The sequence below is a fragment of the Triticum urartu genome, chromosome 3A (assembly GCF_056163025.1).
Source record: "Triticum urartu cultivar PI428250 chromosome 3A, HENAU_Tu73, whole genome shotgun sequence".
Classification (NCBI taxonomy): Eukaryota; Viridiplantae; Streptophyta; class Magnoliopsida; order Poales; family Poaceae; genus Triticum; species Triticum urartu.
This window is the reverse complement of record NC_141875.1, coordinates 9,127,322-9,199,410: the sequence shown is the minus strand read 5'-3', so window position 1 is coordinate 9,199,410 and position 72,089 is coordinate 9,127,322. Positions and strand designations below refer to the sequence as shown.

At 44.5% G+C, this 72,089-nt stretch overlaps 4 protein-coding genes and 1 pseudogene across 4 annotated transcripts in view; 4 read left to right on the top strand and 1 right to left on the bottom strand.

The window, feature by feature from the left end:
• Window positions 1–6,893: 6,893 nt before the first annotated feature.
• Window positions 6,894–8,502, top strand: LOC125547560 (F-box protein At5g49610-like; annotated as a pseudogene).
• A 32,169-nt stretch (window positions 8,503–40,671) lies between these two features.
• Window positions 40,672–43,836, top strand: LOC125547559 (F-box protein At5g49610). Its single transcript, XM_048711383.2, has 2 exons — window positions 40,672–40,781; window positions 40,980–43,836. The coding sequence occupies exon 2, from the start codon at window positions 40,992–40,994 to the stop codon at window positions 42,162–42,164; it is 1,173 nt and encodes a 390-aa protein (XP_048567340.2). The 5' UTR covers window positions 40,672–40,781; window positions 40,980–40,991; the 3' UTR covers window positions 42,165–43,836.
• A 17,190-nt stretch (window positions 43,837–61,026) lies between these two features.
• LOC147977722 (uncharacterized) lies at window positions 61,027–62,304 on the top strand. The gene is made up of 5 exons (XM_087514515.1): window positions 61,027–61,170; window positions 61,245–61,310; window positions 61,404–61,529; window positions 61,614–61,786; window positions 62,166–62,304. The coding sequence occupies exons 1-5, from the start codon at window positions 61,027–61,029 to the stop codon at window positions 62,302–62,304; spliced, it is 648 nt and encodes a 215-aa protein (XP_087370641.1).
• A 540-nt stretch (window positions 62,305–62,844) lies between these two features.
• On the top strand, window positions 62,845–63,903 carry LOC147977721 (protein FAR1-RELATED SEQUENCE 9-like). Its single transcript, XM_087514514.1, has 3 exons — window positions 62,845–63,580; window positions 63,616–63,823; window positions 63,900–63,903. Exons 1-3 carry the CDS (start codon window positions 62,860–62,862, stop codon window positions 63,901–63,903), a joined length of 933 nt encoding a protein of 310 aa, XP_087370640.1. The 5' UTR covers window positions 62,845–62,859.
• An 8,131-nt stretch (window positions 63,904–72,034) lies between these two features.
• LOC147977720 (uncharacterized) overlaps window positions 72,035–72,089 on the bottom strand; it is a 1,127-nt gene continuing 1,072 nt past the window's right edge. The window contains exon 2 of the mRNA XM_087514513.1: window positions 72,035–72,089. This exon is cut by the window's right edge and continues 551 nt beyond it. Within this exon, the coding sequence (XP_087370639.1) occupies window positions 72,035–72,089 (55 nt within the window).

The window sequence follows — 72,089 nt, the reverse complement described above, 5'->3', positions numbered from 1 at the left end:
AACAACAACAACAACAACAACAACAACAACAACAACCTGACATCCTTAATTTCTTGCTAGATTATAATCATCCCTTCATGTCAGTTAATACTCTTTACACTATGCTTTGGTGCATTTGGAAAGCAAGAGATGATACTCATTTTGACCGTGCTAACATACATCCAAAAAAGGTGTTTGATGTCTTCTTAGCTTTATTGCAGCATTTTTAGATCCTTGATGCGATCTTGCAGGCCCAGCGGCCAACTGACGATCAGCGGTTGTGCCGACAACAACATGAAATGCTAGAACACACTATTCCTTTTGTAGGTACAGATGTACAAATATATTCAGATGTAGCATGGGCTTCATCGTCTGATATTCAACTGCAACAAGCAAGATTGGGCATCCATATCCAACTTCGTCATCATCATGCCTCTAGCATATATGTTACAGCACTGTCTCCAGCAGTAGGCTCTCCTCTACAGAGTGAAGCATATGTTCTACTCCTGACGGTCAAGGCGAAAATGCGACAGAAGGACCTTGGCAGATCAGGGCCATAGTATCCCAAGTCCGAGCCTCTTCCAATTCCCATCCAAATAGGTTATCATATGTATCCAGGACACACAATGTCAAGGCTCTTCAAATCACTACCTGTAGTATCAGGTGTTTGTCATCATCAGGATCGTGCCAATGCCCTGTGTGTAAATCACTCAAATTTCTTCTCCTCAACCCAACCCCAATCTGAGACAAATTAAGTTTAGGCCCTCTTCGGATCGAATGAAGGAAAGTTTAGGGCTCCTTTGACTCAAAAGATTTATATACAAAATTTGAAGGATTAGAATCCTTAGGAATTTTCTTATGTTAATTGTTTGATTCATACGATTAAATTATGTAGTATTTTTTTTCTTGGATTTCTTTGTATGACTTTTATCTTCCTGTATTTTTTAAATACAATGAACTATGATGAACTTTAGGTAATTTATCTAATTTTAAATCCCAAGGTGTCCTTAAAGCTTTGGCCAATGGCCAGAAAATTAGGTTTTTGTTTGGATGGTTGTCAACCCTAATTTATTTTTTCATTGGCTAACCAAAATTTTAGCTAACCAATGTTTTGACAAGGCAACTTTGTTTTTCCATACATTAAGAAGTCATGTAAACCTGTTCATTGTGACCATTGAGCAATAGCTGCACTTGACCATATTCAAATTCATTGCATGATATTAACTGTTCTGTGCCGACATACGAGGAGCTCGATAGTGTACTCATGGATACGAATGGGAGTTAAAATTTCCTATGGTAACCGTGCAAGCCCTAGAGCGAATCGAAGCATTATCGAATCATGGGCCAATCATTCTTGATTCTAATTCAACGAGCCATTCTGCCCGTCGTCCTTTCAAATTTGAATTGGCATGGCTTCATCGGGATGGTTTTGTAGACATAATCAAGAACCTTTGGGAGAGGCCCATCGTTGGTCGTGCACCGATCTAGAGATGGAACTATAAAATAAGGGCCATGAGGCAACACCTCTCTGGATGTGCGAAAAACTCCAACGGATTGTACAAAAAAGAAAAGTATCGCCTCTGTACCATCATTGATGACCTCGATAAAATTGTTGAGACACGCACCTTATCTCAACAAGAGATTGAATTGAAAAATCAATGTAATGAGAAGGTTGCACGTATATTGCGCGAAGAGGAGATCAAATACTACCAGAGGTCCAAAGCTGACTTCATCCTAATGGGAGATAGTAATACAAGATACTTCCAATTGGTTGCCAATGGTCGACATAGGAAGAAATGTATTCATAGTCTCCAATAGGATGAAGGGCAGATCAAAGGTCAACAGGAGCTCAAAAAGTATATTACCAGCTACTACAAATCTCTATTCGGGGCGCCAGATGAACGGAAAATCATGGCGGAAGAGAACGGTATCCTCACGAGAACTTTCTTGGAAGAGGAGGTGAGAGCGACGGTGTTTCAAATGGAACACAACAAAGCTCCAGGCCCTGGTGGTTTCCCCGCGGAATTCTATCAGAATTTTTGGGGTATCATCAAGACTGACCTTTTGGAGTTGTTTAAGTGTCTTCATGCCGATCGACTTGACCTATTCAGGGTAAATTTTGGTGAGATTGTTTTGTTGCGAAAATTAAGGAGGCTGAACGGATCCAACAGTTCAGACCCATATGCCTCCTTAATTTCAGAAGATTTTCACCAAAGTGGCTACGAATAGGTTAAACTCGATAGCTGACCATGTTGTCCGGCCATCTCAAACGACCTTCATGCAAGGAAGGAATATGCTAGATGGCGTAGTAATCCTTCATGAGACCGTCCACGAGATGCACCGAAAAAACATGAGTGGAGTGGTATTCAAAAATTGACTTTGAAATATCCTATGACAAGGTCAAGTGGTCTTTTCTCCAACAGGCCCTAAGGATGAAAGGTTTCTCCGATAAATGGTGCCAGTGGATCCAAAATTTTGTAACTGGAGGTAGTGTGGCCATCAAAATCAATGACGATGTAGGTCATTACTTTCAGACAAAAAAATGGACTACGACAGGGTGACCCCATGTCCCCAATGTTATTTAACATTGTTGCTGACATGTTGGATATTCTGATTGAGCGCACCAAGCAGGATGGACCGATTGCGGGAGTAGTGCCACAACTGGTGGATGGTAGCCTCTCTATTTTGCAACATGCCAATGACGCAATTCTTTTTATGGAACATGACCTGGACAAAGCTCGAAATTTGAAGCTCTTGCTTTTAGCGTTTGAGGAAATGTTGGGCCTCAAAATTAACTTTCATAAAAGCGAACTATTCTGCTTTGGAGAAGCCGTTGAGGCGGCGGCCGATTATGTTGGCCTCTTTGGTTGTGCACTAGTCCAATTCCCGATTAAATATCTAGGAATACTGGTTCATTATCAGCATCTCACCATTGCAGAGTGGAAGCATGTGGAGGAGCGTCTAGATAAATGGTTGAGCAGTTGGAAAGGAAAACTGCTCTCAGTTGGAGGTTGGCTGGTTTTGATTAACTCCGCCCTGACAAACATGATTCTCTATATACTTTCTTTCTTCCAACTGCCAAAAGGGGTCCTGCAAAGATTGCACTATTTTAGATCCAGATTCTTTTGTCAAGGAGACGTGAAAAGAAAAAATACAGGTTGGCCAATTGGAGCGTGGTTTGTAGGCCTAAAGGCAAAGGTGGCCTTGGAATTCATGACCTACAGGTCAAGAATGAGGCCCTTCTCAGTAAATAATTATTTAAACTTCTTATCGAGGATGGTGTTTGGCAAACCATGTTGCACAACAAGTATCTAGGCCCAAAGGCGGTATCTCAAGCATATTGGAAACCTGGTGACTCACACTTTTGGGTTGACCTAATGGCGGCAAAGAAACATCTCTTTCGCTTTGGGTCTTGCGCGATAAAGGACGGGTCAAAGATTCGTTTCTCGGAAGATATCTGGGTAGGCAATGTCAGTCTCAGAGAGCAATATCCAGCCTTATATAACATTGCTCGCGATAAGAATAATACTATTATGCACGTGCTCAGTTCTTCCCTGCCGAATATTTCGTTGAGGCGGGATTTGATTGGCCCCCCGACTTGTGTCATGGCATAACCTTTTATCCCGGCTAGAATCGATTAACCTGACACAAGGCGGTGATGTGTTTCACTGGAACCTTACTACATTAGGGTCTTTGACGGTAGACTCTATCTACCGTGCATTCACGCACTCTGAGATACGAATGAGTAATAATAAGAAAATTTGGAAGTCTAAGATTTCACTAAAAGTGAAAATCTTCATGTGGTATCTTCATAGGGGAGTTGTGTTAACCAAAGACAACCTCACACGAACGCAACTGGCGAGGAAGTAAGAAATGTTCTTTTTGTACCCACAACGAGACAATCAAAAACCTCTTTTTTCAATGCAAATTCGCACGTTTTACGTGGCTAGCCATTCAAATAGCATCAAAATTGCATCCGTCCACAAGTGTTGTTAATAGTTTTGGTCATTGGTTGGACGGTATTACAAATAGGTTCAAAACGCTAATAAGAGTGGAAGCGTATGCCTTAATTTGGTCGATTTGATTATGTAGAAATGATTTGGTTTTAATGAAAAATATGCTTCTCCTCTGCAGGTTATTTTTTGATATACACACTCGCTATGTACGTGGTCTATGCTACAATGGCCGAAGAACCGATCACGGTTCATGGCGGTGTGTACGCGATTGGAGCAGGTGACTACGGAGGTTTTCTCCCAACATGGGTGACAGCATAACATACGGATCGATCCACCACCCCCTTCGACATAGGCATAGTGTCGGTCTATAGGACTCTACTGTTGCTGATTTGTTGTTTTTTATTTCATGAATTTTTGTTAGACTTCTGGATTTAGCTGTGTGCGTTATAGTTATGTAGAGACCAGGTGTTACTCATAAATGTTTTGTATCCGCTTGATGTTACATTTTGAGATAATAAGTTGCCCTTTATAAAAAAAATCGTGGCATGACCTCGTTGAAGTAAGATTAGTTTAATTTTAGTTTAATACTGAGACACTTGGTATGGATCAAAATAAATACATAATACTACTTGAGTGTCTACATATAAGAGCAAGTACAATAGAGCTGAGTCAGCGGACTATAAGGAATAAACTAGTATATTTATGCTTAGTTGGAGAAAAAAGAAAAGGAGAGAGAAGGTAAGCGGGGTCTTCGTGAAGAGCCAACTCTAGCACGTGCTCTTAGGCACTTTATAAGAATGAAAGGTGGACCATATAACAAAAAAGTAGTACACTCTTTTGATTTACTATTGTACACGTTGACTATAAGATGGGTTGTAGATGACATAGCACTGCCTTATAGCCAGCCGCTGGCTATATTATTAACCATGCTGTAAGGATTTTTTAGGCTAAACTTAGTATTTTAGTATGGAGGTGGGAGAGTTTTTATTAAGTTCAGTCAAAGTGCAGCTCCATGGGTTCCAACCTAGCTAGGCTGCGCACCTGAAAAGGCTACGCAGCTCGTCGTCCAGTCCAATCGACCGCTGCAAGCCTGCAACACAGCGTGCCGCCCATCCTCCTCCTCCTTTACTGCGCGCGAGAGACGAGACACCACCATTGCAAGGCTCCTTCTTCCCAGCTTCGCCAAGAGCGCCTTCCCTTCGGCCAATTCCACCGCGCGACCCCAAACGGACGTCCGGATTGATTCGAATCTGTCCCTTTGGGGCGCTGATGGGTACACCCATGTCTGGCTGTGTCCATTGGGTTGTGCGTGTGTCCACCGCGCGGCCGCACCCCAAATCGTGTCCAGGGTGGGTGGGATTAAAAATAATAAATTAAATAACTAAAAAAGCAAATAAACGCATTTTAAAAAAACACAAAACATATATATGGGTTGGCCACAAAACGGCCCAGTTTCAACGGCCACATAAAAGACCCAGATTCACAATTAACATAATAAGAAAAAAACTCCTCCCGCGCGCTCCTGCCGCGCCCGTCGGTGCCGTGGCCGTCGCCGTCTTCACTGGCCGCCGGTGTCGTCGTCGTCGCTGACGAGGTCGACGTAGTCCGGCGGCGTCCAGAGGTGGGCCGGAGGTGCGTGGTGGACGGGGGCCGGCTGGACGGCCGGAGGTGCCTGCACCACCTCCCGTGGCGAGGCCTCCCGCTCCGGTGACCGCGGCGGAGTGGGGCACCAGTTCACGCCCACGCCAGCGGCCATCTCCGGAGCAGTGCAGGACCAGCCCCACTCCTGGCCCAGCAACTGCTGGAACGCGGCCGGCGGGTCGTCCCTCCTCTCCTCCTCGACGGGGAAGGCGACGTCCCCGGCGGCAGAGAGGGCCATGGCCTCCTCCAGGCCGTCCCACTGCCGCTCGTCGTGCGTGTACATGGAGTCGTCCATGACACGCTGCAGGAGACGGGCCTCCTCCTCGTCTGTCATGCGAGGAGGTGGAGGGGGCGACGGAGACGGCGATGGTGTGGGCGTGACGCCGCGGACCCGCCTACGCCCGCGCTCCTGGGCGCGCTCCCGTGGCCGCCGCGGCCCCGTCGAGGTGCCGGCGAAGAAGGAGGCGCGCCTGGTGTCGTGCTCGTCACGAAACCAGGTGTCCCACAGCGGGGAGTCGGGGGCGTACCTGGCGTCATAGTAAAGGTCGTCGGGGAGGAGGCGGCGGCGGCGCGCGCACGGCCGCTCTTCGGGACCGGCGGGATGGGGACCCGGTCGGCGGAGAGGTGCCAGTCATTGGGGAGATGGGCGTCGCTCCAGGGGAGCGGCGTCCTTGTCTCCCAATAACGGTGGCAGACGGACGCCCGGACGTAATGCCGGTCGCGCTCACCGGCGGACGTGAGCGCGATGGAGAAGGCGGGCGGCGCGGGGGCCCGGCGTGGTGGCGATGGCGAGGCGGGCTCCTACTTCTTCACCGAGCCGCGACGGCGTCCCGACGAGGAGCCGGCCTCGCGGACGTGCCTGCCTTTGCGGCCGTAGTTTCAGAGGCCCATGGCTGCGGGCGGTCGGCCGGCGACGTCTAGGCTAGGGTTTTGGGACGTGATCGCCGCTGTCGATTTCGAGGAGGCCGCGGGGTGGCGTGAGGCAGTGTGAACGACGACCCATCCACGCTTCCCACTTAAAGAAGGACGGCGACCGCTCGACGTGCGGATGACAGGTGGGGCCGCCCGCTCGTGCGCATTGATGTGGGCGGGTGGGAGGTAGGTGGCCGCCTGCCACGCGGCCCCGACGCGGACGAGCGCACGTCTGTTTGGTGTCCGCCGCGACCCAATCCCGGCGCAAGTTTGCGCTCGAAATGGTTCGACCCGGACACAAAACGGACAAGATGGGTCCAGGCCATCGCGCGCTGGGCCGCCTCTTTTGTCCGTTTTATCCCAACCGGACGGTGCCGGACAGCGGACCTTCCTCCGGAGTCCGCCCCGCTCCAAGGTAAATCCTCCGGCCGAGTTCTTCCCCGCTTTCAGATCCATTCATTTCTCTCCTTTTAATCCGGTTTATAGATCGCCGAGGCACTTCTTTCTTGCGCCCAATCCGTCGCTAGTCGCCCGATCTGCTGCTATTGTCTTTTCTTTTATTATTGAATCATCATGCGGTTATAGTAGTAGTCATGTTTGATTCTCTGCATCTTTTCCGCGCAAGGTGCAGCCAGCATGCCGGACACCATGCTGGAGGACCTGCCGGAGTGGCTCGTCGTCGACGAGATCCTCGTCCGGCTGCCGCCCAAGGACGTGCTCCGCTGCCGCGCCGTCCGCAAGTCGTGGCGCGCCGCCACTTCCACCGACAAGTTCATCCTCGACCACCACCGCCGCCAGCCGTTGCTCCCCATCATCGAACACGACGAGGGCATCTCCTGCCTCGCCGCCGCCGGAGCTCAGAAGATACTACGGCCCGTCGTCCGGTACAGTCCTGATCCAGTTTCCAACATCGCTTTCTGTGATGGCCTCCTCATCCTGTCGTGGCAGTCCAGCTTCTACATCTCCAACCCGGCCACCCGCAAGTGCGCTCCCCTGCCTTGTCCTTCGCTGCGGCCAGGATTCAGGGCCCCCAACGTCGTCGCCTTCTACCGGCACGACGCATCGCCCCGAGAGTACCGGGTGCTCTGGGTTTTCTCGGCACACATGGCAAGGCGCACCACGTACGAGCCGCCTCGTTACTTCATCCTCCCGGTGGGATCGGACCAGCCAAGATGCATCCAGTGGCCAACAGTTTTACAGAGTTATCCCGCTTCCTGTGACCTCCCACCAGTCCACCATCGTGGTGCCCTGCACTGGGAACTGAGCCTCGGCATAACGGTGTTGGACACCGTAACCGAGACATTCCGGCACATGAGCTACCCAGCACAGCTGCACGGCGGCGTTTTTTCACTGTTCCATCTTGGTGGCGACCTTGCTTTGCGCCACACGTCCGGTGACTGCCTCACTCAGGACGTTTGGGTGCTACAGGACTATGACGCCGAGATGTGGGCATTTCGACACCGGATTGACCTGCGAGCGATGGAGGTGTCGCCGCCGCTTCCGCTTGATTTCGCAGACGCTTATTTCGCCCCTATGATGGCTGTGATCAACGAGCGTGAGCTGTTGATCAGCATGGTGCTGACCGCCTGTTGCATTGTGACATCGAGGGTCTGTTTTTAGGAAATGTGGAAAGCCAAGACCATGAAAGCAGCTTGAATCGGTTTGCAAACAGTTTGTCACTCACTATGCATCGCCTCCAAGAGAGCATGATTTCGCTTCCGTTGTTTGAGATGCAAGAAGAAGATGCCGTGAACAAGGAGCCTCCGTTCACCATAGTTCTGTAAGATGCGGCGCTCCATCTTACTGCTTTGGACTCCTGGTTTGATTGATGTTGTGCCCCTGGACTATCCTATCCCATATGAGACGCGTCTTTTGTTCTTTGTTGCCATTTCGCACTACTACTAGTAGAACTGAACAATTTGGACGGAGGAAGTAGCGCTTGTGCTATCAACATTTGGTGCTTGTTATGTTGTCTTGAACATCATGTTTATGTTATGAACAAATGGAGCTTATATGCTTTAGAACTGTTCTGTTGTTTCCTCCCCTGTTTACTTTCATTTTTCCATTGTTCAAAAGCACGACATTCTGCTATCATCGTTTGGGAAGATAGCTGTGATTTGGTGCCCAGCGTAGTGTTGTGTTTGTTTGTTTGCTACAGCGGCAAGTAATTTAGTCACTACCACTCTCGTGTGTCTGATTGCTACTCCCTTTGTAAAGAAATATAAGAGTGTTTAGATAACTAAAGTAGTGATCTAAACGCTCTTCTATTAGTTTACAGAGGGAGTACTTCAATACAGCTATTGTTGAAAAAGTTAGCAATAACTTTTCTTTGGCAAGAACTTTGTTGCACTGGCTTTCACCATTTCAGTTAAAAGAGCTTGGCTGCTACTTTTATGTCAAGGATTTGGAGATTTTTGTAGGAATAGGTCACAAGATGTGCTAACTTAACCATCATGCTGTAGTATGTTCGAAGGCTGGTGATTGTCTATTTATGCTGCCATTAGCTAGTGTCATTTTATTGTAATATGGCTGTCTGTTTTGCTTTTTATTGTCTGGGTTTATCGATTTACTGCTGGCGCTTGGCTGTTAAGCTGTCCTTTGTCAGTTTTACTCAAAATGAGGAGCTGGACATGTCCTATCGTTGCAGCATCTAAACCCAAATGAGCCATGTCTTTTGTTCTTTCTTCTTCCTATTTGGTAGTAAAACCAAACAATTTCGATTGCGGAAGTAGCGCTTATGCTTGTTCTGCTATCTTGAACTCCATGTTAATGTTATGAAGAATGGAGCTTCTAAGCTTAAGAACTGTTCTACTTTTCTCCCTTGTTTACTTTCAGTTTTGCATTGCTAAAAAGCACGAAAGACATGGTTTCAGTTTGAAATGCTAATTCTGCATCATTTGGGAAGCTAGCTGATTTGGTGCTCAACATACTTTTATGTTTGATTGGTACTACAGTGACAAGTAATTTCATTACTACCAATGTCTTGGTGTATGATTACCACTTCAATACAGCTATTGGTGAAAACATTGACAAGTACTACCTCTATAAACTAATATAAGTCATTTCAGATCACTAAAAGTGGTGATCTAAAACGTCTTATATTAGACTAGGACATATGCCCGTCCGTTGCAATGGTAGAAATATTTTTTTGAAAAGCAACGGGAGAGATAATTGATGTGTGCATCAAAAATGGTCTGCACTGCAATGGGGCGACAACACGAGGAGCTGTGTTCTTCTCTCGGATCATGTTTGGCTTGCGAGATCTTGATAGTGGTGAGGTTAGTCGGCGTGGCGACGACCAACCAACTCGCACCTTTTTTTCCTTTGGGTTCGCCCTCGTGTCGGGCTTGTGTCTCCCTCCTCATTTGGTGGCTGCGCGGCGACCTTCAGGGCATGGTTGCTTCGCCACTCTCTCCGACTACGATGTGACTGGATGGATTACTAATTGCAGTGCATAAATCAAGTTTCATTAGTATAATCTGCGCATCACCAGGCAGTCTCTTCTTTATCAGGGTTTATTCTCTTTGATTATTTTAGCGGTCACGTGCCTACAGTTCTATTCATTAGAGCCAATTCAGCATATTCTCTTTTATTGACTTGTGCCCACAATTTCTTTCAATTATAGCCAAAAAGCATACTCTTTTATCGTCAAAATAGCGCATGGGACACACAATAGTTTGCGTCTAGGCCAGCCCACTAACAGGCACCAAAAGGACCTGTGTTTGTAAGGCATGAGTATAAATAAATAAAACGATAAGTTGAAGGATCGAACTCACGACCTAAAAACTCGACCACGGGCTGCTGGACAATCGAATAAACAGGTCCTGCTTACAAATGACCAGCACGGACGTTTAAGAACATACTGCATCATCATATTCAAAACCTTTTTTTGTTTTTCCTGAAATTTTCCAAACATAAATTAATATTTATGAACTGAAAAATATTTTTAAAACATGAACAATTTTTGAAATCCTGAAATTTTTTCTAAAATTTCTTTCATTTTGGAAAAAGAACAACCACATTCGAAATAGGGAGATTTCTTAAAATTCACAAACATTTATTGAATACATAGAATCTAGAACATATTTTAAAATCTAATTCTACTTTGAAAATCCCAAATTTTTTTGGAGAACACAACTTTTTTAGAAAAAATGAAACATTTTCTAAAATGCAATTTTATTTTGAATATCTCAATTTTTTGGGAAAACACAAACATTTAAAAAAATACATTTTTGAAAGTTTGAACAAATTTGGAATCAGAAAACAAATCGAGTTCCGAACTTCTTTAAAACAGGAACAAAATTTTGGAATTCCAAATTATTTTCTCTAAATTGAAAACACAAATCGAAACTCTGATTTTTTATTTTTTTATTTAATAAAAAGGTAAAAAATTGGAAAGTTTGTAGGGAAAAAAATAAAAAATACATGGAGAAGGAACTAAAAATAAAACACAGAAAAAAGAAAATGGGCTGGCACTGCCTTCAGCCATCTGCGATGGTTAGGTAAATAGGGTTTTCCCAGCTGTGTGCGCAGGGAAATAAGTGGACTTAGTTCGACGGGCCACAACATGCATGGCCCATGTATGAAAATTATTATTTTTTCTTTTCTAGCAAATGGACACACAAAAATTTAGTACCATCTCGGATAGGGGAAAACTTTTCGGTGGTGAACGGATGAAAAAATGCGAATAAATTATGAAAGGGAACATCTTATAAAATTCACGAACATTTTCTGAAAACACCATTTTTTTAATAAAAACATGATCATTATTTGAATTTGTTAACATTTTTATAACCCGGAACATGTATCAAAAATTCGTAAGATTTTTAGAAAATGTGTATATATTATGCACGAACATTATTTGTAAATGTGAATATCTCACTAAAACAGGAATATTTTTTGAATCTATAGCATTTTTTGAAATGCCATTTTATTTTTGAGAAATCTCGAATAATGTTTTCTTGAAAAAATGAGAAACTTTTTGCAAGTTTCAAATATTTTTCAAAATAGTAAATTTTTGGGGAATTCTGAACATTTTCCAATATTTGTTTTCTTTAATTATGAATGTTTATTGAAAATTTTTATTTAGAAAATAATTTGTAAAATAAAATTAAATTGGAAGGGAAAAAGAGATAGGGAAAGGAGAATACAAATAGAAGTAAAACGCAAAAATAACAAAAAATGCGCCAGCCCATTATAGGTTGTCTTGTGCGGAACTCCGATTATTTATGGCCCAGTGCGGAAAATAGAATTTTGCCAGCTGCCTGGGCAGAAAAATAAGGGGGCTTGCTTCGCTGGGCCACAGAGCGTGGTGTACGTACGAAAATTCTTTTTCTAGCAGACAAACGCATAAAAAATTAGTATCACCTCGGATAGAAAAAATATTCTTTTTATGGTGAACGGATGAAAAAATTGACGAAACGCACCTTACTTTATTAGTAGGTATAGATATAGATATAGATATAGATTACAGAGGGAGTACTTTGTTTCATTGGCTCTAACAATTTCGGAGGAAAGAGCTTGGCTGTTGCTTTTGTGTCCAGGATTTGTTTTTCTTTTTGGGTTGGAATATGTTTCAAGGTGTGATAGTGTGCTGCTGTTAGCTAGTGCCATTATACCGTACGGCTGGAGAACCGGTGCTTGATTTCTCTTTTCCTTCTATTGGTTTATTGTTGGATATAATGATTTACTTGCTTCTGATCTACTAGTGCATTTTCGCTTGTTGAGCTATGCTGCCTGGGTGTTTGGGTTGCACCCAAAATTTACGATAACGATTTGCTGGCAATGACCAAAAATTGGGTCACTGTTTGGATGGATGGCAATATTTTTGTATGACAAATTTGGGCTCAATCCAAATATGCCAGGGGCAACTCTCCTGGGCAGTGTGACTGGAATGCTTATAGCTGTTGGCTAGTTGCCTTCTACTACACTTTTTCGTCCATAATGCGTCTAGGTGGCTCTGCCATGGATTCTGAATCTGTGCTTGTTGTTCTGAAACATACGCCCACACTTTTTTGTAACCGTGCATATATTTTGTAACCGTTCATATATTTTGTTGTTCTGAAATATATGTCCCCTCTTTCCATTCCTTTTTTTCTTTACCTTTATCTTGTTTTTCCTTTTTATTATATGAGCATTTTATTCAAATAAGTTGATCATTTTTAATCATGGTGAATATTTTTAAAAATATATGAACTATGTTTCTATCCCTAAATATAGAAAAATTTCTGAAAATATTTTAAAATATAATAAAAGAAAGGAAACTGGAAAAAAAATAAACAACAGGAAAACCCCACTACCGCGATGTTTGCGCCAGCCCATGACGGGGTTCTGTAGGTGACAAACACAACAGCTCCCACCACTAAACGCTTGGGACCGGCTATTTGAAGCTTATTGCATCAAACTGGAGTCGAAAGCCGGAAGGTGCGTGGAAGTGCGCCGACCAAGTTGACAAATCGGGGTGGTTACACTACCTAGTTTTTCTTTTCTTTTATTGGTTTTACGACTACAACAGGATTTAAAAATATGTTCCAGTTTTTTTAATAAAATTCTCCAAATTTTAAAACCCGGAAGGACAACAAAAAACAAAAATCCTAGAAGAAAACCAGTATGGGAAACATCTAGAAGCTTCCAAAATCAGAAAACACCAGCGGCATCTAAACCTGCACACACCTTATGTAAACAAGAGGAAGAGAATTTAAATGGGCCGGGCCAGTTCCTACGTAGGTGATGTCAGCGGGTACCCGCCATTTGTAGAACCATCTCTAAGTGGGGCCTGAAGCGCCAAATAGGACTTAACTGAAAAGAAGGACTCTGGTTTTATTGCGAAAGTTTAGTACTGGGCCGAGCGAGAAATATTGCACTCTAGAGATACCCGTCGTCGGCCAGCCTGGGTTGAGAAATGAATCTATTTTCTTGAAAGCAAAGAAAGAACTCTGTTATTCTGACCTTAGATTTTTGCTTCAAAAAGGAATCAAACCACTTGTCGACTCCCTTTATGATAAGCTTCCTGGACCGAGTCAGATTTCGGACTGATGAACCCACTTACGCTGAATCATTAGTAGATGTCGACGGAAAGGTGAGAAGAGCTGAGTGAACCTACTAAACAATGATTAGTTGTGGGGTGTACGTACTGTTGGAAATATGAGCAATTTACCAAATGATTTTATTAACAGACATACTAGATAAAGCATGAGTAATATAATGGAGATAAAATAAATCATATGTTCTGACAAAGAGAAGGTAAATAGTTTCTACATATATGAACCGTAGCCTAGCATATCTATAGCAGACAGTAGAACTAGTTGCATATATGAAGTAGAACATATCATGTGTAGGACAAGGACTAGAACAAGGAACTGCGGCAGAACCTTTAACAGAAAAGACAAGAACACGTACGGGACAGTAGTCGCGCTGAGCGCTCCCCAAAAACCTTATCACCCTTCTCCCGTACAGGACTCAAAAAGATGCGGAAGAGGAGCGACCTCTCTTATGTAGGCACAGGAGAAGGACGCGAAGAGGCTGCGGCGGGAGGTGAAGCAACGAAGGGAGACGAAGCGAATAGGCAGCGGCCGAAGAGGCGCGCCGGCTCGGCTCATTCCCGCAACCCGCGGCGCGTCGTGGCGAGGCGGGCGGCAGAGGAGGAACGCGCGTGAATGTCCCTCTTGTTCTCATGCTCATACATGTGGGGAAAGAACCTCCCTTATAAAGAGGTCCAACTCCCTCTAAACTAGCAATGTGGGACTAAACTTTTGTTCCACCTCTTGCTTTGCACAAATGGGCTGTGTGGGCCTTTAAGATTTATTAGAAATTTCTGAAACTGCTATTGAGCTAGGCCCAAAATAAACAAAATTCCAGCACGTACATGCTGGTTTTGCCTCCCTCTCGCCTAACAAATGTAAGCTGGTTCGCCAAACGAACATAAGCTGGTTTTACCTTCCATTGCTGTTCCTCGACTAGTCTAGCGACTAGATCACCTTTTTTCCTTTTAGTCTCATGTTTTCATTGTTTTTATTATCTTTTATCCATTTTGCGGCTCTTTTTAATTTCCTTCTGTTTTTTCTGTTTTTGTTTATTTACTTATTTATTTTTTTGTTCCTTTTTTTATTTTCTTATTTCACCCTTTTCATGCTTTCTCTTTATCCCATTCTCCTTTTTCTATTTCCCTTTTCTAATGCTGCTATCCTCTTTTCCTTTTTGGTTTCTTTTTAAAATACATGAACATTTTTTTATGTATGTGATGTGTATTATTTTAATATGTTGTGAGTTATTTTCTATACCAGGTTAGTTTTTTAGAAGCATGTTGAACATATTCGACTTCGTGATATTTTCAATATGTAAATATTTTTAGGTTCACAAAAAATTCAACCTTGTGGATATTTGTTTTACAAATCCATCAACATTTTTCGGATTCGTGAACACTTCCTATATTCATGAACATTTTACAGTCTGTGAATTTTTTTATATTTTCGTAAACCCTTTTCAAACTCGTGGATATTTTTTGAAAGTTGCAAGCATTTTAAAATTTTAAAAACATTTCTTAAAATTTGTAAGTGATTTTTTTACTCCCTCCCAATATTGGTTCTTTCGTGATTCACGTATATTGGAAATCTCTTTCTTTAGGAAATAGGATGGCATCCAATTCTATCTTAGGGATTCTCTTCTTCCTTGACACTGGCCTTAATGCTAAAGTTTAGTAGTGGGCCAAACGAGAGATGCTGGACTCCAGATCTGCGAGTGTGATACCCGTCCTTGGTCATGACCTGGGTTGAAGAAGAGGTCTGGGGGTCTTGAAAGCAAAGAAATAACTTTGGTATTCTGACCTTAGATATTTTTGCTCAAAGAACGAATCAAACCCCATGTCGAAGCCCGTTATGATAAGGCTCCATGGATCGAGTCAGATTTGGGGCGGATTAACCTGAAGCCTTAGTAAATGCCGGCTGAAAGGTGAGAAGAGTTGTTTGAACATACCAATCAACGGTTAGTTTTGCATTTTACATACATGCTGGATTGCTGGTTTTGCCTCCCTCTCGCCTAACGAAATGTAAGCTAAGTCCCCTAACGAACATAAGCTAGCATTTTGGCACTGTTGATCTTGGACTGGTCTAGCGACTAGATCACCTTTTTTTTCCTTTCAGCTTCCTTGTTTCATTGTTTCTATTATTGTATCCTTTTTGTGATTCTTTTAAAAAAAATCTGTTTGCGGCTTATTTACATTTTTTTATTTCCTTATTTCACTCTTATACTGTTTTCTCTTTCTCACTTTCCCCTTTTGCTATTTCCCTTTTGTGATGCTATTTTTCTTTATTTCCTTTTTGTTACTTTTTTAAAATATATGAACATTTTTTTATGTTTGTGATGTATATTATTGAATGTGCTGTGAGCAGGGTAATTTTTTTAAATGCATGTTGAACATATTCGAGTTTGTGAAAATATTGTTAATCCATAAGTATTTTTTAGGTTCACGAACATTTCTCAAACTTGTGGATATTTATTAAAATCCGAAAACATTTTTGAAACGTTTGAACATCTTGAGAGTTCACAGGCATTTTCCAAAATTTGCAAAAAAATTATTTCATGAAAAAAGTTAGGGTTCATGAATATTTTTTGAATTCACGAATGTTTGTTCAAATTTACAAACATTTGTTGAGTTCATGGACAATTTACAAATGCATTAACATTTTTTAAATGACATTCCAGATTTTTCCTATTTTAGCGAAGGTCATGCCGGATTTTTCCGTGAATTCTAGCATGACTTATGCTATAAAGTAGGAAATATCGAGTGCCCGTGATTTGCCGGAACAGGAATTAAATGACATTCCGGCAAACCATAGTTAAATTTTTTAATGTCATTACTCGATATATGTAATGGGTTGACTGTTATTCTGTCGGGGCTCCTTGTGTGACTTCCAGTCTGTTCTTGAAGGAAGGATGCCGACTGTTGTCGTGGGGGTCGCTTCTCTTCCTTCTTCTCGTGATATACCTTGGTAATGCACAAGAGGAGGGGAAGTGACCATCATCGATGGTCGAAATATCTGTGAGGGAGTGTCCACCATATAATGTCGAAATATGAGAGAGGAAGAATCCCGACTGTTGTCGTGGGGGTCACTTCTTCTTCATTCGAAGGTGCTATACATTTTGCTGTAATGCACTTTCGAATGAACAAAGGAGCAACCATCACCGACATTCGCAAGTGTCAGAGAGGAAGAATCCCAACTATTGTCGTGGGGGTCGCTTCTCCTTAGTTCCCATGTGCTAGACATTTTGGTGTAATGCACTCGGGAACAAAGGGAGGAGTGACCATCACCGATGGTCGAATACATCAGAGAGGAAGTGCCCACCATATACACCATGTGAGATGAGAGTTTTCAAGGAAAGTCTCAACAGACCGAAAGTCAACCCATGGTGAATAGTGATTGTTGTGTTGAGTCCCTGGTAATTGCTGTCAATTTATAATCTTTGAATTTTGAACACAGGAAATGTCTGATGATGATAGGATCCCGGAGTGCGAATACTGCTACAATGACTGGGGTATGTGCGACATGATGCCTCACCTGAAAAATGGTAGGTTCTTCACCATCAAGCTGGAAGAGACCTTCGATGTTTGTACGATACGCAGCGACGACAAGTATTTCTTCATAATTAATCATGACTTGTGATTCTTTGTTTCAACATGTAATTCCCAGGGTTTTTTTTTCAATTCGAGTAGTACATCCCCTCGCATGCAAGACCTTATGTGGTTTCCATGACTTTGAGAATATGGTGACGAGGAGAGCTCACCTTAGGATTAAACATAGTTATGTTTTTCAAGTTAAGCTCTACAATGCGCTTAATCACTCCCATTTTGGTTGCTCAAATTGCGAGCTCTCTGCAAGGCCTATGGATTTGCGGAGAATATCCAAATAACCTTTGATATTCATCCCGAAGATGAAGATATTGAAGATAATATTGACATTTGGGTCAATGTGGATATGCCTCCTGTTTTGCCTAAATGTAAGTTTGTCAAACTAATTTGGTAAGTAATTTATATTTTTTATTTAAAAATATTTGGTGTTCATCGCTACTAACTTGTTTATTTTTAATTGTCAGCTTATTTCTTATCTTCAAGAAATATTCAGAAAGCTATGGACAAGACGTACTACAGCTGTGGCTCTGAACTTAATTGTGAGGAGAACGGATATCTTGTCTCATTTATAGATGATCTTGACACTTTTAAGACCAATCACTTTATCAACCCAAATTATATTGGATATGTGCCACTAGTCCATCAGTTGCATGATGGTAACTTCGTTGCCAAAAACTTGGTATGATTTTGTTAATGATGGTAACTTCATTGCATACATTCTTCTTAAGTAAACTACATTGCTAACTATATATGTTACTATGTTGTTCAACAGAAGCTCCCAAGCGAGGTTGTGCCTCACATGATGCTTACCGAGGGGAGTATGTACATGGTTAGCTTACGACCCTTTCCACCGACGGCTTACCAAAGTGCATACTCTATTTCATTGAAAGATGGAAGGCTCAATATCAAAGAATAGAGAAAAGTAATGAAGGCACGCACACAACCGGTTGGAGACAACATGCGTGTGCGCAAGTCAGAAGTTGGCGACAGGTGGATCTCCATTCTCCATTTTGGTTGACCACAACAAGACCGTCGAGTGGTTGCATTGTGCTTCAACTACCACCCCGCTCGTGCTCGGTGAGGTCCATCTCCTCAGAGGATTTCCTTGTGGTATGCTAGGTGGTTTGTGGCTATGGTGCCATGCCTACATTTTGGAATGTGCTCATTTAGTTAGTTCGATGCTAGATTTAGAAATATTGCACTGTTGTTCCCATTGGGGTAGTTGGCCACCGTTTGGCACTCCAAATATAGCATTAGCTTATGAACTGGTCTGGATGGAATTGATGTTGTCCATGATCTGTTGGCACTTGTGGTTATGCTCTGGTCATGTAATGCTTTCAAATTTGGGTTTCCCCAAATCCTCGGGTTCATAGTTCCTGTACTGGTATCTCCTGTACTGCTCATGGTGCTTTTGCATATACATTGCTAAGTCATATCAATAGCCCTCTAGCCCGTTACTGAAGGCCATTTTGTGTTGGAAATATGCCCTAGAGGCAATAATAAATTGGTTATTATTATATTTCCTTGTTCATGATAATCGTTTATTATCCATGCTAGAATTGTATTGATAGGAAACTCAGATACATGTGTGGATACACAGACAACACCATGTCCCTAGTAAGCCTCTAGTTGACTAGCTCGTTGATTAATAGATGGTTACGGTTTCCTGACCATGGACATTGGATGTCATTGATAACGGGATCACATCATTAGGAGAATGATGTGATGGACAAGACCCAATCCTAAGCATAGCACTAGATCGTGTAGTTCGTATGCTAAAGCTTTTCTAATGTCAAGTATCATTTCCTTAGACCATGAGATTGTGCAACTCCCGGATACCGTAGGAGTGCTTTGGGTGTGCCAAACGTCACAACGTAACTGGGTGGCTATAAAGGTACACTACGGGTATCTCCGAAAGTGTCTGTTGGGTTGGCACGAATCAAGACTGGGATTTGTCACTCCGTGTAAACGGAGAGGTATCTCTGGGCCCACTCGGTAGGACATCATCATAATATGCACAATGTGATCAAGGAGTTGATCACGGGATGATGTGTTACAGAACGAGTAAAGAGACTTGCCGGTAACGAGATTGAACAAGGTATCGGGATACCGACGATCGAATCTCGGGCAAGTATCGTACCGCTAGACAAAGGGAATTGTATACGGGATTGATTAAGTCCTTGACATCGTGGTTCATCCGATGAGATCATCGTGGAACATGTGGGAGCCAACATGGGTATCCAGATCCCGCTATTGGTTATTGACCGGAGAGTCGTCTCGGTCATGTCTGCATGTCTCCCGAACCCGTAGGGTCTACACACTTAAGGTTCGGTGACGCTAGGGTTATAGAGATATTAGTATGCGGTAACCCGAAAGTTGTTCGGAGTCTCGGATGAGATCCCAGACGTCACGAGGAGTTCCGGAATGGTCCGGAGGTAAAGAATTATATATAGGAAGTGCTATTTCGGCCATCGGGACAAGTTTCGGGGTCACCGGTATTGTACCGGGACCACCGGAAGGGTCCCGGGGGTCCACCGGGTGGGGCCACCTGCCCCGGGGGGCCACATGGGCTGTAGGGGGTGCGCCTTTGCCTACATGGGCCAAGGGCACCAGCCCCAAGAGGCCCATGCACCAAGAGAAGAGAAAAAGGGGAGAGTCCTAAAAGGGGAAGGCACCTCCGAGGTGCCTTGGGGAGGATGGACTCCTCCCCACCCTTGGCCGCACCCTTCCTTGGAGGAAGGGGCAAGACTGCTCCCTCCCCTCTCCCTTGGCCCTATATATAGTGGGGGGAAGGGAGGGAAACCATACCTGAGCCCTGGCGCCTCCCTCTCCCTCCCATGACACATCTCCCTCCTCCCGCAGCGCTTGGCGAAGCCCTGTTGGAATCCCGCTACTTCCACCACCACGCCGTCGTGTTGTTGGATCTCCATCAACCTCTCTTTCCCCCTTGCTGGATCAAGAAGGAGGAGACGTCGCTGCTCCGTACGTGTGTTGAACGCGGAGGTGCCGTCCGTTCGGCGCTAGGATCATCGGTGATTTGGATCACGACGAGTATGACTCCATCAACCCCGTTCTCTTGAACGCTTCCGCGCGCGATCTACAAGGGTATGTAGATCCACTCCTCCCTCGTTGCTAGATGACTCCATAGATAGATCTTGGTGACACGTAGGAAAATTTTGAATTTATGCTACGTTCCCCAACAGTGGCATCATGAGCTAGGTCTATGCGTAGTTTCTATGCACGAGTAGAACACAAAGTAGTTGTGGGCGTTGATTTTGTTCAATATGCTTGCCGTTACTAGTCTTATCTTGATTCGGCGGCATCGTGGGATGAAGCGGCCCGGACCAACCTTACACATACGCTTACGTGAGACCGGTTCCACCGACTGACATGCACTAGTTGCATTAGGTGGCTGGCGGGTGTCTGTCTCTCCCACTTTAGTCGGATCGGATTCGATGAAAAGGGTCCTTATGAAGGGTAAATAGCAATTGACATATCACGTTGTGGTTTTGCGTAGGTAAGAAACGTTCTTGCTAGAAACCCATAGCAGCCACGTAAAACATGCAAACAACAATTAGAGGACGTCTAACTTGTTTTTGCAGGGTATGCTATGTGATGTGATATGGCCAAAGGATGTGATGAATGATATATGTGATGTATGAGATGATCATGTTCTTGTAATAGGAATCACGACTTGCATGTCGATGAGTATGACAACCGGCAGGAGCCATAGGAGTTGTCTTAATTTATTTATGACCTGCGTGTCAACATAAACGTCATGTAATTACTTTACTTTATTGCTAACCGTTAGCTGTAGTAGTAGAAGTAATAGTTGGCGAGACAACTTTATGGAGACACAATGATGGAGATCATGATGATGGAGATCATGGTGTCATGCCGGTGACGATGATGATCATGGAGCCCCGAAGATGGAGATCAAGAGGAGCAAAGTGATGATGGCCATATCATGTCACTATTTGATTACATGTGATGTTTATCATGTTTATACATCTTGTTTACTTAGAACGACGGTAGTAAATAAGATGATCCCTCATAATAATTTCAAGAAAGTGTTCCCCCTAACTGTGCACCGTTGCGACAGTTCGTAGTTTCGAAGCACCACGTGATGATCGGGTGTTAGATTCTTACGTTCAAATACAACGGGTGTTGACGAGCCTAGCATGTACAGACATGGCCTCGGAACACATGCAAAACACTTAGGTTGACTTGACGAGCCTAGCATGTACAGACATGGCCTCGGAACACAGAAGACCGAAAGGTCAAGCATGAGTCGTATAGAAGATACGATCAACATGAAGATGTTCACCGATGTTGACAAGTCCGTCTCACGTGATGATCGGACACGGCCTAGTTGACTCGGATCATGTAATCACTTAGATGACTAGAGGGATGTCTATCTGAGTGGGAGTTCATAAGATGAACTTAATTATCCTGAACATAGTCAAAAGGTCTTCACAAATTATGTCGTAGCTCGCGCTTCAGTTCTACTGTTTAGATATGTTCCTAGAGAAAATTTAGTTGAAAGTTGATAGTAGTAATTTTGCGGACTAGGTCTGTAAACTGAGGTTTGTCCTCATTGCTTCATAGAAGGCTTATGTCCTTAATGCACCGCTCGGTGTGCTGAACCTCGAACGTTGTCTGTGGATGTTGCGAACATCTGACATACACATTTTGATAACTACGTGATAGTTCAGTTAAACGGTTTAGAGTTGAGGCACCGAAGACGTTTTGGAACGTCGCGAAACATATGAGATGTTTCGAGGGCTGAAATTGGATTTCAGGCTCGTGCCCACGTCAAGAGGTATAAGACCTCCGATGATTTTCTTAGCCTACAAACTAAGGAGAAAAGCTCAATTGTTGTGCTTGTGCTCAGATTGTCTGAGTACAACAATCGCTTGAATCGAGTGGGATTTGATCTTCCAGATGAAATAGTGATGTTTCTCCGAAGTCATTACCACCAAGCTGCTTGAGCTTCGTGATGAACTATAATATATCAGGGACATATATGATGATCCTTGAGATATTCGCGATGTTTGACACCACAAAAGTAGAGATCAAGAAGGAGCATCAATTGTTGATGGTTGGTGAAACCACTAGTTTCAAGAAGGGCAAGGGCAAGAAAGGGATACTTCATGGAATAACAAATTAGTTGCTGTTCTAGTGAAGAAACCCAAGGTTGAACCCAAACCCGAGACTAAGTGCTTCTGTAATAAGGGGAACAGCCACTGGAGCAGAATTACCCTAGATACTTGGTAGATGAGAAGGCTTGTAAGGTCGATAGAAGTATATTGGATATACATTGTGTTGATGTGTACTTTACTAGTACTCCTAGTAGCACCAGGGTATTAGATACCGGTTCGGTTGCTAAGTGTTAGTAACTCGAAATAAAAGCTACGGAATAAACGGAGACTAGCTAAAGGTGAGCTGACGATATGTGTTGGAAGTGTTTCCAATGTTGATATGATCAAGCATCGCACGCTCCCTCTACCATCGAGATTGATATTAAAACCTAAATAATTGTTATTTGGTGTTTGCGTTGAGCATAGACATGATTGGATTATGTCTATCGCAATACGGTTATTCATTTAAGGAGAATAATGGTTACTCTGTTTATTTGAATAATACCTTCAATGGTCTTACACCTAAAATGAATGGTTTATTGAATCTCGATTGTAGTGATACACATGTTCATGCCAAAGGTAGTAATGATAGTACCACCTACTTGTGGCACTGCCACGTAAGTCATATCGGTACAAAACGCATGAAGAAGCTCCATGTTGATGGATCTTTGGGCTCACTCGTTTTTGAAAAGTTTGAGACATGCGAACCATGTCTATTGGTGTATATGCATGAAGAAACTCCATGCAAATGGACCGTTTGAACTCACTTGATTTTGAATCACTTGAGACATGCAAATCATACCACATGGGCAAGATGACTGAAAGCCTCGTTTTCAGTAAAATGGAACTAGAAAGCAACTTGTTGGAAGTAATACATTTTGATGTGTGCAGTCCAATGAGTGCTGAGGCATGTAGTGGATATCGTTATGTTCTTACTTCACAGATGATTTGAGTAGATGTTAAGTATATTTACTTGATGAATCACGAGTCTGAATTATTGAAAGGTTCAAGTAATTTCGGGGTGAAGTTGAAAGATCGTCGTGACAAGAGGATAAAATATCTATGATATGATCATAGAGATGAATATCTGAATTACGAGTTTGGCACAGAATTAAGACATTGTGGAAATTGTTTCACAACTAATACAGCCTGGAACACCATAGTGTGATGGTGTGTCCGAACATCATAACTGCACCCTATTGGATATGATGCATACCATGATGTCTCTTATCGAATTACCACGATAGTTTATGGGTTAGGCATTAGAGACAAAAACATTCACTTTAAATAGGGCACCATGTAATTCCGATGAGATGACACCATATGAACTATGGTTTAGAGAAACCTAAGCTGTCATTTCTTAAAAGTTTGGGGCTGCGACGCTTATGTGAAAAAGTTTTAGGCTGATAAGCTCGAACCCAAAGCGGATAAATGCATCTTCATAGGACACCCAAAACAGTTGGGTATACCTCCTGTCTCAGATCGGAAAGCAATAAGGGATTGTTTCTAGAATCGGGTCCTTTCTCGAGGAAAAGTTTCTCTCGAAAGAATTGAGTGGGAGGATGGTGGAGACTTGATGAGGTTATTAAACCGTCTCTTCAACTAGTGTGTGGCAGGGCACAGGAAGTTGTTCCTGTGGAACCTACACCAATTGAAGTGGAAGCTTATGATAGTGATCATGAAACTTCAGATCAAGTCACTAACAAACCTCGTGGGATGACAAGGATGCGTACTACTTCAGAGTGGTATGTAATCCTGTCTTGGAAGTCATGTTGCTAGACAACAATGAACCTACGAGCTATGGAGAAGCAATGGTGGGCCCGGATTCCGATAAATGGCTCGAGGCCATAAAATCCGAGAGAGGATCCATGTATGAAAACAAAGTGTAGACTTTGGCAGAACAGCTCGATGGTCGTAAGGCTGTTGAGTGCAGATGGATTTTAAAAGGAAGACGGACAATGATGGTAAATGTCACCATTAAGAAAGCTCGACTTGTCGTTAAGATGTTTTCCGACAAGTTCAAGGAGTTGACTATGATGAGACATTCTCACTCGTAGCGATGCTAAGAGTCTGTTGGAATTATATTAGCGACTACTGCATTATTTATGAAATCTTGCAGATAGGATGTCAAAACATTGTTTCCTCGACGTTTTTTTGAGGAAAGGTTGTATGTGATACAAATCGGAAGGTTTTGTCAATCCTGAAAGATGCTAATAAGTATGCAAAGCTCCGGCAATCCTTCTAGGGACTGGAGTAAGCATCTCGGAGTTGGAATGTATGCTTTGATAAGATGATCAGAGTTTTGGGTGTATACAAAGTTTATGAGAAACTTGTATTTCCAAAGAAGTGAGTGGGAGCACTATATAATTTCTGATGAGTATATGTTGTTGACATATTGTTGATCAGAAATGATGTAGAATTTCTAGAAAGCATATAGGGTTATTTGGAAAGTGTTTTTCAATGGAAAGCCTGGATTAAGCTACTTGAACATTGAGCATCAAGATCTATATGGATAGATCAAAACGCTTAATGGTACTTTCAAATGAGCACATACCTTGACATGATCTTGAAGGTGTTCAAGATGGATCAGTCAAAGAAGGAGTTCTTGCCTGAGTTGTAAGGTACGAAGTTAAGACTTAAAGCTCGACCACGGCAGAACAGAGAGAAAGGATGAAGGTCGTCCCCTATGCTTAGACATAGGCTCCATAGTATGCTATGCTGTGTACCGCACCTGATGTGTGCCTTGCCACATATCTGGCAAGAGGGTACAAAGGTAATCTAGGAGTAGATCACCAGATAGCGGTCAAAATTATCCTTAGAGGAATAAGGATATGTTTCTCGGTTATGGAGGTGATAAAGAGTTCGACGTAAAGAGTTACGTCGATGCAAGCTTAACACCTATCCGGATAGCTCTGAGTAGAGATACCGGATACGTATAATGGAGCAACAATTTAGTATAGCTCCAAGTAGAACAGTTATTTGAAATGGCTCCAAATATAGCGTAGTAGCTGCATCTACAAGATGACATAGAGATTTGCGAAGTACATACGGATCTGAAAGATTCAGACCCGTTGACTATAACATCTCTCACAAGCATAACATGATCAAACCCAGAACTCATCGAGTGTTAATCACATGGTAATGTGAACTAGATTATTGACTCTAGTAAACTCTTTGGGTGTTAGTCATATGGGGATGTGACCTTGAGTGTTAATCACATGGCAATGTGAACTAGATTATTGACTCTAGTGCAAGTGGGAGACTGTTGGAAATATGCCCTAGAGGCAATAATAAATTGGTTATTATTATATTTCCTTGTTCATGATAATCGTTTATTATCCATGCTAGAATTGTATTGATAGGAAACTCAGATACATGTGTGGATACACAGACAACACCATGTCCCTAGTAAGCCTCTAGTTGACTAGCTCGTTGATCAATAGATGGTTACGGTTTCCTGACCATGGACATTGGATGTCATTGATAATGGGATCACATCATTAGGAGAATGATGTGATGGACAAGACCCAATCCTAAGCATAGCACTAGATCGTGTAGTTCGTATGCTAAAGCGTTTCTAATGTCAAGTATCATTTCCTTAGACCATGAGATTGTGCAACTCCCGGATACCGTAGGAGTGCTTTGGGTGTGCCAAACGTCACAACGTAACTGGGTGGCTATAAAGGTACACTACGGGTATCTCCGAAAGTGTCTGTTGGGTTGGCACGAATCAAGACTGGGATTTGTCACTCCGTGTAAACGGAGAGGTATCTCTGGGCCCACTCGGTAGTACATCATCATAATGTGCACAATGTGATCAAGGAGTTGATCACGGGATGATGTGTTACAGAACGAGTAAAGAGACTTGCCGGTAACGAGATTGAACAAGGTATCGAGATACCGACGATCGAATCTCGGGCAAGTATCGTACCGCTAGACAAAGGGAATTGTATACGGGATTGATTAAGTCCTTGACATCGTGGTTCATCCGATGAGATCATCGTGGAACATGTGGGAGCCAACATGGGTATCCAGATCCCGCTGTTGGTTATTGACCGGAGAGTCGTCTCGGTCATGTCTGCATGTCTCCCGAACCCGTAGGGTCTACACACTTAAGGTTCGGTGACGCTAGGGTTATAGAGATATTAGTATGCGGTAACCCGAAAGTTGTTCGGAGTCCCGGATGAGATCCCAGACGTCACGAGGAGTTCCGGAATGGTCCGGAGGTAAAGAATTATATATAGGAAGTGCTATTTCGGCCATCGGGACAAGTTTCGGGGTCACCGGTATTGTACCGGGACCACCGGAAGGGTCCCGGGGGTCCACCGGGTGGGGCCACCTGCCCCGGGGGGGCACATGGGCTGTAGGGGGTGCGCCTTTGCCTACATGGGCCAAGGGCACCAGTCCCAAGAGGCCCATGCGCCAAGAGAAGAGAAAAAGGGGAGAGTCCTAAAAGGGGAAGGCACCTCCGAGGTGCCTTGGGGAGGATGGACTCCTCCCCACCCTTGGCCGCACCCTTCCTTGGAGGAAGGGGCAAGACTGCTCCCTCCCCTCTCCCTTGGCCCTATATATAGTGGGGGGAAGGGAGGGAAACCATACCTGAGCCCTGGCGCCTCCCTCTCCCTCCCATGACACATCTCCCTCCTCCCGCAGCGCTTGGCGAAGCCCTGTTGGAATCCCGCTACTTCCACCACCACGCCGTCGTGTTATTGGATCTCCATCAACCTCTCTTTCCTCCTTGCTGGATCAAGAAGGAGGAGACGTCGCTGCTCCGTATGTGTGTTGAACGCGGAGGTGCCGTCCGTTCGGCGCTAGGATCATCGGTGATTTGGATCACGACGAGTATGACTCCATCAACCCCGTTCTCTTGAACGCTTCCGCGCGCGATCTACAAGGGTATGTAGATCCACTCCTCCCTCGTTGCTAGATGACTCCATAAATAGATCTTGGTGACACGTAGGAAAATTTTGAATTTATACTACGTTCCCCAACATTTTGCGCCCGCCACTGCTAGGCCTTTTTCCAGTAGTGTACGCCTCGGCAGTGCGGTGCTCCGCAACTGCCCGCGGGTGGGCGACAACCACAAAGTCAGCATGCTCGGCGACAAGATGTGCCTCGGCGGTGTGGTGCTAGTCGTAATACCCATGTGCGTGTGCGGCGGCAACTTGTTGTACAGAATGACGAATAGGAAACATCGAAACAGGCCGGCAGTCTGCGATCCAGCGATGTATGGATGATTTAACCACTGTATGTATGAGCTTATTTTGCTGTGCCTCTATTTTTTTCCTAGCATAATCTACCTACCTAGTGAAATTGGGGCCCTTTTTGTGGGCCTTGTGTGAGCGACCTCTTAGCCCTGCCTTGTCGACGGGCTTGCATCATGACAGTCAAATTAGGCATTTTCTATGTGCCGCTTCAGGCACCTGTTATAGTGCATTTTGTAACTTGGCGCACACTCGCCTGTGCTGTCGGCCGGCCCACCTACTTTTTCTGTGCAACATGGTTGCAATTGTTTCAACGGGATTTGGTTGAATGAAACATTAGTATTTCGATTTAGAATATGAGAACTGGAACTAAAATACATATAGTTCATTCCATTTTATTATTGTATAATTGCATTTTATGTATTAATATGAGTGGCATGCATGGAGCATGTCAAGGTGAGTCTTTTCCCATGTATAGTGGCAATGGTGAATTGACAGCTGCACAATGAGAGAATTATAGTGAATACAGATAAACTATTTCAATATATATAGAACTAGCAAATATGCCCATGCGTTGCAACGAGAGATAAAATAGTATGCATTTAAAGTTAGTGGGAATTATATGTGCAAGCAAAACCATGTCCACACATGAAAAAGAAACATTTAGCTTGTCGGTTTCACGCGTGTGAAGAAATCAATTCGCATTTTTCCATTCATTGATCAAGGGCATTTAAGAGTTTTGCTACGTCATCGTACGTCAAAGAAGGCCCATGAGTTATTCAATCTACTCTTCCTTTCAATCCTTTCAATGGAGGGGATTTTAAGGTATGAAGTTTCTGAATATTCTAAGAAATATGAACAATTTATTAAATCCTGATTTTTTTTTAAAATTATGTACACATTCGGAAAAAAATGCGAACAAAATATGAAAGAGAATATGTTTTAAAATTCACAAACACTTTCTGAAAACACCAAATTTTTAATAAAAACATGAATGTTATTTGAATTTGTGAATTTTTTTTAAAACGGGAACATGTTTTCAAAATTCATAAGATTTTTAGAAAATGTGTTTCTTTTATACACGAACATTATTTTTTATTTAGAAAATTTCGCTAAAACATGAATATTTTTCAAAAATTTGGAGCATTTTTAAATGGATTTTTATTTTTTAGAAATCCTGAACAATTTTGAAAAACAATAATGTTTTCAAAAAATGGCAACTTTCTGCAAGTTCCAAATATTATTTAAAATAGCAACAAAATTTTGGAATTCTTATCATTTTCCAAGTGAATTTTTAATTTATAAAATAAATTCTAAAAGAAAAATAAACTTGGAAGGGAAAAAGAGATAGGAAAAGGAAAATGAAAATAGAGGTAAAACACGGAAAAAATTGAAAAGGGCCAGCCCATTACTTGTTGTCATGTACGAAACTCTGACTATTTGTCGCCCAGAGCAGAAAATAGAATTTCCCAGCTGCATGGGCAGAAAAAAATAGTGGGCTGGCTTCGCTGGGCCACAGAGCGCGGTCCATGTATGAATTTTTTTCGAGCACAAACGCATAAGAATTTAGTACCACCTCGGGTAGAAAACCAAATATTTTCGGTGGTGAACGGATGAAAAAATTGACGAAACGTACCTTGCTTTATTAGTATATATATATATATATATATATATATATATATATATATATATATATATATATATATACACTAGCAAAAATGCCCGTGCGTTGCAACGGGAGAAAATACCAGTTTTTATGAAGTATGATTGTCTGAGTTGAGGAACTATGTCACCGTGTAACGGTCACCGATGACTAAAAAAAGATGTATCATGGTCGATCACGGCGTGAATGTTAGGACATGTGGTACGAATTCTGAGTAAACTAATCTGATTGACAATATTTTTTTATTGAAAACCTTTCAGTCTATTTATCAAACATCATGGCGGTATAATGAACAGCCGAAGTAATGAAAATTACATCAATGTCATATGTGTTACAAATGGATAAACATTCATCGCACTCCAACACTCCTAATTTTTCTTAAAAAATAGTAAGTATGCACTGTGCACGTGTGTTGCAATGGAAAAGACAAATCCTCGCATGCCCCTGGCGGTCCATCTATGATGACCCTAGGGACTCATCTATATTGTCACTAATTAGAATTTACATACTATGCAGGCTAATTACGTACAAAGACACGCCATCAATGTTTAATATTATTGGTTACCCTTTGATGTATAATGAAACATAGTCTGCATAGTATGTAATAGAATCGTTACCTTTGAAAGAGGTTTCAATGTTACATACTATGCAGAGTATGTTACCTTTGAAAGAGGTTTCATTAAAGGGATTATTCCAATACCAATATAGTGCAATAGAATCGTTAGAAAACATTATTGAAAACAGAAAAAATCTAACAATTTCAATCTCCAAATTCCAATGAAAACATTTTATATCAAAGACAATATGTACTTCTTAATGTTGGGGGACATGTATATTAGTAAAACATGTGATAATTCGGGCCATGAATGAATCCTTAAGATTAACTTTTTAGGTACATAGTTGACAAAAAATATAGAAAGGATGTAATTACTTTTAGTTAAGTTGAAATTTCTCAGAAGCTCTGACCCTATATGCATTACATTGCTACAATGAGTTGTTAGTTGCCCATCAGGTTGAGAAATCGTATAAAGTTTCACCTGCATCTCTTTTAAAGGTAGTCACATGTTGATAATGACGATAGAACAATTATATGCTGACGATGTACACCGTCAATATTATACGCTCCATGCTACAGTGCATAGACAATTAGTAACTGCAATATTACATGGAAGCTCGGAAAGGAGTGTGCTTATTCAAGGGAACTCGGACAAGATGTGCTTATTACCAGCTGGCTGATACATGCAGATCCAAAATCAAGATAGCCGATTCGAAAACATACAGGAGTTGTTTAACTCATATCTTCTCCACGCAGGAGAGCAGCAGGCACGAACAACTTTCATGCTGAGGGCCCTGGTCGCACCACATGAACTAATTTTGGAGGAACAGCATGGAGACGCGAAGAGTGCAAGCACAGTAGGTAGCGCGAGGTGCTCGTCGTCGACGGCAGCGATGCTAGAACTACACTTTGTGACGTGACAGCAGTTGGTGTCTAAGAAGATGGAACCGATGGGGAGAATGAAGCTGGCAAGAAAGGTGACTTAAGACGGGGGCCGCACGCATCAATCCTCCCTCCCCTGTCTCCTTTCCTTTCATATATTCTGTTAAATTAAGAAGTCGTTGATTCCTTTCCTAATTTTTCCTTGTCCCAAATTTCTTCTTTCCTTATTTTTCCCTTTTTAAATTCCTTTCCTTCCATATATATACATTCCATCAAATTAGCAAGCCGTAGACTGCTTTCCTTATATTTCCCTGTCACAATTCATTTCCTTCCAAATTCCGTCAAATTAGCAGGCGTGGATTTCTTTCCTTATATTTCCCTGTCGTAATTCCTTTACTTCTATATTCCGTCAAATTAGTAGGCCCTTTTCCTTATATTTCCATGTCCCAATTCCTTTCCATCCATATTCCTCTATGTCCCAATTCCTTTCCATCCATATTCCTCTCTCCACACGTCAGTTGCATGTTGCAACGTTGAAATCGTTTCTAAATTGGAAACTCGGTTTCACCCTTCACTTATTGATTTTTGATATTGCTCCTTATACCCAGAAAAGTAAAAAAAACATATATAAACTGGGAGGTTTGGACGTGAGGCAGCGACGTGGGACTATTTAGAAGTTAAATTTCCATTCTATGCAAAACACTTAGCTAGTTTAGTTGGTAGTACAATAGCTAGACAACTTAGAGATTGTGGGTTCGACTCCATGCACTTGCCAAATATATTTTTGCCCCGGCCTATACCCCTTAAGTGGGCCGCCATTGGGCTGGCGTGGCTGCGGCTAAAAAAACATACTGGCCATCTCTTTTTCTAAAATATGGGCTGTTTCGTTCACAAAAATAGTACCACCTCGGATATATTTTTTAAAATATTATATGGGTGAACGGATGAAAAAAATCAGCGAATATATATATATATATATATATATATATATATATATATATATATATATATATATATATATGATGAGGACAATGAAAGCGACCACCTACCTGACCCGACCCTTGGATTGCTTTCCTTAGATGTTTTTATGCACAAGAGACAATGGAGAAAAAACACTCATGTCCAGTTTTTCTCTTATGGACGGTAAAGAACCATGGATTGTATGTTTTGCTAATTTTGTATGTCAACTATATTGTCATCAAAGCCCCACCGCAAAATTGAGGACATACATGCGCAGGAAAAAAGCACTAACATATACTCACTCCTTATATGATACCGGTACAAAACAAGTGGCGCGGTGAAGATGTGCCTCACCTTCAATAGATCGTTTTTCAGATGAACAAGCCTCGTGACTAGACTACTACACACTTGGTCTAGAATAACACAATATTTGCTAGACATCCCTATCACATGCCGCCCAACTTTGGTGGTACCATTTGCAAGATATATAGTTGTTGTATAATGATGCATCTTGGGTCACAACGTCTATCAGATACTACATTAGAGGCGACAAGTTTTGTCATATGTGATCGGCAACTCGCTAGCTAGCATTGTAAAGATAGTGCCCAATTAAGCTGCTAGTGGTTGTGCTCTTTTCATACTCCAAGCTCAGGTACGTTGGTGATGCCAAACGAGAATAATTAAGTGGCCATCAAGAAACCAAACACTGTTAGCTGATTTCATCGTCATTCAGTATGTCGATGACTCTCTCTCTATTCCAAGGAGACGTGTAAGGGAGGATGATATTCTGATGGCATGGAATAGATGTTTAGATATAGTAGTCTCAGTGGACTATATCTTAGTGTTGTATATAAAACAATCTCATTTAACGTCTTTTGTGAGAGAAAAATTATGAGCAGTCTCAATTGCTTTCTTTTTCCCCATTAAATATGATGCCACATCACATTTTTACCTATAAAACCATGTTAAGCTATAACATGGGAAGTGGGGTAGTATGTGTAGTAAAATTATTTACCACGATCGACATGACAAGGACCTACCCCGGAGCTCGATGAGGTTTAAAAACACACCTGCTAGCTATAGATGATGTTTTGAGGTGAAAATTATGGACAATTTTAAAGGCTGTGTCCCATTACCTTTGAAAATAGTCTTAGTGCGTGCATGAATGAATGTTAGGTAGCCGACGTCTTTCCTGTCACACACTTGCTTCATTTCCAAGTCATTTTGAGCGAAAACCCAATGAAGAAAATCACTATATGCTTAAATAAACAGCTTTACATCCAATGTATTTCTTATGCAGAAAAACGCGACAAGGCGTATAATTCTTCATCTTAGGACATGAGTGGTTCACCTAACCAAATCTCAAGACTGAATTATGTTAAGTTCTCTGGTGGAACAGGTTGTAGATGCCAGGTCCAACCACCGCGTCGCCCGAGCTGGGTGACTAGGGGAAACCATAGTCACCGCCGGCACCCACCCTCCGCCTACCCCCGCGTGGCCACTGCTAGAAAGGTTCTGCAACCGGGACCCCTGTTCAAGAATTCATCCGATTAACCAGTTAACTTGCCGATTAATCCCTACTCATAGGGTCACCGAGTAGCCGATAAACTGATAAATCGTCTGATTAATTGATTAAATGGCCGACTAACTTGCCGATTAGCCTATTAATTCCCTACTCTCCAGCCAACCGAGCAGTTACCAGTTAACGATTTCTTCAACAATGACCGGGACTAAGCAATCGGGACTAAAGGCCCCCATTTTTAGTCCCGGTTGTGTTACAAACCGAGACTAAATGAGCTTCACGTGGTCGCCGTGGGGAACCCAGGCATGCATGAGGACCTTTAGTCCTGTTTGGTAACACTGACCAGAACAAAAAGGCAGCCACGCGTCAACACCTGCAAAGCACTGGGTTTGTTTTTGAAAGGAGGGGCTTAGGGGTTTCATTTTGTGTTCCCTTCTATTCTTTTGTGTTTACCATTCAATTCTTTTACATGTAGGGTTTTCATTTTTATTTTATGTTTTCCATTCAACTTGACGCTAGCTAGCTACTACACATAGCAATAAAGCAAACATTACACCAACGTCGTCATGAATATAGAGAGAAGTGACCTCTCTTTCTTCGTGCTTGGTCGAACAACAAGTTTTCATATATCTATTTCGACGCTACTACATATAGTACACGTTCATGCATAAGTACAATATAACATCTCTTACGATCCCTAGCTAGCTAATATCTAATTACCAAAATCGAATTTCATATCCCGATGGTATTCTCCGTGTGTAGGTATGACCTCTTCAACAAAGAATCCCGCCAATTCCTTTTGAATTGCTCGTATGCGATCATGTGGTAGGAGTTCGTCCTGCTTTTGTAGGATCTAATTTAAAGAATTGGGGAGGGGGGGGGTCAATATATATATGAATGAAACTCAACACAATTGATGGTAGTAAAATAAAATTGTGAATATTGTTTACGTACTTCAAGTTGTCGAAAAGATTTGCCCTGGCCATAGGTCATCTGGTGAATGAACTCGCAAACATAGTATCCACATAAATTATTCCCAGGTGCCTGCCTCAAGCACTTTACGAGAATAGAGTTCAATCAAAATAATAATCAAGCATGATAATGGTATTGAAACTAGAATCAAGTGAGAGATGCGCGGAACTAGCTAGTACTACTTACTTTGGGGTGTGAAAATCGCAGCTCCTTTTTCGATTCACCCCTAGCTTCTTTGTGAACTATTTCCAAACCCTGCACGGCAAAAAAAATGATTACTTGATATCAGAAAATGAACGAAAGTTGCCAATATGATGCGATAATGATTAATTGAACTTACTTATTGAGCATTTCAGTCATGTCCGCCCACTCCTTAGACTCTTTACGTCTCGAGTCCAAGACAATTACTAGTCCAGCGTCAAGCTGAATGACTAGCAGAATAAAGTGGAACCCGCGCACGCATAACTCATCAATTACAGTTAACCTCGAGTAAGCAAAACAGAATGTGCACAAGACAGTAACACTCACCTAAAGTTGTAAGGAAATATTATTTCCCTTCTGGTTTGTTGTCGAATTAACGCCTTTAGCAAGTATTTCTCTATATCCTCGGCCATGTGTTTTACTGTATATTCATTTATCGTATTTGGGTTAATGAACCCGATGTCATAGATTTGTCCTCTTTTGCATTTGAGGATCTTCAATCTGAATAATATAGTAAGGATAATTATACATGCAATGAACGAGCTGAGCTAGAGACTTAATTACAGAAATAATACTTACAGACAATAGCAACTGACGATAGTTTTGTCGAGGGCGTCTTGATTGAATAATTGAAAGAATTCATCAAATTCAATGTACAACGACTCGACTCCATTGAAAAAAATGTTCATCTTTATTTCCCGCGAAGATACTGTTGCTCCCATCCTTGCAGGCTTTCATGTACCACTGATGCAATTTTAGCATTTGTGTTGTTAGATTCGGGAGCTCCTTAGGTCTGACGAGAGGCTTCCCGTGCTCGAATCTAAAGTCTAACTCGACCATTTCGAACTGTATCTCATCGCCTAAGTAATCATCAAGAGTGTAACCAGGATGAGCGGCCGTTATCCCCGGATCATTAGCGATATCGGTAAACACCTTGAGTGGAGGGCATGATTGTTTTTCCTGTTCATCGAGCTAGGGAATTGTTTTCCCACTTCTTGCACCACTGCTACTTCCCGACCGCTTCACTTGATCAAATGTCTTTACAATACATCGGTCATAGTGTGATAGCGGCGGAGGCGGTGGTGGTCGCGTAAGGTTATCCAGACAACGGTTCACTTTTATCGAATCAATTTTCTCCTTTGGATCTGGATGTTTCGGTGCAAGTTGGCGTTTCACATTGCCAGCCACAATCTCATTGTTTTCCTTCTCGGTCATGTTGTATGGTAACTTGGCAGGAGCCTTCTTGACGCTTGTACCTGCTCTGGATTTCTTCGTTGTTGTACTACTAGCCGCCGGAGCGGCGGCGGCTCTCTTCCGCCGGTGCAGAGGCGGCGGAGGAGGCGGAGTCAGCTGACGTGGCGGATTCTGCTGAGGGGCCTCCTCTGACGGAGTCCGCTAACATGGCGAAGACAGCTGAGGCGGCGGAAGATTCTGCTGAGGGGCCTTCTCCGGCGGAGTCCGCTGACGCGGCAGAGACATCTGAGGCGGCGGAGTGTGCTGACGCAACGGAGACGACTGAGGCAGCGGAGGTAGAGCTCGACTGTGAGGAGTCTGCTGAGGGGCCTCCTTCGGCTGCGTCTGCTGACATGGTGGCCAGTGTGGAAGCACGATGTGTTCCTTTCTCCATAGAATAGTTGCCCTTATGGCATCTCTCAAATGAGTCTCCCCTTCACCTGTAGGGTACTCAAGCTCCAGCTCCTCAAATCCGTTCATAACTTCATCCACCCGACAACAGCAAAGCCATCTGGAATCGGAGAGCAATGGAAAGTTCCATCATGTCCATGAGGTAAGGCATAGCCGACCGCCACCTACAAGAGGGTCGGTTGGAATATCCAATTCACATACCTCCTAGATAAAAACATCTATGTCACCTTGGTCGGCATAATTGTCATAAACACCAAATGAAACAAATAATTATAAAAGATAATATACCACATACGAATCATAGACCGGACGAGAGCCGATAGGGGCGGATACCAAAACCATGACACTATATGATAACCAACAATAATACAAGTATGAAAATTATACAAGTAGCTATATAAATCATACAAGTAAGAATTTTTTTCTTTAAAAAGAAGATAAGAACAAGAGGCTCACCACGGTGGTGTCGGCGACGAGAGCGGCGTGGGCAATTGACGACGGTGAGGACGGGGACGGGACAACAGCCTACACATGTGCAAACTCTAAGAAGTTAATTTAAGCTCAAATTGTGCATCTAAATCGAAAGAACTCCCACATACACTCCGCCACTAAAACCCACAAACCACTCTACTTCTAGAGTATTTTAAATGAGCTAAACTAGCAGTGAGAGATAAAAGGATGAAGTTGCTAACCTTTTAGAACACTTGGATAGTTGGTGCACCGTGAAACCTAGACAAATCTTAGGGAAAATGGAGTTTGAAGGTCGAGCTTGAAGAGGAGAAAGCTTAAGTGTGGCTCGGGCATTTCATCGAACACCTCGTGTGCATAGGAGGTGAGAACAGAGTAGCACACACCTCCCACACACTGGCCGACCAAAAAAAGAGGAGAGGGCGGGCAGGGGCGGGGTATATATATGCATTTTTTAGTCTAGGTTGGTGTCTAGAACCGGGACTGAAGACCGACCTTTAGTCCCAGTTCCAGACACCAACCGGGACCGAAGGGGTTGAGCCAGGAGCGAGGCCCTTTAGTCCCAGTTGGTGTCTGGAACAGGGACTAAAGGTCCCAGCTGAACTGGGACTGGTGCCTACTGAGGCCAGGACGGCGTCCTGGCCGCTCGAAACGGGACTGAGGCATGCATTAGTCCCGGTTCGTAAGTCGATCGGGACTGTTGCTCTGGTCTGGCCAGAATCAAAACCCTGTTTTCTACTAGTGCCATGTTTCCTTCTTCCTTCTTCCGCCCCAACCCACCTCAGGTCTAGTTTGGTGGCGGCAGCAACGGCCTACCCTGGCTTCCCCTACTCGTCGGCGGCGCAGGTGGCCTGCCTCGGCCGCAACTACCCCTCGTTGGCTCCCGTCCAGCTTGGACACGATTTGCATGGCCTTTCCATCTAGTTGCGGAACTTTTGGTCGTCCGGCTTGTTAGCTGCGGCTCCTGCCCCTCGACCCCCACCCCTCTGCCCGATCTTTGGGTCGGCCTCTTCGAGAGGCGGCTGGTTGTGGTTGTACCCGACGGTGGTTACCTCTTACACCGCGCCGGTTGGTAGTTTGGCCGCGCACGAGACCCCTTCAATACCACCCACCCCCACCCCCCAGGGGCGGTTATGGCTCGGCGGGCATGGACCTACGTCCCATTTTTACATTCAGTGTCGACTAGTGTGGCTTTGGACCCGGCCAGCCCCAGGAGCTGCGCTCATTCCATCTCCCTTGACTCATTGGCTCCTCGACGTATTCACACAACCACCACACTATGGGTGCCTTGGTTGGATGTCCACCCTAGTGCATCTTCATCTCCGACACGCTCTGGGAGCTACATCCCCTCCCAACTCCTTAGGCCCACCGGTACCCCTCCAGATCCGATCCCGGTGGCCCGGATACGCACTCTCGTCCATATCTTGGCTCATCCGGGTCTACGACCACTGTCCCATCCCCGCCGCCTCTCATTCCTTGCAGCCACGTAACCTCACCCTCCTCCGGAGTTCGCACATACCGTGAAGGAGTAATCCATTGTGAGTTGGATGTTAGCTAAATCCATATCCGCACGGTACATGAAGAGGAGGTCGGTGATGGCGAGCCGCACCTCAATTTGTGCCTCCGCCGCGTGATGCATGCCTCTACATCGACGCCTCGCCTACCATGTCAGTATCACACAACGACGATGGTGGGAATGTCCGCATCGGCGATGGCGACGAGGAACCTCCAGAATCCGAGGTACATGACGAATCCGGCGAGGCAGCCATCGGGAGGATGACGAGGGTGGCGGCCAGGGGAGAGGGAGTGGGAGAAAAAATTTGGGGGGGGGGGGACTCGTTTGTAAGAGGGGTCGATAAGAACAATTCACTATTGGATTGAGGGGGTATAATAGTGCCAGTCTCGCTTCTTTTCTTTTTACCAATTCTTAAAAATATATGTAAATGTCATCTGTACAAATTGATACGTGACAACCATCAACATGATTACGTAATTAGACAGTTCACATGGATAGCATAAGAATACGTAGGATGGCATGATATGACGTGATAACTGGCAACACGACTTTGGATTTGAAATTAAACACCCTTAAGACACCATCACACTTGACATGATCATGTTCATTGTTGAAGTTACATGCATGATTACAAATATGAGTCATACTTCTATATATATAGGGAAAATCATCGCAAATGTGTTTCTTAGCAGAGAGTGCTATCCCGGCCACATGCAAGCATTGGGATCTATTCCACCCCTTTCCTGTTTGTATTTTCGTCATTTTTATGTCTAAACTTTATTTCCTCTTTGAGCAAAAGTTAGACCACATGCACATGTGCATATGCCATAGGCCCAGCTTGTAGGATGGCGCTCGGCCTGCACGCTGCAGCCATCGGGCCGTGCGTAAGGTTCTGAAGCCACAAAATACTACTACAGGATGGTACAAACGCCACACTACAATCAGAGACTCTTCGACGAAACTGCGTGTGATGCATTAATCGCAAATGGTGTTGTAAGAAACCGTCAAAAATGATACAAACTGTCTGCGATGCCGGAGACATCAAACACGATTCAGATTATAGTTGCTTGTGCGATACGTGGCATATATTTCACTCGAATGAACTGTTTGTGATGAGCATGACAATAGAAACGGCCGGCCAGATGAAGGTGTGTGCGATATACGGCATACAATTTACTCGGATAAACTGTTTGTGATTAGGCAACACGACAGATCAAAATGGTCAGCCAGATCTAGGTGTGTGCGATAGAGGGCATACAATTCACCTCGATGAACTATTTGCGTTGACGCAAGGTTCAACTTAACAACTGGGCGACGACAACCTTCTGATATATCCGGGAAGGACCGCTGGTGTACTGGAGTCGATGCCGACCACTTTGTACTTGTCCCGAGCAAGCAAGTGCTCCACGGTGTTGATATAGTCCACCACGGTTGGGTCGATGGTGTACACCATTGAGAAATCCGCCTCCCTCGCATGGGTCTCCACTTGATGCACTCCGAACTCCATTGTAGCGCCGCTAGATATCCTCTCTGTATGTGTCATCACGGGTGTGCTTATTGCGTTGTGGGGCGCAATCGAAAGGTTGAAGAGACTAAGATTATAATGGCCCTAGGAATTAATGGGGAAGCCGGACGGCCTGGAATATCGGCACGCCGGATGGCAGCTTTTGCAGCGTGTAACTCCATCTGCCGCACATAACTGCATCGAGGCGATGCATGTGGCGCAACCGCATGCATATGGGGCCCCCAATGTGATCGTGCGCCGGCCCCAACTGTTGGTAGAGCGCGAGCAGAGGGCTCTGTGGTCGCCTCAATGGCGAGCAACCATATGCATATAGTTGAACACGCAGGAAAAAGTCATCCACAAGCCGAGCGCGTGGAGGGACGCGAGCAGAGCGCATCACGGTGCCTAACGGCGAGCATAGCACGCTGAGGGACGCGAGCAGAGACCGACACAGTGAGGTGAACGCAGACGATGGACAAGGGTGCACCGGCTAATTGTGTGAGAAGAACGATAATAATAAAGACATTTCTTGCTAATAAGTTGTATGTGTTCTTGGCAAACCACGCTTGTTGGTAAATTATTGTCTGCCATTCTTAAAATCATCATCGATCTGTTCTTTAGTTTAATCATTTGTTATGATTTGCTCAGTCCACACAACATCTATGCACTCTATGTACAGAACAATATTTTTTACTGTGAATAATGTGCTCAGTTGGGCACACAAGTATATGGATCATAGCCTTGGCTTATAACTGTCCACACAATAGAACATCTAGAATCAACCAAAAACAATCCTAGGATACAAAAGATTTAAATCTAGTTTAAAAATATGGGTGATTTGAATCAAATAATGTGACTAATCGGAAGCTATTTGACTAAAACTAATTGGATGGATCAGAGGAGCTTACTTTTCTTGTTTCGGGGCCATCTCGATCCGCAAAAAATGTAAAGAAACGAAGAAGATCCGAAGAGGGGAGTGGAGGAGATGAGAGAGGGGGGCGAGAGAAAGAACCCTCTGTTCTTGGGGGCGGCTGGGTGGGGGAGAAGGGGGTGGGCGGGCAGCCCGCGGTTTATAACTGCCTACACCCTACCGCCAGGGTCCTTGGCGGAGGATCAGACAGGCTACCGCTAGGACCAACGGCGGTAGGGTGGGACGGCGGCCGTTTACGCTGCTGATGTGGATTAGTCTCCTATCGCCGAAGGTCATGGCGGTATGCTGTGTAATCCTACCGCTGAGCCCTTTGACACTAGGAAAAATGGTCAGATTTCAAAAAAAAAATTGAACAAGGTCAGATCTGGATAAACTTCAATAAAAAGGGTCAAAACACGACACTAGGCGCCGCTCAACTCTACCGGCTTCGCTTGCCCCCTGCAAAGAGCTTGCCGGAGCCCTTCTTCCCCGCTGGAAAATCAGCCGGCCGACCGTCCGCCACAAGGTAAATCCTCTTGTCTCGATTTGCAGATCGCCCAAGCAATTCTTTCTTGCTCTCAATTCGTCGTCGCTGCTCGCCCCATCTCCTATTTTCGTTTTCTTTTTCTACTATGTTATCGCCGACGCTAATGTTTTGCTTCATCTTCTTGCGCCAAATCCGTACTAATACTTCTTTTTCTTTTTTATTCTCTTACCAACGCAGCGAGCAGCCAGCATGCCAGACAGCAGCGGCGCCACCGTGCTGGACGACCTCCCCGAGTGTCTCATTGCCGACGAGATCCTGGTCCGGCTGCCGCCCAAGGACGTGCTCCGCTGCCGCGCCGTCCAACAGTCGTGGCGCGCCGTCACTTCCACCGACAAGTTCATCCTCGACAACCACCGTCGCCAGCCGTCGCTCCCCATCATCCAGCGACACAAAGCGGGACTCTCCCGTTTCGCCGCCGCCGGGGATCACAAGATCTGGCCCGTCATCCGGTACACCTGCCATACAGTTTCCGATATCTCCGTCATACACCACGCCGCCTGCGATGGCCTCCTCATCCTGTCGCGGGGGTCCAGCTTCTACATCTGCAACCCGGCCACCCGCAGGTGCGCTTCCTTGTCACATCCTCCACTGCGGCCAGGATTCAGCGCCGCCACCGTCGTCGCCTTCTACCGGCACCAATTGTCCGAAGAGCATCGCGTGCTCTGGGCGTTATACTCGGCACCCATGGCGAGGGGCGCCACGGTCAAGCCGCCTGCTTACTTCGTCCTCCCGGTGGGATCTGACCAGCCGAGATGTGTGCAATGGCCGATAGATCTAAGGAATTTTCCCGCTACCCGGTCCTCGGATTGCCCACCAGTACACCATCGTGGTGGCCTGCACTGGGCACTGGGCCTCGGCATAACGGTGTTCGACACCGTGACCGAGACATTCCGGCAGATGAGCCACCCGGCACAGTTGCCGGGTGACATGGTGTTATTGTTCGATCTTGGTGGTGACCTTGCTTTGCACCGCACGTCCGCTGAATACGTTACTCTGGACCTTTGGGTGCTGCAGGACTATGATGCCGAGACGTGGGCATTTCGATACCGGATTGACTTGCGGGTGATGGAGGCATCACCGCCGCTTAATTTGAGTGTGAAGCATGACCCTATGATGGCTGCGATCAATGGCCGTGAGCTGTTGATCCAGCATGGTCCTTACCGTCTATTGCATTGTGGCATTGATGGTGTGTTTTTAGGAAATGTGGAAAGCAATGACCATGAAAACAGTTTGAGTCAGTTTGCAAAACGTTTGACACTCACTAGGCATCGCCTCCAGGAGAGCATGATTTCACTTCCATTGTTTGAGAAACGACAAGAAGATGCTGTGAACGAGGAGCCTCCGTTCACCATACTTCTATAAGATGCCGTGCTCTATCTATAATACTTTGGACTCCTTGCTTGCTGTGCCGCTGGAGTGTCTTATCCCATATATGGGCCATGTCTTTTGCTACTTGTTCTTACTATGTCGTAGTACAACTGAACTATTAGGACTGAGGAAGTGGCGCTTGTGCTATCAATATTTGGTACTTGTTATGCTATCTTCAATATAATGTATATATGTTATGAACTGTTCTACACTTCTACTATTCCCTCCCCTGTTTACTTTCAGTTCTCCTTCTCCATTGTCGAAAAGCACAAAATTCTGGAAGCTATCAGTGGTTTGGTGCTCAGCGTAATTTTGTGTTTGATTGTTTACGACAGCGACAAGTAATTTGGTCACTACCACCGTCATGTGTCTGATTGCTACTTCACTACAGCTATTGTTGAAAAAGTTAGCAAGAACTTTGTTGCACTGGCTTTCACCATTTTGGATAAAAGAGCTTGGCTGCTATTTTTATGTCCAGGATTTGGTATTTTTTGTAGAAATAGGTTACAAGATGTGCTATCTTAACCATCATGCTGTGGTCTGTTGGAAGGCTGGTGATTATCTATTTATGCTGCCATTGGCTAGTCTTGTTTTACTGTAATATGGCTGTCTTGTTTCCCTTTTATTGTCTGTGGGTTTATCGATTTACTTCTGGCGTGGCTCCGGTGTTAAGCTGTTCTTTGTCAGTTTTACTCAAAATGAGGAGCTGCACATGTCCTCTCGTTGCACATCTAAACCAAATGAGCAATGTCTTTTGTTCTTTCTTCTTCCTATTTCGTAGTAAAACCGAACAATTTCGATGGCGGAAGTAGCGCTTATGCTTGTTATGCTATCTTGAACACCATGTTCATGTTATGAAGAATGGAGCTTCTGTGAGTCAGAACTGTTCTACTGTTCTCCCCCGTTTACTTTCAGTTTTGCATTGCTGAAAAGCACGAAAGCCATGGTTTCAGTTTTGAATGCTAATTCTGCATCATTTGGGAAGCTAGCTGTGATTCGGTGCTTTGCAACGTCTAGTGTCTGATTGGTACTACAGCGACAACTGACAAGTTATTTGATTACTGCCAACGTCTTGGGTGTCAGATTACCACTTCAATACAGCTATTGTTGAAAAAAGTTGGCAAGTACTTTGTTTCATACTCTCATTGGTTCTGGCCATTTCTGAGAAAAGAGCTTGGCTGTGTGTCCAGGATTTGATTCTCTTTTTTGCTTGGAATAGGTTTCAAGGTGTGCTATCTTTATCATATGTGCTCAGCATATTTGTTTCAGGCTGGTGAGGTCTGTTTACGCTGCTGTTAGCTAGTGCCAATTTACTGTATGGCTGTAGGGCTGGTGCTTGGTGCATGTATGTCTCTTTTCCTTCGATACATAGTTTTATTGTTGGATTTAGTGGTTTACTCGCTTCTGATCTACCAGGGCATTTTCGCTTGTTGAGCTATGCTGAGTTTGGGTTGCAGCCAAAATATACGATAACGTTTTGTTGGCAATGACCAAAAATTGGGTCACTGTTTGGATGGTTGCGTATATTTTTGTATGACAAATTTGGGCTCAATCCAAACATGCCAGCTGTTGGCTAGTTGCCTTCTACTACACTTTTTCTTCCATAATGTTACCGTCTCGGTGGCTCTGCCGTGGATTCTGAATCTATGCTTGTTGTTCTGAAACATTGATCATATGGCCACACTTTTTCAAACCGCGCGTTCACACTTTACATTCCTTCTTTTTTTTGTTTCTTTACCTTTTCCTTGTTTTTTCATTATATAAGCATTTTATTTAAATAATGTTGAACATTTTTATTGCACTGTGAATATTTTAAAAAAATTACTCCCTCCATCTCAAAATCTAAGAGGTTTTCCCATACTATCATAGTGTGAAAAAAACGCCTTATATTTTGGGATGGAGGGAGTGTATGAACTATGTTTTAACCCTAAATATTTTTTTATAAAAAACAAATTTCTGACATTCTGGCACTATTTTAAAACTATATAAGAAGGAAAGTTGGAGAAAAAAAATCTCTATGTAAGACCTGGTTCCAGGTGCCACCGAAGTATATCGACTCCAAGGTACCCTCGGAGTTTGCCATTTTTTAATAAACACGCAACAATTCCAACTCAATTTTTTTTGTACTTACATTTCGAACCAATTTCAGCTTAATTTGCTTACCAAGCTTCTCATCAAACTATTAAGGTAAATCATGGGCATAATTTAATAAACATGTATTTATATAAATTGCATTAATACGGATAGATAACTTAGAATCTAACATACTAAAATATTCATATCCAATTGAAACGCACGGGCATTGTCCTAGTTAAACAAAAATAGATAAAACAACAAAGCAATAGAAGAGCTGTCAAACAATGGAAAGCCCCCATTACCGTGATCCGTTTGCCAGCCCATGATGGGGTGCTGTAGGCGACAAGCACAACAACTCCCACCACTGAACGATGTATACGCGCTTGCTGCGTCAAATTGGAGGGGAAATGCAGATGATGCATGCAACTGCGCTGGCCACGTTGACATCTTGGGGTCGTTACACTACCTAGTGTTTTTCTTTTCTTGTATTGGTTTTACAATTACAACAATATTTAAAAATAAGTACATTTTTAAAAAATTCTCAAAATAATAAAATCAACTGAATTTTAGAAATTTAAAGAAATGGGAAAACATTATGATTTTAAAATATATTTATATTTTCTTATAAAAAATAATCAATATCTTGAAAAACGTTTCTTCGAATTTAGAAACTGTATGAAATTCATAAGAAATTTTAAAAATAAACAACAAATTCACAAACTTTAAAATGTTATTGCATTAAAAATATCCATGAATTTGTGTATTTTTAAGAATCCTAAATTTTAAAAATGTGCATAAATTTAGAAATGTTAACAAAACTTCGAAAAAAAATTCGGATTTAAAATGTTCATAGTTTCCGAATTTATCCACGAATTTAAAAGAACAGAGAAAAAATATTAAAAAGATTCCAAAAAAACCCAACAAAAGTTAAGAAAAATCAAAAGAACACACATACCGTAAAAAGCATCATAAAAGACACACCAAATCTGTGCCTGAATCCAGTAAATGGGCCTAGCCCATGCCTCGACGTCGATGCGCCATTCCACCATCTTAGAAACAGATGGGAGTAAAATGGATAGCATTTCCCCTAAAAAGGTAAAATTGATACCATTGCTCTTCCACATGTATTTTGCACGGGAGCCAGCCCTGTAAATGATTCTTTATGCCTTCCCACCATTGGTTCTTTGGTGATTCATGTATATCGGAAATCTCTTTCTTTAGGAAATAGAACGGCATTCAATTCTAAATTCGAGATTTTCTTCTTCCTGGTTATTCATGAAAAGAATAGAACACCTCTTCAGTGCTTCACGCGCTCCCACTGAAGGTGGTTGTCGGTGTCAAAATCGGCGGATCTCGGGTAGGGGGTCCCGAACTGTGCGTCTAGGTCGGATGGTAACAGGAGGCAGGGAACACGATGTTTTACCCAGGTTCGAGCCCTCTTGATGAAGGTAAAACCCTACGTCCTGCTTGATTAATATTGATGATATGGGTAGTACAAGAGTAGATCTACCACGAGATCGAGGAGGCTAAACCCTAGAAGCTAGCCTATGGTATGATTGTAGTGTATGGAGTTGATTCCCTACGGACTACAACCCTCCGGTTTATATAGACACCGGATAGGGTTAGGGTTAAATAGAGTCGGTTACAATGGTAGGAGATCTTGAATATCCGCATCGCCAAGCTTGCCTTCCACGCCAAGGAAAGTCCCATCCGGACATGGGACGAAGTCTTCAACCTTGTATCTTCATAGTCCAGGAGTCCGGCTGAAGGTATAGTCCGGCTACCCGAACACCCCCTAATCCAGGACTCCCTCAGTAGCCCCGAACTAGGCTTCAATGACGATAAGTCCGGCGCGCAGATTGTTCGGCATTGCAAGGCGGGTTCTTTTCCCAATCCTGTGTACCTGTAGGAATAATGTCTGATTTTTGTAATGTAATGCTCCTTGGCTTCCACGCCCAATAATGGCTGTCTTCCACGTGTCAAACGAATGCGAAAAGCCGGGGCGTTTTTACATCCACACCCCTAGTCGTATAAATGAGCCGCCTATTTAACGGGATGGGGATTTAGGTCCAAACCACATCTTCTCCTCTCCGCGAGTTATCATCAGAGTGCTTCCAGCAAAGGTCCATTCCAACATGACCAGCCGTCGCATCTCCTCCCCTCGCCCCTCCGGTCCCAAACCCGGGGACTGGGAGAGTTGCACCATCCCGCATAGCGAGTTAGTGTCGCTTCAGGCCAAGGGATTTCTCCCTCAAGCATACATGGTCCCGGTCCGAGCCGGTATCGCCACCTACAATGGCGGAAAACAAGCGGAGAGCACCCCCAATCCTTCTAAAGGAAAGCGGGTGTGCCTCGTTCCCTATCTAATAAGGGGATTGGGATTTCCAATTCATCCATTCCTCCGCGGGCTTCTGGAGTTCTACGGCCTCCAGCTGCACAATCTCACGCCCGCCTCCGTATTACATATTGCGGGTTTCGTCGCCCTTTGCGAGCTATTTTTAGGCGTTGAGGCTCATTTCGCGCTGTGGAAGAGGTTATTTTGCCTGGTGCCCCGTTCTCAAGAGGGGTCTATATACCAAGTGGGCGGAGCCGAAGTATGGCGCATCGCCGGGACCGGATACCTATCCGGAACCTCGAAGAAGGCGTCCGAGGACTGGCCTTCGAAATGGTTTTACATAGATGACGTCCCGCTACCGGACCCTATCCGGGTCGGTCTCCCTGAGTTCAACAATGCCCCATTGAAGAAACGCTTGAGCTGGCGTCCACGGAGCTCTCAGAGAGAAAGCGACCGAGACGTCCTTTACCTGATGGGCCGGATAAGACTGTTGGCTCATTCCGGACTAACCATGATTGGAGTCATGGCCGCATGCATTATGTGGGGGGTGCAGCCGCTTCAATATAGAGGCCACCCCATGTGGGATTTCAACGGGGAGGATGATGCCACACGTTACGGTCGTAAGGGGCCGGCCTCAGCTGCCGCCTTAGTAAAGATCTTATCCTCTTTGTACAAGGGAGAAAAGGAGGAATTCCTCCGCGTCAACCCGCGGGCTGGATTCAGTATGTACGATCCTCCAAGTTGGGTAAGTGAACAATTGCGCTTGCCCGTTTGTTTTATACTCCCATGGTTAGATAGGTAGTCTAACGAATTCAATGCAGGAACTGCGACAGGAGGTAAAGGATATAAACAGCCGCCCTCCACAGCCCGAGGACCCAGAACGGTCCCTCAATCCGGACTCCGAAGAGGATCCGGACATATCGGTGGAGCTTATCGACGGGGTGTTCCATCAGCTAAGCAAGGACAACACCTTGGTAGCCATTACGGCGGATTACCCGGGGTTAATCCCAGCCTCCCAGGTGACAGAAACCGGGGTCTTATTCCCTTGAAAGAGATTCCACCCTCACGTATCCCGGTGTTTCTGACGACAACGTGTTTTGCAGGGGAGATTTCCGAGGCGGGAGGCCGAACCTGCGACGGCTAGCCAACGAGGGGCCGCCGGGCCCCGTGGGGCAAAAAGGAATGAAGTCCGGACTGAGATGCCGGTGCAAAGGTATAGTGCACCCTCTGTTTCCCTGGAGTTATTCTGTCAGGGCATATTAACGTTCGTGCTATCTTCAGAACGAAGAGACCTCGTCGGACTACATCCGGAGAGGTTGCCAATCGCGCCTCCACCAGTCAGGCTCCAACGTCTGGCCAGGAAGCGGAGGCGAGCACAAGGCGCGCACCGGACGCTCCTCCGACAGAGGATGCGGACAGGCTGTCTGCCACAAATTCTGAAGTGGAGAGTGCCATGAACCACAGGCGTCGCCGGACAATTCTACGCGACGCTTGTTTCTCCCAAGAGGCTTTAGATGCCTTTAATTCGGGAGATGCATACCTCCATGCCGCTCAAAATGGTTTAGCCAGAGCCACAGAGCAGTATGTAAAAGACATACGAGTAAGAAAATTTTGGTTAAATATATATATATGCCAGTAGCCCCCGAGACTTGAAGCAGTTAGAGTAACTGATTTAAGGATCATTTAATATGCAGGTTCTTACAGAGAAGAATACCGTACTGTCCCAAGCTGGAAAAGTGCAAGGCCCAACTAGAGGCCGCACTAGCTGCAGTAGGGGAGCCCAAAGAGACCCCCTCAGGTAAGATACACTTCGAAAGATTAGTATTGTGCGGTGTGGGTGCAAATCTGACAGATCATATTGCAGATGGCGCCGGACTCGATCCGGACAAGCAACAACTCCTAAGCCGGCTAAAGGCCGGTGAGAGTGTGTTGACAAAGGTGAGGCGGGAGAAGAATGATCTTCAGGATGCCAACACCAAGCTGGACGTCGAACTTAAAGATGTTCGTGGCCAGCTGTCGGACTCCACGAAGGAGAATCAGCGGCTTCGACGCGGCATATTTAGTAAGTGCTTGAACGAACTTTGAAAAAAAAGTTCGGCGAGGAAGTCGACTAACAGAGTAATGTCTGTAGGTATGCTCACAGGTCGTCCTGCAGAGGAGATGCCCGGTTCAACGGGCGACCTTCTTCCCGAATTCTTGCAGCTGCACGAGCGAATTCGGTAGGCGATGCGAGGTATTGCCCAAGCCTTATGGCCTGCCCACTCCGTGCCCGAGGGCCTTGGAGAGCTTGCAGAGAAGCTGAAGGGAGCTCGGCGGCGCTTCCGGTTGTGGAAGATATCGGCCTACCGACAAGGCGCTAGGGAGGCCTGGGCCATGGTGAAGACCCGTTTTACGAAGTCTGACCCGAACCACATGGCCGAGGTCGGACCAGTGGGGCCTGACGGGAAGGAGATCCCTGTAAGCTTAGTATACGGCCAAGTAGAGTTGGCCGCGAAATATTCCCAGCAGGACTGTAAATTAGACAGCCTGTTAGATGGTATAGAAGAGGAATACAATCAGTCAGAATGACTGTGTAATTTTGAATTGACATGTGTAATGCCTTCTAGCTGGATTGTAGATCGTTTGTCGTTGCCGACCTTTTCGCTTCAACCTCGGGACCTGACGGTCCGGAGTGTGTCCGAATACCCTAGCGGTTATATAAGAACCGGGGTATGCGTGGAGACCAGGCATAGGGGTCATCAGTGCTTTATCAGACAAGTGCCCAACTAGCTATGTTATATTACATGGTTAGTAAGAAACATCTTCCAGAGAGAATAGTTTCGTTAAGGGTTCCTTTCGCTGGGAGGCATGCCCTAAGGTGCATGTCCGGACTGCGTGAAGAGACGCAGAAAAAAAGCATCTGGGGGCGCATAAAATAAGTAAAAAGATCATCTTTTATTTCACCGACTGAATATTCCCTTAAGAACGCTAGCTTTCGGCTTCACCCAGTCTGAGGTACACATCCGGCTGACCTGGCAGTAACAATCGCAGAGGTGCTCCCTTTACCGCCTAGCCGAACAATCGGGAATGTAGGGGTAAGCACAGGAGCCAGGCAACCCAGCTTGGCCAAAATTTAAGTCATATCGATGCATATAATGGTGAAGAAAAAGGTACATGCGGAAGTTTGACGCATGTGTTGGGCGTGAAGCCCGTATAAATAAGCTTCTGTTAAAGAAGCCCCCAGGCTTAATGAGCGTGAGTGGCGCGTCACTATATGAGCCTTTAAGGGCTATAAAAGAAAAAAAATGGGAAGGAGAGAAATGTAAGACAGAAAAATGCAAAAAAGAATGGACAGAGGAAGGAGACGAACACAGAGTCCGGCGCTAGGCATAGAATCTTTGGAGACGGGTGGCGTTCCACGGGTTCGGCTCGAGTCGGTTGTTCGACACATCTCGCAGGCGGTACGCCCCACCAGTCAGGACTTGGTCGATTATGAATGGACCTTCCCACTTGGGCTTGAGTTTGTCCTTTTTCTTATCCGGCAGGCGTAGAACTAGTTCGCCAACATTGTAATTTTTGGCCCGTACTTCTCTGCTTTGATATCTTCGGGCCTGCTGTTGATAAAATGCGGAACGGGCTTTTGCCACGTCACGCTCCTCCTCCAAGGCGTCCAAGTTGTCCTGCCGATCGAGCTCGGCTTCTCTTTCTTCGTACATGCGCACTCTAGGTGAGTCATGAATTATGTCGCAGGGCAGAACTGCTTCTGCGCCGTACACCATAAAAATGGTGTGTATCCGGTGGTGCGATTTGGCGTGGTCCGCAGCCCCCATAGCACGGAGTCGAGCTCCTCTACCCAGTGCGTGTTAGATTACTTGAGGGACCGCACCAGTCTGGGTTTAATGCCGCTCATGATAAGACCATTTGCACGTTCGACCTGGCCGTTGGTTTGTGGGTGATAGACGGAAGCATAATCGAGCTTGATGCCCATGTTTTTGCACCAGAGTTTTACCTCGTCGGTGGTAAAGTTTGTACCGTTGTCGGTTATGATGCTGTGGGGGACGCCATAACGGTGTACAACCCCGGATATGAAGTCTATCACAGGTCCGGATTCGGCCGTTTTAACAGGCTTGGCTTCTATCCATTTGGTGAACTTATCCACCATGACCAGTAAGTATTTTTTCTATGGGTCCCACCTTCAAGGGGTCCGACCATGTCAAGCCCCCAGACTGCAAAAGGCCAGGTGATGGGTATAGTTTGGAGTGCGGTGGGTGGCATATGGCTTTGGTTGGCAAAAAGTTGGCAACCAGCGCATCGTTGGACTAGGTCCTGAGCGTCTGCCCGGGCCGTCGGCCAATAAAAACCAGTACGGAAAGCCTTGCTAACAAGGGACCGAGCAGCGGCGTGGTGACCACCGAGTCTAGCATGAATTTCAGCCAGAAGGTTCCGCCCTTCCTCTTCGGAGATGCACCTTTGAAGGACTCTGGTAGTGCTTTTCTTATAAAGATCTCCCTCATGGACTCTATAGGCTTTAGATCGCCGCACGATGCAGCGGGCCTCGTTTTGGTCCTCCGGGAGTTCCTGCCTAGTAAGGTAGGCTAGGAATGGTTCTGTCCACGGGGTGATAACCGCCATTAGTACGTGGGCTGAAGGTGTAATTTCGTTGGCAGAGCCTCCAATTGTGTCAGATTGTTCGGCGTCGGGTGGTGCGGCTGGGTTCGGGCTGTTATTTGCGGGTTCCCCTCCCATGCTACGGATGGCTTGAACAATCTTTCCAAAGAGATGTTGGGGGGGGGACTGCATCGCGTTTTGCTCCGATGCATGCTAGGACGTCCGCCGCTTGATTGTTTTCTCGGGCTATATGGTGAAACTCCAGCCCTTCGAACTGAGCTGACATTTTTAGGATGGCGTTGCGGTAAGCTGCCATTTTTGGGTCCTTGGCGTCGAAGTCTCCGTTTATTTGGGATATCGCGAGGTTTGAATCCCCGCGTACCTCTAGGCGCTGGATACCCATGGATACTGCTATCCGGAGGCCATGTAGGAGGGCCTCATATTCGGCTGCATTGTTGGAATCCGTGTACATGATCTGGAGCACATATTGGACTGTGTCTCCTGTGGGGGACGTCAGGACGATGCCGGCCCCCAGTCCGGCCAACATTTTGGAGCCGTCGAAATGCATAATCCAGTTTGAATATGTGCCGTACTCTTTAGGGAGCTCGGCCTCCCTCTATTCTGCGACGAAGTCGGCCAAAACTTGCGATTTAATAGCTCGCCGTGGCTTATAGGTTATATCGAACGGGAGAAGCTCGATGGCCCATTTTGCAATCCGGCCCGTTGCATCGCGGTTGTTGATAATATCGTTTAGTGGCACTTCCGAGGCTGCTGTTATGGAACACTCTTGAAAGTAGTGTCGTAGCTTCCGGGATGCCATGAATACCGCGTATGCAATCTTCTGATAATGCGGGTACCGTGATTTGCATGGAGTGAGGACAGTGGATACGTAGTAGACCGGCCTTTGAAGGAGGAATTTGTGTCCGTCCGTTTCCCGCTCGACAACGAGCACTGCGCTGACAACTTGGTGTGTTGCTGCAATGTACAATAACATTGGTTCGCCGGTGTTTGGCGCGACCAGGACTGGGTTTGTTGCCAATATGGCTTTTATTTCATCAAGTCCGGCCGTGGCGGCATCCGTCCACTCGAAGTGTTCGGTGCGCTGAAGGAGGCGATAAAGGGGTAGTGCCTTTTCTCCCAAGCGGGAGATGAAGCGGCTTAAAGCCGCCACGCATCCGGTTAATTTTTGTATTTGTTTAAGGTCCTTTGGGACATCCAATTGTGACAAAGCTCGGATCTTGGCTGGGTTTGCTTCAATTCCTCTACCGGATACAATGAAGCCCAAGAGCTTTCCGGCTGGAACGCCGAAGACGCATTTTTCTGGGTTGAGCTTGATGTCGTATTTTTGGAGGTTATCGAATGTAAGCCTCAAGTCGTCTACTAGGGATTCGACATGTCTTGATTTGACGATCACATCATCCACATACGCCTCCACTGTTTTGCCGATCTGGTTTGCCAGAAATGTCTGGATCATGCGCTGATATGTTGTGCCGGCGTTTTTCAGCCCGAAGGGCATTGTGTTGAAGCAGAATGGGCCGTATGGTGTGATGAATGCTGTTGCAGCTTGGTCTGATTCTGCCATCTTGATTTGATGGTAACCGGAGTATGCGTCGAGGAAACACAACAAATCGTGTCCTGCGGTGGCATCGATAATTTGATCGATATGGGGGAGGGGGAAGGGATCCTTTGGGCAAGCCTTGTTAAGGTCTTTAAAATCGACACACAGGCGCCAGGATTTGTCCTTCTTTGGTACCATCACCAGGTTTGCTAGCCAGTCTGGATGTTTTATGTCTCTGATGAATCCGGCCTCCAATAGCTTGGCTAGCTCCTCTCCCATAGCCTGTCTCTTGGGCTCGGAAAAACACCGAAGGGCTTGTTTGACAGGTTTAAATCCTTTTAGGATATTTAAGCTGTGTTCGGCTAGCCTGCGTGGGATCCCTGGCATGTCTGAAGGGTGCCAGGCGAAGATGTCCCAGTTCTCTCGTAGGAACTCTCGCAGTGCGGCGTCTGCATCAGGGTTCAGTCGTGCCCCGATGGAAGCTGTTTTATTGGGGTCCGTTGGATGGACCTGGAATTTGACTATTTCGTCAGCTAGCTTGAAGGATGTGGATTTGGATCTCTTATCGAGTATCACATCATCCCTATTAACCATGGAGCGCAGCGCAGTCAGTTCCTCGGTCGCTAAGGCTTCGGATAGCGCCTCAAGGGCTAATGCGGCCGTCTTGTTTTCGGCGCGGAGTGCTATGTCCGGATCACTAGCTAGAGTGATAATTCCGTTTGGCCCGGGCATCTTAAGCTTCATGTACCCGTAATGGGGTATTGCTTGGAAGATTGTGAATGCTTCCCGCCCTAGTAAAGCGTGATATCCACTCTTAAACGGGGCCACCTGAAACGTGACTTCTTCGGACCTGTAATTATCCGGCGTGCCGAACACCACATCTAGTGTGATTTTTCCTGTGCAGCGCGCTTCCCGACTGGGGATTATTCCTCTAAAGGTTGTGTTGCTTCGCTCGACGCGGTTCCAGTCTATTTCCATTTTTTGAAGGGTTTCCTCATAAATGAGGTTCAGTCCGCTGCCTCCATCCATGAGCACCTTGGTGAGGCGAAAGCCGTCCACTATGGGACTGAGGACCAATGCGGCTGGTGCTCGGGCTGTTCGGAATCTAGGTTCATCACTTGCGTTGAAGGTAATGGCAGTGTCGCTCCATGGATTTATTGTTGCAACTTGATAGACTTCGGCGAGGCTGCGGAGTGTTCTTTTTCGCACATTGTTTGATGCGAAAGTCTCGAAAACTGTGAGAACGGCACTGGTGTCCTTGGGCTGGCTTTCTGCGGCCTCCGGAATTAAGAGGTCCTCGCCGATTTTGGCCACCTGCCGGAGTATCCAACATGCTCTAAGGCTGTGAGTTGGTGTGGCGTCCTCTGTACTGTGAATTCTACAGGGTCCATCAAGCCATCTTTCCAGTACGGTTCCATGCCCTGTAGAGGGTTTTGGCTTTTTGGTGTTTATCTCGGGTGTCCTTTGATGATGCACCCTCTTAGTTTGGACGGGATTACTATTCAAGGCCGGATTATCCCAAAATTTTATTTCAGTTTTCCAGGCGCTTTCCATCGCACAGTATTTTTGTACTATGGGCGCCAAGTTAGCGAAGCGTGTAATATCACGACGACTTACGGCGTTGAGGATTCCCTTGTCCGTGCAATTACTGCAGAAAATTGAGATTGCGTCTCCCTCGCGGCAATCCTTTATCCTGTTCATAACCAGGAGGAATCTGGCCCAGTAATGATGTACTGTTTCCTCGGGCCTCTGCTTGATTTGGGAGAGATCGCTTATGATCGGGTGGGCGGGTGTCGTTGAATCTGAAACCTCACCCAATCCAAGATTCGGAGGCCGAAGAGTTTCCGAACTCTGAAGTTCGGATTCTTGGGTGTTGTCCAATGAATCTGACCCGTTGCCTGATCCTAAGCTCATGTCTTGAGTTACATCCTCCCCTCCGCGGGTATCCGGCTTGGAGGGGTCGGGAATTCGGACGTAGCTAGTCCTTAAAATAGATGAAGGGTCGCCGCACTGCGCCTCTACCACGGCAACGTGGTGGGTGTTGGGGAACGTAGTAATTTCAAAAAATTTCCTACGCACACGCAAGATCATGGTGATGCATAGCAACGAGAGGGGAGAGTGTGATCTACGTACCCTTGTAGATCAACAACGGAAGCGTTTGGTTGATGTAGTCGTACGTCTCCACGGCCCGACCGATCAAGCACCGAAACTACGGCACCTCCGAGTTCTAGCACACGTTCAGCTCGATGACGATCTCCGGACTCCAATCCAGTAAAGTGTCGGGGAAGAGTTCCGTCAGCACGACGGCGTGGTGACGATCTTGATGTACTACTGTCGCAGGGCTTCGCCTAAGCACCGCTACAATATTATCGAGGACTATGGTGGCAGGGGGCGCCGCACACGGCTAAGAATATGATCACGTGGATCAACTTGTGTTCCTCTGGGGTGCCCCTGCCTCCGTATATAAAGGCTCAAGGGGGGGGGGGGGCTGCGGCCGGCCTAGGAGAGGCGCGCCAGGAGGAGTCCTACTCCCTCTGGGAGTAGGATTCCCCCCCAATCCTAGTTGGACTAGGATTCGCAGAGGGGGGAAAAGAGGAAAGGGGGCCGGCCCCCTCTCCTTGTCCTATTCGGACCAAGGGAGGGGAGGGGCGCGCGGCCCATCTCTGGCTGCCTCTTCTCTTTTCCACTAAGGCCCACTAAGGCCCATTTATCTCCCGGGGGGTTCCGGTAACCTCCCGGTACTCCGGTAAAATCCCGATTTCACCCGGAACACTTTCAATATCCAAACATAGGCTTCCAATATATCAATCTTTATGTCTCGACCATTTCGAAACTCCTCATCATGTCCGTGATCACATCCGGGACTCCGAACAACCTTCGGTACATCAAAACGTATAAACTCATAATATAACTGTCATCGAAACCTTAAGCGTGCGGACCCTACGTGTTCGAGAACAATGTAGACATGACCGAGACACGTCTCCGGTCAATAACCAATAGCGGGACCTGGATGCCCATATTGGCTCCTACATATTCTATGAAGATCTTTATCGGTCAGACCGCATAACAACATACGTTGTTCCCTTTGTCATCGGTATGTTACTTGCCCGAGATTCGATCGTTGGTATCCAATACCTAGTTCAATCTTGTTACCGGCAAGTCTCTTTACTCGTTCCGTAATACATCATCCCGCAACTAACTCATTAGTTGCAATGCTTGAAAGGCTTAAGTGATGTGCATTACCAAGAGGGCCCAGCGATACCTCTCCGACGATCGGAGTGACAAATCCTAATCTCGAAATATGTCAACCCAACATGTACCTTTGGAGACACCTGTAGAGCACCTTTATAATCACCCAGTTACGTTGTGACGTTTGGTAGCACACAAAGTGTTCCTCCGGCACACGGGAGTTACATAATCTCATAGTTATAGGAACATGTATAAGTCATGAAGAAAGCAATAGCAACATACTAAACGATCGGGTGCTAAGCTAATGGAATGGGTCATGTCAATCAGATCATTCAACTAATGATGTGATCCCGTTAATCAAATGACAACTCTTTGTCCATGGTTAGGAAACATAACCATCTTTGATTAACGAGCTAGTCAAGTAGAGGCATACTAGTGACACTTTGTTCTATGTATTCACACATGTATTATGTTTCCGTTTAATACAATTCTAGCATGAATAATAAACCTTTATCATGATATAAGGAAATAAATAATAACTTTATTATTGCCTCTAGGGCATATTTCCTTCAGTGGGTGACTTGGGGAGAGTTAATTTCTCTTAGATCGGGTTTAAGCCCAACCTGGTCGTAATCCATAGCGACCCCCAGGGCGGCGATGCGATCCAAGAGCTCGTTTACGGAAGAGAGCTCCATTGGATCTAGCTGCTCGATGAGCTCCGAGCTGACGTGTAGGTTGCTTTTGATGACCCGAGAGGTCACCGTCAGTGCAACAGCCGAACAGGCGGTCATGAGGAAACGACCTAATCGGAGGGTTTGGCCGACAGCCAAGGCTCCCTTAGCAACGGCGCCGTCTTTAAAGATGGGAGGAGGCATCCTTCCTGATTGCGACGGCACAGAGGAACTCTCAATGAAAGCACCAATGTCGGTGTCAAAACCAGCGGATCTCGGGTAGGGGGTCCCGAACTGTGCGTCTAGGTCGGATGGTAACAGGAGGCAGGGAACATGATGTTTTACCCAGGTTCGGGCCCTCTCGATGGAGGTAAAACCCTACGTCCTGCTTGATTAATATTGATGATATGGGTAGTACAAGAGTAGATCTACCACGAGATCGAGGAGGCTAAACCCTAGAAGCTAGCCTATGGTATGATTGTTGTGTATGGAGTTAATTCCCTACGGACTACAACCCTCCGGTTTATATAGACACCGGATAGGGTTATGGTTACATAGAGTCAGTTACAATGGTAGGAGATCTTGAATATCCGCACCACCAAGCTTTCCTTCCACGCCAAGGAAAGTCCCATCCGGACACGGGACGAAGTCTTCAACCTTGTATCTTCATAGTCTAGGAGTCCGGCTGAAGGTATAGTCCGGCTACCCGAACACCCCCTAATCCAGGACTCCCTCAGTGGTGCTCACGCGGTATAGAGGTGGGCCGTAGTCCTGTAATAGTCGTTGATTACACGCTCGTCATTCCATCGCTTGGTACTACTTTTTTTCTTTTTCAAGCCGGCCATGCACTAATAAAAAAATTGACCAGAGTTTTCCAGTGGGTTTGATAAAAGATACCACGTGTGCGTTCGCTCGGCCTATTGTTTTTCAGGAGTTGCTCTATTGTTCAAAAAAACAGCTAGATGTATTATAGTAAACAATTTCACAAATTTCAAAAAGGGTTCATGGATTTGAAAAAAAGTTGCATAATTTGAAAAACTTGGCAAATTTTAAAACAAGTGCATAAATTTGTAATAGATTTTGAATTTGAAAAAGTTCATAAATTTGGAAAAGTACATGAATTGGGAAAAAATTCATGGGTTTCAAACAAATTATCAGATTTGAGAATTGTTCATGAGAATTTGAAAAGGTCACATTAAAAATTCATGAATTTGAAAACGTTCATGCATTAGGAAAAGTTTATGAATTTGAAATAATATTGGAAAATTTTAAAGAGTTCACGAATTTCAAAAAAGTTCATCAGTTTGTTCAAAAAATCCAAAATTTGAGAAAGTCCATAAATTACTAAAATATTCAAGAATTTGAAATTATTGAAAAAGAATATCAATTTTAAAAAAACTTCGTGAAATTTAAAATAAATTATGAATTTCATTTTGTTTTTCAAATATGAAAAAAGTTCAACGATCTAACAATCATAATCTGACAAAAGAAAACAAGAAGAGAAATGAAAAAGTTCATCAGTTTTTCAAATATGAAAAAAGTTGAAAAATTTGACGAGTGGGATAAACACATGACAAAAGAAAACAAGAAGAGAAATGGAAAAACCAAAAAAAAACAAATGAAAAGCAGTCTAGGAAAGATCTAGAAGCTTCCAAAATAGTAGAACACAAACGGCATGCGAAGGCTGCACGGGCGCTATGCACGCGGTCCGAACAAGAAGAAGAAAAGTTAAATGGGCTGGCCCATTTCCTACGTAGGTGATCTCGGAGAGTATGCGCCATTTGTAAAACCTCTTCTAAGTCGCGCCTGAAGCGCCAAATAGAAGTTGACTGAAAAGAAGGACACGGTCTTTAATGCTAAAGTTCAGTATTGGGCTGAGTAGGAGATGCTGGACTCTAGATATGCGAGTGAGATATCCACTATTTGTCATGACCTGGGTTGAATAAGGAATCTATGTTCTTGAAAGTAAAGAAAGAACTCTGGTATTGCGACGTTAGATTTTTGCTAAGAACGAATCAAAACCTTGTCAAATCGCTTCCCTGGATCAAGTCAGATTTCAGGCGAATGAACCCACTTATGCTGAAGCCTTAGTAGGGTATGTGATGTATGTGATGTGATCTATATTATTGAATTTGCAGTGAGTATTTTTCAATATAGGGTAAACTTTTTAAATGCATGTTAAACATCTTTCGAGTTTGCGAACATATTTTTAATTTGTAAATATGTTTTAGGTTCATGAACATTTTTCAAACTTGTGGATATCTTTTTTAAATTTTCAATAATTTTTGGATCCATGAACACTATTTAAATACATGAGCTTTTTTCAGTTCGTGATATTTTCAAAGTTTGTAAACCTTTTTCAAACTTGTGGATATTTTTGTAAAATTTGTGAGCATTTTACAAATTTTAAAACATTGTTTAAAATTCAAAAATATTTTTAAAATTTGTATCTATGTTTTAAATTCAGAATTTTTTTATTTATCGAACACAATTGAAATGTTTGAACATTTTGTGTGTTCATGAGCAATTTTTCAAATCTGTAAACATTTTTATTTTGTGAATAGTTTTCGTGTTCATAAATATTTTTTAAATTCATGAACGTTTTTGCAAATTTTGAGTTCATGGACAATTTTCAAATTCATGAACATTTTTCGTATTCTCGGACACTTTTTAGAAGGCATGAGGAACACTTTTTAAAATACAAATCAAGAAACCTATGATACAGTTAGTATAAGAGAAATATTTTTAGTAAAAAAAATACTTCGTCCGTCCCAAATTACGTTAGGAGAAATTGATGTATCTAGACGTATTTTTAGTTCTAAGTACATCCATTTCTGTGGCAAATAATTTGGGACGGAGGAGTAGTATTTAGGACATTTGTAAATACTATCGAGAGAAAAACAAGGCTTTTCTTTTCTCTCTCGGAAGGCGACTTGGGAAAAGCCTTCGTAACTTCGATCTACGCCGGTGAGCCCGTAGATTCGCCTCCCGTCTGATTGTCGCTCCGGTGGCCGGTGGCGGGGAGAAGAATCCTAGTGACTCGACTCCCGCTAGTAGATAGGTAGGATTTTAGTCCTCACAGGGGCAGTGTTTTTGGATGTATGGCGGCGCTCCTTCGAGACAGTCTTCCGGGCTCAGATCCTCCTCAAGTTCATCCGTTGGGACAGATTAGACGAATCTCTGGCGTAGATTCCTGCTGGCTCCTTGGGATGGCGAGGTTAGGGTTTCTCATCATGCGACGATATTTGATGTCAGGTTCTTCAGACCGATTCAAGAATTCAATGGTGACGACTATGGCTCCTGGGTGCTGGTCCTTAGGGTCATGTGCATGAAGATTTGTTAGCTGTCATCGACAAGGTCAGGCCGTCACTGGTATGGGAGCGGCGCGTCGGCGGCAATGGTTGTTCAGTGGTCCATGGACCTCGATATATTTTTTATTATGTTTGAGGTGCTTTGTACCTCCGGTGAATGTTTATAATAGATCTGGTCATTTTCACAAAAATAATAGAAAAGTAGTAATTATTAGAAAATGAGAAGTGGACGCATGTACCGGTCTAACGCGAGCGACATGGGTGACCTGACTGTATCGCCCAGAAGGAAGGCGGGGCCATGCGTGCGAGCCCTGCTCCGCTGCTCCCCCCTAACCTAATTTCGGAGGGGTATTTTTGTCCCCGTGAATTTGTTTTTTTCCTGGGCCGCCGCAGCCCAGATCCAAGCTCTGTCTAGCCCTGTATAACCCAGACCGTATACGTACAGTACCCTGGTCCGAAAAAAAACATCACACGACCCCACGTCCACGTAAGACCTGCCGAATCCAATCATTCACGCGAGCAGCTCCATCAACCTCGCGAGCATTGACGCAGCTCCATAAGTCACGTAGTAGATCTCCACCGGCGGCTATCTCGTTGCCGGCGATCTCGTCGGACAACGGGCGCGACAACGTTGTGAATCTCCAACGATCGCGCACAGGTACCGCATCCCGCGTCCCCCCTCTAGTCTCGCTCGCGGCAACATCGAACGAACTGCCGCCGCGCCAGTGGCAGTGGTTAACCTAGCAGAGCGGGTAACCTAGCTACCCGGCGGCGCATGCGATTGTGGATCTTGTTCCGGTAGTGCTGCTCCTCGTAATCTGGGTTCACGTAGCGTCGGTTGCCGTCGGCTGTGCGCACCACCAGTATCGTTATTTGATGTGGCGGCTAACCTAGGTATCCGGCGGCAGAGGTAATCACAGATCTAGCTAGGTTTTGAGATCGTGCAGTTCCTCGCGATTGAAAGTGATCACGACGGGTGCCGTGGCCATCTTCCTTACTAAGTTTGGCAGATCTGAACGACCTCGGTTGCGGTTGTTTACCTAACATCCGTGATCGTGTCATATGTGTTTTATATTTCATCATTGATAATGTTTGCACATGTGATGATACGTATTATTGGTTGTAGGAAATGGCGGACGAGGAGTTAATTGATATCATGGTAGACATGGAGTTTGGAGAACTGATGAAAGACTGGATAGAAGATTGGTCAGATGATGAAAATTCAGATCGTGAAGATCGGTCAGAGAATGGGAACGAATGGGACGATCTTAATGTGAGTGGCATTGTCATGTTGTAATTTTTTGGTGGCATCCGACAACATTAAATCTTTGTGTTGAAAATTTATAGATCGATGATCTTGATGATGATCAGGAAAACAACTCGGAGCTCTCGAATGAAGATTACATTAGTCAGGTATGTAAGTGAAAAATTTTGTTGGCATGCAAATTGAATTTCTTCTGGAATATTATATGATAAGTAATTATGTATTTGTGTTGTATTTTTCAGTTCATTTCCGAATGTCATAATGCATACGACTATAACGGTGAATCCGACGCGGAGATAGGCCTTAAGGACGAATCATTAGATGCACCTGCTTCTGGGGAGTCCGAGTCGTCGGTCATCATGAGTGAGGTATGTGTGTAATCAATGTTCTATGGAAGTAAGTAATGTTAAACCATAGAAATCTGTTTTCATGGCTGTGGTTTGATTGTGTAGGTGACACAAGATGATGGGGCAAAGAATGTCCAAGATACTGCCAGTGGAGATGATAAGAGGGATATGTTCATGCAGATAATGGAAATGACCTTTACGTCTCACGATGCTGCGTATGATTTCTACAACAGCTATGCTAGAGATAATGGTTTCAGCATTAGAAAGAATAAGGTCAGGTATAGCAAAACAGAGTCACGTCATATGTGTTATAGGCGGTTTGGGTTTGTTCAAGACAAGGGAAACGTGACAGCAAGTTGCTAACCAAGGAAGGACACAGCCGTAGGCTCAGAGCCGAGACACGCTGCTTTTGCGAAGCGCACCTGACCGTCAAGCTTGACCAAAAGCGTGGGGTTTGGTATGTTGAAAGTTTTGAGGACAAGCATAGCCATATGTTGGCAGGACCAGATGAGGTACCTTTTCTTTGGTCCCACAGAAAAATCAAAGAGTACCAGAAGCATGAGATAATGTCCATGGGAGCTGCAGGGATTAGAATTCACGACATGATGGATTGCTTCATCAGCAAACATGTATGGTACGGCGGTGTTGGTTTACCAGGCGTGAAATATACAACCTTTGCGCCAAGGACAAGAGGAAGCTGCTTTCAAAAGGTGATGCTGCCACAGCCATAGGCATCATGGCCAGTAGGAAACAAAGGGATCCTAGCTTCTTTTTCGAGTACAGGCTAGATAAGTAAGGACATTTGAATAGGATGTTCTGGTGCGACTCCCAGTCTCGTCATGACTATGAGGACTTTGGAGACTTGCTTGTATTTGACAACACGTACAAGATGAACCGCTATGGTATGCCATTCATACCTTTTGTTGGTCTTAAGAATCACCGGAAGACCACTGTTTTTGGTTGTGCCATAGTTTCGGACGAGGCCGAGGAGACATACGTGTGGCTTCTGCAGACTTTTTTGAGGTCCATGTGTCAAAAGATGCCTAAGAGTGTTATCACAGACGCCGACACTGCGATGATCAAGGCAATTCGCGAAGTCTTGCCAGACGTGTGGCACCGTATATGTACATGGCACATAGAGAAAAATATAAAGATTCACCTCAGTCACAAGTCCTTGAAGGAGTTCCGAACTCTTCTGTACTACATCACGTCCACGGCAACGTTTGAGGAGAGATGGCACGCATTTTCCAAACGATGGCAGTCAGAAAAAACTGTAACATGGTTGAGGCGGATGTATAAGAAGAGGAGACTGTGGGCCGCGGCATATCTAACAGAGGGGTTTTGGCTTGGCATGAAAAGCAACCAGCAGAGTGAAAGCCTGAACTCATGCCTTCACCTCCACCTAGACGGTGAAATGACCTTGGTGGATATGATTTTGCACTATGAGAACGCCGTTGTGCGTATCCATGAAAACGAGGCGCGAGATGACTGCACGGCCTCACAGAGTTTACCGGTGCCAGTTACTAGCTCGAGGGAACTTGAGATAGCTGCTTCTCACGTCTTCACTCCAGCAAACTTCTATATGTTGCAAGATGATCTTAGAAAAATTGACAGCATGGAGATTGTAGAAATTAAGCTGGAAGACGGATCACAGCAGTACATCGTGGCCTGGAAGAATAACCGGAAGCGCCGTTTTTGGGTGGAGTATACACCAGTAAATTCCGCAGAAACTATAAGGTGCAGCTGCAGAAGAATGATTCGAAAGGGTCTACCTTGCAAGCACATATTCCATGTACTGAAGCACTTGAACATATCTCAAATACCAAAGTGTTTAGTTCTTACTCGGTTCACGAAAGAAGCAAGGTTGGGACTGCCCGCGAGGCGCACAAGCGATCTGTTGGGATTTGGTTGGACTAGGGCCGGGGAAAGAATGAAATATAGCCAGGTCAGTGTGTTAGCGTCTGAAGCTATGCATGCGGCATGCAAACACCCTGCTTTGTGGGATCAGTTACAGGAGAGTTTGAAGGCTGTGATAGCTAAGAATCATGAGTATGATCTGCTACAGGAAAATTGTTGAAGCAAACAAATGACATCAGTAAGTGTGCAGTTGAATACGTGGACGATGGTGAAGGAAACATGATTGAGGTTAAAGATCCTATGAAAGTGTCAAGCAAAGGTGCAACAAAGGTAGATGAGAGCCGCCCTGTCTCAAAAAATGGTAGACCACTCTCTTTTGATGAGTTGAAAACCCGGTGCGGCGCTTGCAAATTGGTAGGACACACTAGACGTAGCAAGAAATGCAAACTAAATCAGAAGTAAGTGTTTGTATGCATTGTGGATTATTAAATTTTGTATCATTCATTAACTTAGCTTGTCTTCTATCATGTGCAGATAAGTGGAGAAGGAACAAGAGTAGAACACTTGCTTCAATTATTTACTGTGTTAATCGGCCGGCTCATACTTTGGCTAAGGTAGCTGTAGGCGCTTGTGTTTCTTTGGTTTGGAGGCTTTCGCCCCCTAATTGTATCCTTAGTGTATTAGCAGACGAGATCGCAGTCTTTGTTTAAATAAAGTAAGATGTTTCCCTCTAAACAAAAATCCAAAAAATTCTTTTCTGTGTAATGACTGGGGCGGGAGGTAGAAAGAATATTGTACATTTCCCCTGCCCACGTCCTAAATGCCATTAAATAAGTAACTGTACCACTCTCCTCCCCACACTCACCCACCTCCCACGGGCGCCGGTTCGAACTCCCCTCTTATCCCCACCTACAGTAGATCGAGAATACCCTCGCCGGCGACCGCTGCAGCCGCCTCCATGGAGAGAAGCCTCGGCTGGCAGAGAGCGATGATGGACCTCGCCGGCGATGACGAGGGGTGGCGCGCGCAGTTGACGGAGGTGTGCGGCTGGTTCCCTAGCACGAAGATGTTGGTCAACCATGCGCGTGGCCTCGTCAAAGTTCTCACCGACGCCGAGAGGAAGTGCGCCTTCCCCTACGGCCGTGGCATCCCGCCGGCTGTCCTACTCGTGTGGGCAATGCGAGAGGCCATGCTGAGCGACTCCCCTGTTCAGCGCGCAAGGTGGTGGATGTACCGCTCCACCACCATGACGCTGCGGCCAGATTCAGCATGCGTCACGTCGAGGGCGGACCGCGTCGACGTCGAGCTCGCTCTCCCTGCGCCCGTCAGCCCGGACTACCAGGTCCGCCACGTGTCGAAGCCAGTGCTGCCGTTGGGCTCTGACGTCGTGGAGGACGACGTGGAGGAGGTACTGGTCATCCCTGATGACCATGAGAAGGGCGAGGAGGACGCTATGCAGATGGTAGCACCGGTCGCCGTCGAGGGTGGCAAGACAATGCCCATCGACGTCGAGCTCCTTCCCCTCCTCCCTGACATAGTGAAGGTGGAAGAAGAGGAGGTGGCTCAGGATCAGGTGGCGCAGCTGTCAAACAGAATGGTGGTCAAGAAGAAGGCTTCTCCGTGTGTGGTGCGCCGCTCACGCCGCCTCAAATTTCTGAAGAAGTGAAGATGGGCACAGTTGCTGAAGGAGGAGGAAGCTGCTGGTTATCTTAAGTTAGGTATGCTGTTATATGTTTCAGCATATAAGTTAACATTATTTTGGGTTTGATGTTGGTTAGGTATGCTTTTATATGTAAGCATGTAAGTTATGCAATCGGTACAGTTTGATCGGGTTCTTTGTGGCTGAAGAACTGAATATCTACTGCTCACCCTAAGTGCCAAGTTCAGTTAAATTTCTGAATATTGAATATGTACTGTTGCTTTGCTTCAGTGTTGCATGGAAGCTGCTAGATGTTGCTCCTATGTTGCAACAAGACAATGAACTAGGCTGCTGCATAAATCAGTAGTGTTGCTAGGTGATGTGCCCATGTGCATCACATACCAAATATAGAACATGCCAAAAGTGCATTGTCTATCAAATATAGGACATGCCAAAAGTGCATTGTCTGCCAAATATAGAACATGCCAAAAGTGCATTGTCTACCAATCATGATGGCCCCATGTTATTTATGCTGCAATCTCTGTTACACTTTTCCCATAAACTGGATAGCAAATAATTCAGCAGCATTTCATCATGTCAATTACAATGATGTCAATAACTTTATGAACAATCTACTTGCTAACTATGACAACAATCATAATGGCAAGCAGGCCAAGATACAGAAGACCTCCAAATCCTAAAATCCTATCCCTATAGAGCAATATCTCCTTGTGCATCTTAACCATTGCCCTCTTTTCTTTCTCATTCCTTTTAATTTCAGCTTCATATTCTATAATCTTAGTCTCCAGTTTCTTGTTCTTCATGGCAAGATACTTAATGACTGACTTTGCTTTGCTATCCCACTCCCCATCAACCCATTCATCATACTCAGAAGTGATATCATCCTAAATAAATCATGAGCAATTCAAGTCATTTTATAACTGAACTTGTCGCTGCAAGCGTTAAACACTGAACTTTTTTGCAGCTTGACCGCAATAGCAGTACTAGTTTGAAGATCATGCTTGGTAGACTAACCTCAAACACACATCCCCCGAGTGTGCTGCTAAAATTGGCTGCATCTACGCAGACACGGCCACTAGGAGTTTCCTGATGACCACATAGATGGAGCTTGTCATGGCCACATGTGATGAATTATGGGTGATAATGCTGGGATGTAAACAACAACGGTAAAGAACTTACCTTTTTGCCACCAAAGTGTAGCATTGAAGAAACCCTAGAAGTGGGTTCTCCCGGCCCGCCGCCGCCCACGAAACCCCCGTCCCCTGTTCCACTAGATCCGCCGCCTCTAGCTCCTGTGCCACTGAATCCGCCCCACCTGCTTGCAAGATCCAGGGTTCGACCTAACTTGCGGTTGCCACCGCTCTTCTCACCGCAGCCGCCGCCGCCCGACGCCCAGCTCGCTGTCATGCTTTCGCCGTCGAGATTTGGAGGCGCAAATAGAGAGGGAGGGCTAGGGATTCGGAAAGGGAAACGAGAAAAGAGGAAAGATCGATGTGAACCTGGCAAAATGGGCTGGTGTAGCGCTGCCGGGAAGATAGCCCGCCTTTGGGGCCCCTCACGTGGTTAGATGGGCCGTGCCTGGCATTATGGTGAGTACAGAAAAAGTTAATTATACATATAATAAAAAAACGACGGGTTTGTAAAACAAAATAGAAAACATGATGCCTGATAACACGCGATAGAGCCAACGAGCTGACATGACTAATTTTGATCAGTGTAATATTACATTTTGGCTCGATATATTTACTTATCTACCATGACTACTTTTCATAATCATGTGATGAGGGGGAATTACTAGGATATTATGCAAGATGATGACATGCAGATAGCTAAGGCAGAAGGCTAAGCTTGGTAGAGTTTTAAAAATAGTTAAGATTGTGAAAATTTTAATATGAAACTTACGAGAGCAGTTGAAGAGAAAAATAGACTATTATAAAAAAATGGAGAACGAGAAAAATATTAAGCAAGAACACTTGATAAGTGAAGCCGTGAAAAATACAATTATAAAAAATTGGAAACGAGATAAATATTAAGCAAGAACAATTGATAAGTGAAGCCAAAACTTTATTGGTACGACCAAATTGTCTTCTCCGAGCGAATTTTATGACCGAATTGTCTTGTACGAGCGAATTGTCTGACAGACACATACACATGCATGTGTCACAATATTTGAGCTGCCCTGTTTATTACATAAAAATGATAGAATCCCTAAGCTAATCATGCCGTCGAAACCTTCGACCGGACTAAATCCAAACCACTAAAACTTCAATCTTGCATGCCGCATGAATTCTTCAGGCGCGCCTTTTCCTTGCGATTTCGCAAAATTCTTCACACACTCCATCGAGTTCGAAGGTGACACAATCAACTCTGCGACGAAACATCTTCTCCTTGCGTCAACGGTGGCCTGCAAAAAATGACATAAAGGTTACATGAACCGAAGTTGCTACACCACCATAGTAGCTAGTATACAAACGTAAATAACAGCATACCTGTGTAAAATCGCGGGTGATTCGGTCCCCGTCCCAATGTTCTAGACATTCTATGACAAAAAGGCCAAAAGAGTTCCTGGTACATATGCAAACATTAGCGGTGGGCAATACGAACATGTGTGTTGTTGTTTGATTGTGCATGATGTCCTATTAACTCACCCATCCTGTTGCTGGGGTATGTCATACTCCTTGATAGGCCACTTACTTACGTCCGGATATTTCCCTGGTGTAATAAGATTTGCCTGACTCATATCGTGTGCTATAGCCATTCGCTATAAAGAGGATAGTGTTAAAGAACAATCATAAACAATATGTAAGAGCAACGGTACAAATGTTGGTTACATTACCAGTGCTTTAACAGTCCTCTCAGTCAGGTCCAGAGGATAGAGCGAATCGAGAACTTGGAATTCTTTCTTGATCATGTGCATGACCACGGTCATCCAGTGGCTATTGTCGATATTCAACGCGATATACATCTACAGTAAAAACCATTATGGACCAAAAGAAATACTTGATGAACTATCCTGTAGTGATGAATCACAAAATTACGTACCTTATCATGCACAGTATACTCTTTCGTGACTCTATTAACTGCTCCAGCTTTGGTCAGAGCACTATCCATGTTGCAGCGGGATGGCAATGGATCATCATGTGCGATAGCATGATCTACAAGGAATTTGGACCTCCACGCTGGACAGAGGTAACGATCATGACCAACACGCAGCTCCAAATGTCCCATATAAGCATCAATAACCTGCATAGAATATCAGCGCATTACATGTTGAAAGTTGAGACATAGATTATTGAGCATTTAAAAAACAGGACATGCAAGTAGTACTTACATCGTCCGACAGCCATCTATGAGCTAGTACCGGTAGAATCCTTTTAGAAGTCAGAGTTATGCCACGCCCTTCACTGTAGTAATTTTTTTTGTTCTTGCTCTTCTCAGTGCTAGAAGCTAACTTGACAAATGAAACAACTGCATCAATTATTTCCGGCGTCAACTCATCTGCCACAACCTCCGGCACATTATTGTTCGAAAATAGAGCTGCATGAAATAATATGAACATCAACAATGTTGATCATATGCATTGATAGTAAATAAAAAAATTAAGAATGCTAGTTACGATACCTCTAGTAGCAGTACTAGTACCAGAGGTTCTCTGACCACAGCTGATACGCCTGCCGGGCTTGTCAAGTGCGTAGGGGGATTCAAATTTCTTGGAAATGGTCTGCTTCCGCTTACCGGACATAACCTCTTCATCCTTATCGATTGTTGCACCCTTTTTTCCATTCGCCTTAGCCATGAACTTGCTGACAGAAGATGGACAAATGTCTATGTCCGATGAAGGTGCTAGAGTAGAAGTACCAACCACCCAAGGGTTTTCCGGTGTACCCCCACATACATCATTACACTTAACAGGTGAAGCTTCCTTGTGTCCATTCATATTCGGTGGGGTTTTCTGTTTGGCAAACTAAATCGTGTGAACATTTCTGGACGTAAAAAAATTAAACAAGAAAATTATAGACAGAAAGATAAATACATAGTACCTCAGGTACGGTTTTATGGTCGGGAAGCACTATATCAGGCCGCGTCATGTCAATGATCGGCTGTCCATCACTGTCCATGTCTTGTACACAAATTCCTTCTTTTCATATGGACCATTCTCGAACAAATCCACTTCGTTCGGATCATTCTCCGCGGATGGCACGGCAGTAGCCGGCTTGTACATGACACCTGCTTTGTTCAACTTCTCCAACAACCTCTGCAATAGAAATATAAACTTAGTAATGCTAGCATGATTTAAAATAGCAAACATACTGTAAACTATAAAGTTTGGGTGTGATACCTCAGCAACTTGATCAGGGATTTGCCTCATCTGGGTGTGTATGAAGTCCATGCATTGCTTCGTTAGAATCTCCATCAAATCTTCCGACAATGCGGCTGTCATCGACTTCTTTTCGTTCCCAGTTGCAAGCTTGGTTTTTGGCTTCATGGTAGGCGCATTATTTGGGATGTTGGGCTCCTGAGCCCTATACTCCTGGGTGATATTATTTTCGATCTGCATGCGATATTGAAGTACATGTGATGAATAAAAAATAAATATTATTAAGTTACAAAACATTTAAGAAAGACGAAACACAATGACTTACCCTGATGTTACCACGGCCGCGCCCATTGTCATAGTCGAACCTATCTCTCCTAGTGGCTGCACCTTCTGTCCAGTTCCTCATAAGAGGTTGTATGGACAAGTTGGGATTATAGGCGCATTCGCCTTCGACCGGTTGCAACTTCTCCCAGTACAAGTACTACAAAAAATATAAGGATTTAGAGTTAGTAAACTACATCACATAAAATTGCAATGATATGATAACTGACATTATGCAACAGGTCTCATATGTGTACCTGCAAGAGAGCCAAATTGCCTTTCGGCCATTGGCGGAGGTGTTTGCCTTTCTTCACTATGCGAAGGCAATCAAGGAGAACACGCATGGTGAAGGCATTCCAGTTAATCTTTGAAATACGTTTCAAATCTTCGACCAAAGCGTAGTACTGATTTGGCACAATCTTGCTCGACATGGGAGCAATAATTGTTCCTAACAGGACAAGGACTACTTTGCGAAGGAAATCGTCGTCGGTGGCTTTACTTTTAATTATGTCATCAATGAGATTATTTATCACTATGTTTTCTAATGTCTTACTGAGAAATTGTGGCGGCACCCACTCCTTCATGTCCTCGCCTTCTTCAGTCAGAATGTTCGAAGCGGACAGTCCTTGGTTCTCGAGGTTAAAGATGCACTCGACGTCGACCGCACCGAGAGTCACCTCCCCAACCTGCTCTTGTATAATGAATCTGCCCGTGCTGGCCTAAAAATTCTCAATCATATACCTATTCAGTAGGGTACGCATCTTAATAGATGGTATCTGCAGCATGCTGCGCAATGTTGTATCAGCCACTCTAGCGCGTTGACCGCTCGATAGAGCTGCAACAAGCTTGCACCATTTCTCAACAGCGCATACTATTTCTTCATTCAGCTCGTCCATACTGTTGAAAGAAAATTTATAACTTCGTGACAGTAGCTAACACTAAAGCAAAAATAACAATAGACATGCAAAAATATAAAACTTTCTGACAGTAGCTAACACTAATGCAAAAATAACACTAATGCCAATACAAAACTATCACCATGTATACTGCAACATGCATCCAAGTGTGTGCTGACATGAGGCAACAAAAAAATAACTACAATTGGTAATTGAATTTACTTGCATCTGATCAAGTTCTTTGAGTATCAGATAAATTATATAATCAATAAATTTAATATGGTAAACTGTTACTAATTTGTCTGGTTGTCTTATTAACAGGGTGACAAATTGTTCAACTGTAAATAAACTAGAGTCTATAGCAATGTTACCTATTTGAGGTTCATCAACATCTAATGCTAATAACTCTTTAATGTTCTATGTGCACAACAATATAATTGGATCGTGTGACAAAAATATAATTGTATCTTGTGACAAAAAATGTATTGCATCATGCTTCTTATTCTACCATGCTATGAAAGAACCAAAGATTGTTTTCATCTACGCCATCTGGTCAGAACGCATCTAGTCGAGTTCATACTAGTTGAAAATATGTGGTAAACCTAAGTCCATCAAAGCAACGAGACGAAGGAAGTAGCTTGCTATGAAGGCGCGAGTGAAGGAGGACAATTTACTTGATCGGTCGACGAAGATGAAAGAAGTCGGCGATGCGTTCTCGACGTAGTTCGTTGAGGTCGGCCTGCACGTGCGGACGACCTTGATCTTCTCGGGGTTTTGTGGCGTGTGGGATGTGGCGGACGGAGCTGTCGACGCCTCGCCGGCAGGAGTCGATCTAGTCGACGACATGTGCGAGGAGGAGGAGATTATATACGAGGTCGACGCCTAGGTCGTCGTAACTTTCCTGTGGCCAATCTCACGATCTATATTTTCCTCCGTTGAAGCGAGGCTGAATGTGCTCCTCAATCGTAGGGATTAGGAGGCTGATTGGTTTGCAGCCAATTTTTGGCATGCCAATTGTTGGCAAGCCTATTTTTGGCAAAGCTGGAAGTTGCCAACATTTGGCAAGTTTGGCTACCAATTGGTTGGTTGCCAATTTTTTGCCAATATTTGGCAAAAAACAAGTGTCTATCAATTGGTTTGTTACCAAATATGCATAACCCGTCTCGACAAGGAATTTGTTACCTAAGCAATCAAATACATAATTTACACGCCAGGTCATACCATGGGCATAATTTACTAATTTAGAAGCATTTTCATACCACTGCAATATTGCAACATAGCATGCACAAGGCCATCCGCCATCAAGTAATTTCTAACAAACTAGCTTATATCAGATTTGTGCTACAGCAATGCATTACAAAAGGTAAGACCCTCTAAACACCCTTAGAGCACAGGAATTCCACTTAGCATAAGTGCATGGAAAGCAGCTAAGTAGACTACAAAAGCACTTGCCAAAAGAAAGCCACCAAACATGTCATTCAAGTTGATGGATCAGCAGCTGCGCGATCGTTGCCGTCGTACTTGTGCGC

Coding starts and splice junctions, on each gene's coding strand:
- LOC125547559 (XM_048711383.2), top strand. CDS start 40,992: ATGCCAGACAGCAGCGGCGCCACCGTGCTGGACGACCTCCCCGAGTGT.
- LOC147977722 (XM_087514515.1), top strand. CDS start 61,027: ATGGCGGACGAGGAGTTAATTGATATCATGGTAGACATGGAGTTTGGA. Junction 61,171..61,244: donor ACGAATGGGACGATCTTAAT/GTGAGTGGCATT, acceptor GAAAATTTATAG/ATCGATGATCTTGATGATGA. Junction 61,311..61,403: donor ATGAAGATTACATTAGTCAG/GTATGTAAGTGA, acceptor TGTATTTTTCAG/TTCATTTCCGAATGTCATAA.
- LOC147977721 (XM_087514514.1), top strand. CDS start 62,860: ATGAAAAGCAACCAGCAGAGTGAAAGCCTGAACTCATGCCTTCACCTC. Junction 63,581..63,615: donor TGATCTGCTACAGGAAAATT/GTTGAAGCAAAC, acceptor GTAAGTGTGCAG/TTGAATACGTGGACGATGGT.